At 36.0% G+C, this 72,089-nt stretch overlaps 3 protein-coding genes across 4 annotated transcripts; 1 reads left to right on the top strand and 2 right to left on the bottom strand.

Moving 5' to 3' along the window:
- Positions 1–1,780: 1,780 nt before the first annotated feature.
- Positions 1,781–21,585, bottom strand: LOC133306088 (rho GTPase-activating protein REN1-like). The gene is made up of 25 exons (XM_061506363.1): positions 21,556–21,585; positions 21,220–21,315; positions 18,594–18,630; positions 17,860–17,936; positions 17,341–17,411; positions 17,147–17,225; positions 15,199–15,343; positions 14,552–14,671; positions 12,958–13,035; positions 12,490–12,545; positions 12,324–12,393; positions 9,666–9,750; positions 8,844–9,103; positions 8,670–8,686; positions 8,103–8,327; positions 7,160–7,486; positions 6,933–6,982; positions 6,027–6,087; positions 5,870–5,947; positions 5,718–5,774; positions 5,411–5,580; positions 5,080–5,140; positions 4,677–4,781; positions 2,466–2,619; positions 1,781–2,387 (listed from the first exon to the last, which is right to left on the bottom strand). The coding sequence occupies exons 1-25, from the start codon at positions 21,583–21,585 to the stop codon at positions 2,134–2,136; spliced, it is 2,763 nt and encodes a 920-aa protein (XP_061362347.1). The 3' UTR covers positions 1,781–2,133.
- A 12,006-nt stretch (positions 21,586–33,591) lies between these two features.
- On the top strand, positions 33,592–36,816 carry LOC133306092 (uncharacterized). 2 transcript variants are annotated; one of them, XM_061506368.1, is made up of 6 exons: positions 33,592–34,076; positions 34,614–34,704; positions 34,824–34,981; positions 35,964–35,991; positions 36,193–36,301; positions 36,450–36,816. In XM_061506368.1, the coding sequence occupies exons 1-6, from the start codon at positions 33,885–33,887 to the stop codon at positions 36,529–36,531; spliced, it is 660 nt and encodes a 219-aa protein (XP_061362352.1). In that variant the 5' UTR covers positions 33,592–33,884; the 3' UTR covers positions 36,532–36,816. The 2 variants fall into 2 exon arrangements, with proteins under 2 accessions (XP_061362352.1, XP_061362351.1); XM_061506367.1 differs by having other exon boundaries at positions 33,596–34,076; positions 34,821–34,981.
- A 1,410-nt stretch (positions 36,817–38,226) lies between these two features.
- LOC133306091 (uncharacterized) lies at positions 38,227–64,328 on the bottom strand. Its single transcript, XM_061506366.1, has 23 exons — positions 64,222–64,328; positions 63,869–63,922; positions 62,915–63,520; positions 61,995–62,206; positions 61,781–61,852; positions 61,571–61,705; positions 55,072–55,190; positions 54,682–54,987; positions 48,446–48,533; positions 48,257–48,362; positions 48,050–48,163; positions 47,263–47,426; positions 47,026–47,146; positions 46,595–46,819; positions 46,323–46,513; positions 41,679–41,846; positions 41,462–41,567; positions 41,105–41,242; positions 40,118–40,279; positions 39,842–40,042; positions 39,453–39,647; positions 39,166–39,237; positions 38,227–38,527 (listed from the first exon to the last, which is right to left on the bottom strand). The coding sequence occupies exons 2-23, from the start codon at positions 63,917–63,919 to the stop codon at positions 38,375–38,377; spliced, it is 3,705 nt and encodes a 1,234-aa protein (XP_061362350.1). The 5' UTR covers positions 63,920–63,922; positions 64,222–64,328; the 3' UTR covers positions 38,227–38,374.
- Between the last annotated feature and the right edge of the window lie 7,761 nt (positions 64,329–72,089).

Genomic DNA, 72,089 nt, shown 5'->3' with positions numbered 1-72,089 from the left:
TCCACCGCGCCTTTATTCCAATAAACGAAAGACAGCTCCAACTTGCCGCGACTCTACGACTGGACATTAGAGAAGATAAGGCTACTCAGGTCCTAGTACTGACCTGCAACCCAAGCCTGGCCACTCAGAGGCTAAGCCGCCTTGCTAAGGCGATATCATAACCACTATATAAGCAAAGGGTACAACACCAAGGTATGATCAGCCTTTACATTCATAACATACAAACATACCACTCGGAGTGTCTTCGCTGGTACCCCCATTCGGATTCATCACGCTACAACAAAGGACAGAGACATAGTAAGATCCAACTCTGAGTCAAGGCCCAAGACCAAGAACAACAATCCACATCTCAACTGTGTGTGATTAGGCTCGATACATATTGGCCAACCCATATTGTATTTGGTTTGATCAGGTACCAATTTCAAATCGTGGAAGTGTAATTATTGTGAATTATTTTGCCACAATTTTGAAAAACCGAGTTTACTGGGTCGAACCGGTTTTAATATCGTTGTTGTGAACAATCATTTCCAACACATCATTTCCTTCCTAGACAGGAGTGAGTGTTGTGGAGAAAAATATAATGAGGGGAAACCATCATTTTGTAAGATTTTATCAATGATGTTAACATTATATAAATTGGACTTATGTTTCTAGGAGATGAAATTATTTCCTATATATAGGGCCTATATTACGTTATGTGAATAGAAAAAAAAGAAAAGAAAATATAGGTCTCACACACATAAAAGTGTGTATGTAAGAGATAAAATTACCTATTATAACATGATAGACATTAAATCCTATATAAATAGTCTTTTTTATTTTCAAAGAAAGAATTTACAGCTTCATGCAACAAATTCTTTTAAATGATTTTTTCCATTCTTATAACAATCGGATTGGCAAGTTCGACCGCAAAATTGGTGAACCAATAACCCTAAGCCCTAAATCAAATTATCATAAAATCGGTCAAATCAGTTGTGAAAAACGTATTCGAACAAGTTGTTTTATTTAACTGAAAATATTTATCAAAATAAAAGCCTATATATAGATTTTTATTATTTAATATTTCATTATTGTTCTTTTTCAGTCTCACAGGATATATAATATAATCCTTTTATGCTAATTTAAAGTTTTACTTGACTTTTGTTGTCCAAAAAACAATTTTACTTGACTTGATTTCTTATAATTTTATATTTATTTAAAGGGTTTAAATTGTCTCATTTTATAGAAGACAATTATCTTATGTTAGTGAAGCATAAAAAGTTGTGCCATTTTTAAAAAATAAAAATAAAAATGATGGGACCCACATAACTTGTTTTTATGCATGATGCAAGCTATCTTCTATTAAAGGAGATTAATAAATCCCTTATTTAAATATAACTTTTCAGCCACAATTCAACTACAACCGGACCAGTAAACTGTGAACAAATGTCTTCACCGGTTTCAAAACAATGGGTTTTTTTTTTTTTTTTTTTCCATAGAAGATTTCTTTCTTTCTTTTTAAGTCATAGAAGATGTCTACCACCATTACCTATTTTTGTTCAACCGATATATTACCAATTAGCCAGTGTTTCAAGAAAATGGCATGTTATCCTTTACAATTCTCTCTTGTTTTAAACACTAAAAAAAGAAAGAAAGAAGAAAGAAACATATGCGTATAAGTTTCATGGGGCTTTGAATTTCATGACATTCGCTTAGCCTAAAATTTGTCAGCTACAACTTCAGACTAGAGGAACTTGGTTGCTCTATCTGCAAAACGCTTTGCCAGCTTAGGCCAAGCAACTCAATATTAATGCAGTTACTAATACGATAATGTAATAACAAAAACCAACATGCTTGTCACAATAGCCAGCAACAATCAGCATGTTATGTTACACAGTTTTTGGCTTATGTCATGGGGATGGCTGAACTCTGCCTTGCACATCCTGCATATTGGGGTAAATGAAATGCTGCTTCTTTGAATATAGGCCTCTGTGCCAGCAGTGTCAGGGAAGGATTATTCTCTCACCACATTTCATAAACCACACAAAATATTGTTGAGGATATGGCAATGCCGCATTTGGACAAGAACAATGCTGAATGATTGCAATGGCCCCCTATCATCTGGAACTTATTCAGTGTAAAAAAAGATTGGCCTTAAAATAATCTACCTTTATCCACATTATAAGACTGATGACGATGCCCTTCTGACATTCCTCTTTTTAAGTATGCTTGTGAATATTGATTCTGTCTATTTAGATGATGACCTGGTTGACTATCTGATTTTCTGAGTCTATATGATGGACTGCCTAAGCCTCTACTGTTCTCTGGGTATGTTGGAGAATGGTTTTCAGATACTCGAGACCAATTGGGTGATAGAAGTGGTAGGTAACATTCAAATCCTCGAGACTTAATAATGGGGGATGCAAGTGGTTGGTGAAGTTCAAACCCTCGAGAATTATTGGGGAATGGCAGTGATATGCGGAGTCCTGATCCTTTTCCTTTTTCCAGGTTCTGTGAGGATTGACTTAACTCTTGGCCTTTATCCATATTTTGGGGTTCATCTGAAATCTGATTACGGCGATCCTTCGAAAATAGTCTGGATGTCAGTTTTGTTAGTGCAGAAGTAGTGGAATTTGCTCCCTGCTGTGAAAGCATTTAATAAATAAGTCTATCTACCCCAATCAAATTGCCATATAATATCAGTGTACAAATAACAATGATTCTAATGCAAAATTTGTTGTAAGACTTCTTAATCAGTGTATATTGATTCTAACCCAATTTTTAATGTAATATATCTACTAGAGATATAAAGGAGGAGCTTTGGAGCAACGATAAGGTTGCTTCCTTATGATCGGGAGGTCACAAGTTTGAGTCTGATTTGCCCTTTATCTATTGGAGATATACTAAAACCATTCATGAACCAAACAAGTTTTGGGAGAGTTGGTTCGTGCATGACTTAAAGGGCTCCTGCTCTGACGGGGCATGTGAGAGATGTAATATAAATTATTCGGACTCGTTTGGTGGACATGATAAGATAAGGGTAGGATATGATATGGGGCTGATAAGGGTAGGATATGATATGGGGCTGATAAGCCTATATCATGTCCTGTGTTTGATGAGAATCTGATTAGCAATCTGATAAGATTATGTAGAAGGAGAAAGAAGAAAGAAAAAATAAAATATAATGCAATAAATACAAATATATTGGGTAGCGTGGGGATATATGTTCAAGTGTGATGAGTCCCACATTGGTTGGTAATGAGCTAAGTGAAGAGTATATAAGTGAAAGGACCCATGAACCCAATGCCTTAAGGTTTTGGATTGAGACATGGTGTTGGATCCACTTGCTACGGTTGGTGTAGCCTTAGCTCATTGGTGGTGGCCCCCGCCATGGGCTTCCCCCTGGACTCGCCTGACAGTGGTATCAGAGCCGGGTTGTGCTCGAGCTAGCCTAATGATTGGCTAGGAGGCGGGTTGAGTACTTGGGCCAGGAGTACTCAGTTGAGGGAGAGCAAATCAATGGTGGGTTTCACACTTGAGGGGGAGATTGTTGGGATATTCAAGTGTGATGAGTCCCACATTGGTTGGTAATGAGCTAAGTGAAGAGTATATAAGTGAAAGGACCCATGAACCCAATGCCTTAAGGTTTTGGGTTGAGACATAGTGTTGGATCCACTTGCTACGGTTGGTGTAGCCTTACCTCATTGGTGGTGGCCCCCGCCACGGGCTTCCCCCTGGACCCGCCTAACAATATATTGGATAGCTTGGGGATATATTAGGTATCCAATATTGGTATCCTATCCTGTTGAATCCTAACCCAGCTCCCTCCATAGGATGAGAACTCATGTATTTGATAGGATAAAATGAGACAATAGGATAAGCTAATCATATCCTATTGACCCACCAAACAAGAGATAAAAGTAGGATATGATAAGTTATCCTATCGTATCTTCTTTATCTGGTACTCCAAACAGGCCCTTCATGTACCAAGTGATATCTAGTAAAATAAGTTGAATTTCAGAACAAGGTAAAAATGGACCTGATATAAAATCATTTATTTGTCTGTCTCAGATAAGCTTCGAAGAGAGTTGGTTCGTGATCATATATGTTTGGATTAGATTTTGCAAACTTGGTTTAGCTTGAATTATATTTGATAAATTTTATCTAGTAAGTAATTATGTTAAAAATATTATTTTTTGGATATTTTAAACAAAAATCACTTTTAACTTTATAATTATTAATAACGGTATGCAAATATTTTTAAACTAATAATATGATATTAAATTATGAGAATGTTTTTGTCAATATACATGTAATTGAATTTTTCTTCACTGCTTATTGCAGTTGGACATCAAAACCATCTTGATGATGCAAAATAAATTTTGTTCCAAAATTGCCAAAGATGTTAGCACAAATTTTGAACCACATTTGCAGCCTCAATCGTGATTCCATGGCTTGCGAATGGTTTTTCCAAAAATGCTTTAAACTCATCCACTACCTTAATTACTAAACCAATGATAATGTACCAAGGATAGCAATGATATGGATAAAAGCAATCAAGAATCATATATTATCATGAAATATCAACTAAGTATAGGCAATTCTTGACCCTACAACAAAATTAGTAGCGCTGATTACACAATTGAAAAGAAAACTCCGATTATATCTAGATTCACAGCCAAGTTTATGAAACTTACCTCACCCCTTGTACCAGATTTCTTGGAACTTGGTGGATGTTTGTTTGGTAAAGGTGACTCTGGCATTCTCTCATTATCATTTACTGCTACACCAAAATGAGTGTCCTGCTGTAGCATTGCCAATTACCAGATTAAACAGATGATAAATTCCAAATTACTATCAACATCGTTCAGAACATTTGCTTATTTTTCTTTTAACCTAGTGGACCCTTTACCAAGAAGGGGGACAATTACTTCATTTTGGGCATTAGATTACCCACAATTCATGGATTTAAGGGTATAAACATGTTACAGGTGATATCCATCCATAACTGACATGATCTTCAAGCATTGAGTTGGTTATGATATTTGTGACCGTGACAGAGAGAACAGAACAAATTCTCAATCGATATATTAGATTTACCTGACTTATTGACCTGTCAGATTCTGAAGTGGCTGCAACTTCAGCATCAGGCTTATTCTCCCTGTCAAATAGATTCCCCATGAGGAAGGTAAAATTTCATTATTTATATAATCATCATATAGAAATAAATAGTCAAGTGCAAACAAATAACAAACAACAGCCACTCTTTGTACACAATCTATTTTGAAGTGCCAAAAGGCCCCGCTACAAAATCTAGGACGTTGTGAACATAATTTTTCTCATGAAAATTGAAGCAGTTAGGAATCTGATATTGTAAAAATAGGAACAAAAAAGTATGTAGTAACAAGCACAGAAGTAATGATAAACATACAAATTTCTTTCATGATTTGACATCTGTTGGGTTTGATTGCATAAATCCAACAAAGAACCATAGTTCCGCTCGAGTTGTACATTAAGCCGCGACCCAAGCTCACCAACCTTCCGCTCTAGGTTGGCAAGGTCTACTTCTATCAGCACTAATTCCTCAAGATCTGCCTTGGTCTGTGGAAAGTTTGCAGATTAAGAATTTGTTAAACGCATTATAAACTCAACAGAACAGACTATGAGTGAGATAGACTAACCTTTTCATCAATACCAACTAAATCAGAAAAGGTTCCTGGATGAAACTTCAGTACTGCTTCAAGAGTTGCCCGAGACCTCCTCTCCTCCAGCAACTGTTCCTGTAGTCTAGCCACCTGCAAAGAAATTTTGGTTGACAGATCAAGGTGCTTACATACCCACACACACACATATGCTGCAAGAGGGGCATGTTATCTCATAACGAACATACATCTTGCTCAAGAACCAGACGACGCTCTTGCAAGGCTTTCTTTCGTGTTTCCATATCAGATTGTAGCTTTACCTTCACCTGCAAGTGGAAGTAAAAATGGAAAATAAATTCTGGCACATATATAAACAAGGTTAACATGATAAAATTAAGTATTAACCTCCTCTGCAATTTGGTTTTGCAATTCTGTCTTAACAGTCTCGAGCCTCTCAATTTCAGGTCTAAGCACGGTAAGAAACATAAATTAGTGGATAATGATAAAGTGAGAAAATTGCAAGAGCCATGCTCACTTTTAAGTGAAAGATCCACATCGAATCAAAACATACACAGCAAGGTCTGATCATCATTTAGAATACCATTACGAAACATTCTGAATTCGTAATTAAGTGACTATAAATTTCCAAAAAGAAAAATCAATAATAGTAGGGAACACCAATCTAATGAATGACATTGAATAGAGTTAAAAGAATGTCAAAGTGTGGAAATGGTATGGATGCAGCTGCTGGAGAGACAGTGGAGTCAAAGGTAGGCAATTTTTCTCCCCCGATCAATTATCCTTAGTTCTTGACACAAAAAAGAAAATGAAACAGGTGAATTTTGATATTAGAACTTTCGAAACTCTAACAGTTGCATATGATACTATTTCCCTAGTCGTATAAAAATAGATTAAACACTTCTCTAAAAGACATACAGTGGCACTGAATATTTTAATTACCATTATCCTGTTTCTAACTTATTATTTTAAATGGTTTTGATATTTATTTCATGCATACTCTCTATCGATGTATGATTATTTGTGCTCCTCATAAACTCTTCTCGGACAGGCATACATAATTTAAAAAAGCACATTACAAAGCCTTGTAGTTTATCTCTCAAATATATCATCTCTGATCAATCACACAAACACACACACATACACACAAAGAAGTCCATATTCACCTGGCATAACAGTTTCAAGAAACACAGCCCAAATGGCAACAAATGAGATATAATAGGAACTAAAGAAGATACCACTGAGAGAGTTGAACCAAGAATTTGACACTGTTGTTAGATATCAAGTACTTACTCATCATCATCAAGAAAATCAATGGACTCCATTGAAAGGTTCTTCCTTGCCTGGACATATTACAAAATGCATAAGAACTTGGAGCTTATAGAATAAAGTCAATTTAACTAGTCAGAAAGCAAAGTAAGAAAATGGAATGTAAAAGCTCTAACCAAGTTAAGGATAGTGATAGAGACAAATGGCGAGATACAAAAATCACATCATTAATAATGAAAAGTTTTACTCACAGAGGTTCGCCCCAATACAATACGGCGACGAGGTGCTGGGACATTGGATATGGTTATAGATTTGTTCAAACATGAAGAAGGGTTAGGGCAATTTGATTTATGCATTGTAGTTTGGCCAGTGGGAAAGCCTCCAACGATATCAGCAGGCTTATTGGACTCATTTTCCCAAGCAGTCTTATTTGGGCTTGTGACATTTTCACAGCTTTTGATATCTTCATGTCGAGGCAGGGAGACTTTAAGTGAAGTTGTTGACAACATCTGCTCGACTTCAGAATGATCTTCGCTCACCACCGAGAATTCTGACCTCGAATTAGAAAGATCATGGTCCTGTATATTGTACAAAATTATAATAAGTAGGGTATTTCCCATCCAGCCATAGCTACTCCTTGGAGAAACTCTAATTAAATTACCATCCATAGGCAGGCAGATCCGCATGAAACATGAATAATAACCAATACAGTGTTTTTTTTTTAATCTAAAACAAAGAAAGGGTGAAAATGCAGAGTATTGGAAAAACCGTATGATCTGTAGATTAAATAGGTGAACAACATCAAAATATATATTTAGTCAAAATTAAAAATTCGAGTTACTACAGAAGTTACAGAGCTTGGCTAGGGTAATAACTTGTCTGACAATGCAAACGTTAAAATAAAAACTAAGGTCGGTTGAAGATGGGAAGGGTATACTGAAAAGAGTGTAAGATTTGGGAAAACATCAAAATTTCTCCATCATGTTCAACTACGCATTTCTTCTTCCAGGAAGAGATATCTCTTTTACTACTGTTCAAGTTGTCATTTGCTGCATCCGTACCATATGTGTGAAAACTTGATTTATAATATTTTCATAAACTAAATTTAGTCCTACCTATGAAATGGATATGCTTAATGACAAACCTAGTTGCTATAATTTCATCAAATTGTCATGAAATAAATAAGACTCAAACCTTATCATCATACTCGTCATTGGCCGTAGAGTCTCCAGTTTCGCTGTCAGTTTGACTAACAACATCATCATCTGCATCTACATCAGATTCCTGTATTGAGTCATCTTCCTCGTCATCATAATAATCATCATAAGACAAATCATCATCCGTAGCCTCCTCACTCTCAGATCCACTATCTTCTGAGTCAAAGTACATATCAGGGCCAGGGGACACAGAACCTTCCTGCTAGAATACTAATAATTAGGAATCTGTAAAGACCATGGCAAAGAAAATTTGAAAATAATATAACTAGAAGCTGCATGCATTTTAATCAGATAGAGGCAGAGAGCCACGCCGATTATAAAATCCAGACACTCAAAAAAATCTACATTTTTTTTAACCCCTTTTCAAGGAGGAGAGATTTGGAATGAAAAACCACACTTCATATTCTAAGCTGATATGAGGAATAGCATGTTCATCAAAATATGCACCTTATCACTATTTCATATTGAGAATAACCCGTTAAAATACATGCAAAGTATTTCATAAGCAGCCCACTATATCCTCTAACATGAAAAAGAATTTGACCAGTAAAAAAGTGAAAGGTTCCAGTAGTTATTTAGAAAAAGATAATTGTAGAACAAGGACAACTATGAATCAACAAAGAAACACGATGCATCCATAGCTTGTTACTGATGTAAGAGATGCATGCAATATGATGACATATTAAAAAATGGAAGCCATGCAAAATAAAATATCAATATATAATTAAACCTACCCCAAATATGCTGTCATATTCTTCTAATAAAGTAATAACAATTGCTTGAGCATGGTTAGCTGCAGCAGCTGCTTGTAGAAGTTGAAGAGAACCATCACCACCAACATCAAAATCATTTTCAATCTCACAATCCCCAGCTAGAAGGGGGCGAAGAAGTAATGGTGCCATGCATGCTGCCACAGCTGATGAGCTCATTCTGTTTTCAGCTTTGCAGGAAGCTACACTTTGCATCATCAACAGTATTCTGTACAGGAGCGAAATGAAAATTTTACATCATGAAAAAAATGAACTTAGGCTAGGGTTAAATTGTTTAATATGCAGAAGCACGGCTGAAGACTAAAAAGAAGGCCAGAGCACAATCAAGGCGCAAAAAAAAGGAAGAGATCAGCCGCGATGAAAGGGGCGGCTATGGAGGATGCGATGAACATAGGCTAAAGTTAATTTGCAGAAGCAGTCTCCCAGGCCTGGAACTCCAATACCAACTTGGATGCAAAAACAGAACATTATCTCTAACTAATTAAAAACTGTACACAACATTAGAGTATGCAAGTAATTTCTTTCCTAAAACAAAACTCAATCTATGGTAACTAATAGTCTACCCTAATAACAAAAATAATTTACAATAATTACAAATGCAAGAAATGTGGGGCTGTCACAACAAGGAATAATAGTATTGTTAACAATAAAGTTCAGCATTTAAGATAACAAAGATAGCAATAAATGGTTTACCAAACAAAAAAGAAAAGAAAAGATAGCAATCAATCAGTTCTCCTGAAAGAAAAGAAAGGTAAAAGGACAAGGAATACCTTTGCAACAAATGGCGGTTTGGTTCAGGAAAAGTGTCACATATTGCTGCACGCATTGCAGAAACCCTACTGCCACGTTCAGTTCCTAATGGTTGTAACATTTTCAGATGATGAAAGAAAATTAAACTTCAAGAGAGATCCATATAAATTCAAAAAAATATGCAAACAATAGAGAGAGAATAGGAAACATGGAAAGAATCTTTAGTTATTGCATATTAAATACATATGTATGAGAGAGACCAAAAGAATTTCTCAATTTGCAAAATATGGTCTGTTAGTTTGGAATTGATGAGCTTCCAACTTGTTATGTATTAAGAGTCAAATTGAGCATGAAATTGATCTAAATATAACTAAAAGACATGAGAATTGTGATTAAAGTGTTATTCTACTCTCAGTAGCATTCTCATATGAAATTCTTGTGTTTTATAGGGATTTTGACCAATTGAAAAAAAATCAAGTTGAAGAGCTTAAAAGGAAGGAAGCAAGTTAGTTGGCGCCTCAAGCGCCATTACCATGATAGCTACTGTTTCGCCATGCTGTTAGCACTAGAGTGGCGCTACAAGTGCAAAGGTCACCTGCTTTATTGCGCCACAATCGCCAACTTGGCGCTTGGAGTGCCAGGTCCACAATCTTCCCACACTACTAGCGCCAGCATTAAGTTTTGAAATTTTGAATCTAATCAACGAGGATCTGATTGAAGATTTGAAAAGATACTTTCCCTTCAATATAAGAAGAAGCTTTTTGGAAACAGAGGGCAGACTTCAACAATTGGGAAAAGAACGAGACCGGAGAATTCAGAGTTTAGAGATCAAGAAGTAGGTTGAAGGAAGATCGAAGCTCCGTCGAGATCAACCAATATTCCTCTCTCAGAGATTTCATTTAGTTTTTTTCTCTTTTCTTGTTTTGTTTAAGCCATATGTGTGGCTAATTTCTTTTGTAGTTAGGAATACGAATCCAACATAAAATTTTATATTGATTTAATTTTCTTAATAAACTCTGTCTCAAATTGTTATGTGTTTATCTTGAATATCTTGTTTAAATTCTTATATGATCTGATCAACTATATAAAAAGAAAGAGGGTTAGGGTTCTAAATAAAGATATTGGGATCTTAATCTAGACAGGGGTAAGCACCAATTCTTGCATGTTCTGATCATAGATTTGTAGGGTTTGCAAGCTTGTGCAATTCATCACGCGTAAGGCTTAATCTAAAATGGGTTTCTAAGAAATTAGGATTCTAATTACGTTAAAGGGTTAAATAACTAAGACATTAGGAATTTAACCAATTATCACTTAGAAATTGTTTGGAACAATAGAGATAGAGATTTATTGAATTGAGTTAAATCACTTAAGGAGGACGTGAGGTGAAGAAACCCTAACTAAATTTTTCATGCTTGAGTTCCAACCCATCTTTTAATTGTTTGAATCCTTTTCTCACATTTCATTGCTTTCTTTAAATTGACTTTTCATTAATTAGAAATCATTCTTCCTAAATCAACCTTGATTTGTCCAACTTAAACGAAATAGTAAAAATAGTGCGTGGAGCCTCTAATTCTCGTGGGAACGATACTCTACTCACTTCTTTATTGTTTGTATGACTGATATACTTACTGAGATCGCTAGAGGAACCTCCAGCCTCAACCTCAAGTATTGAAGAAGTTTTCATTTATATTTATCTTTTATCTCTGAATCACATATACGTCTATAGTCATATTCTATTAACAAAATCTAATGCAACAAGTTAAGCTTTTATTACATGACATCTTAATTCACATGTGACCAATTTTTACATGAATGAAATTTTAAATAAACCTACCTACAAGTAGTTTTAGTTCTTTGGCCTGTGCCAATACAGCACCATATTCTTCTTTTCAAATTTGGTCCCTCGTTTTTTTTTTTTTAGATAAACCACAGGTGTCCTCCACACCACATCATGGTGGTGGTCCCTCATTTTTAAAATTTGATGAATTAGTCCTCTAAAAAAACAGAAAAAACCCTTCCCATATGGTTCTTCTGTTAGGGCATCAGACTAAATTGAAAGAACCTTACTTGAAACAAACCGAGAAAATGCAAAAAAAATGTAGTAAAGAAGATTCAAGAGGTTGAGAGAATATTATATTTTATTGATCTGAAAACTTGACATCTGATCCAAGATACAACCAACACACCATAATCAGTTAGATTCAGTTACAGGGATTTGATAAACTCCCTGTCATCCAGTGACAGTAATGACTGCATGCATCAACGCTATGCGCAGCATATCAAGAATGTGACAGTATATCTATCTCTTACATATCTGTGCAACATTTAATATCTGCTATCCTTATATCCTATTAATTTTTTAACCACTATAAATGATTCGGGACCTTCAATTCTCTAGCTTCTGAGTTTTGATTCATGCCTATTAGTGATAAAATATTCTTTTATAAGTTTCTAAAAATCTGGAGAATAACTAGAATTGGACTCCTTAAACAGAGAAACAGTAGAAAGATTGTGCTAATGTAAGACAGTGCTAATTTGATGGTTATTCTCACATCCTCTTAGATGGTGGCTATTTAAGCATAGTAACAGCAGAAAGATCATGTCAAAAAAATACTGGGTGACTTGGTAATTATTATAAATTATATCATATTAAGATGCAAAAACTAAAGTATACTTACTACGAGCTTCTAAAAGCGCCTTGCAGCAAGATGCAGGGACTGGAGAAGATGGTAGTTGTCGAAGTACATGCTAGAAATTTATAAAAGAAAATTAAAATAAAAAATTATAGCTTTTAATGTATGTGCTCGATAAAGGAATCAGCCATTCAGTTTATCATGAAGATACCTTAACACAATCAGCAATAACATGGGCATCCTCCTCCTCAGAAAACTCAACTTTTCCTGCAACCATATGCCATATCCATGAACAATGAGATTTGATGAGAAATTTTGACAAATTATATAAAACAAAAAAAAGGAGAAGAAGAAGAACAGTATCTGCTACTGGAACACTAGAAAACTTCATACTCTTTATTATTTGCATAGAAAAACTCATACGAGATAAAAAATTTCATGCCCTGGAAGGGCCTTTGCATACAAAAAACTCTTACGAGTAGGAAAAAACCATCCAATGTAACGATCTATTAACTGACATACTAGAAAAGGACTTTTGTGCAAATCCTGAAATATGGTGAAACCTCTTAATGCTTGAAATGAACTTTAGCAAACAATGTATTCAAAATGGAGGCATCCAAGGCAGAAGTTCAGACAAAAACATAAATTTCAAAGATTTGCCAGGAACAAAAGCACAAACCTGTTTCATATTCTCGCACTCGATTTTCAACATGTTCAACATCGGCTGCTTGTCGCAAGATCCCTTCTACTTTGACTCCTGTTTTATAACATTGATTAGATTCATATGAAACACAAATAATTAATGCCATGTGTAAACAATATCAGAAGGGTTAGAAGAAACTAATATATATTTGCTGCTTGCTTCCTCTCCTCCCACCAACCACCTTCACAAGGTCACAATGATAATCAATTAAAGGAATATAGGAAAACCTATCTACTTAGAAAAAAAGAAATATAGGAAAACCTATCTACTTAGAAAAAAAAAGGAATATAGGAAAACCTCAGTTAACTTCAGTAGAAACCATTAAAAAACTTGCATTGCTTTCGGTAGTTTAACTGAAATTTGGTTTATTTTTGGGTACATTGGAAGTGCAAGCAACTGGACAAGAGATGGAAATAAGTGATATAGCGGAGTATGGAACCTCTAACATCATCAACACACCTCAATCTTAAAGACTAAGGCCAGTACCGATCGAGCTACAAGTTCATTGGCACTGAAAATTTAGTTTCTGATATAGCCATGTCCAATTTCCACGCTTCTAGCTTAAAGGGCTCTTGCGTGAGGGGGCGTGTTGAGATATATAGTCCCACATTGATTGGATGGGCAACTAATATGGCCTTTATAAGGCCTTGGGCACTCCCACCCTTTGAGCTAGCTTTTGGGGTGGTGACCTCAAGGTTCTTAACATGGTATCAGAGCCTCACCGTCCCCCGCTTTAAAAAGTAAAATTAAAATAAATAAATAAAAAACACAAAAAGGTAAACCAAAAATGAGCCTGTGCAATTTCCACGCTTCTAGCCTAAAGGGCTCTTGCGTGAGGGGGCGTGTTGAGATATATAGTCCCACGTTGATTGGATGGGCAACTAATATGGCCTTTATAAGGCTTTGAGCACTCTCACCCCTTGAGCTAGCTTTTGGGATGGTGCATCCCAAGGTTCTTAACAAATTTGGTTTGAAGTTTTCTAAACACAACCGGGCATTCACAAATAGGAGCTACACACTTCCTTCAACAAAACACTCAGGAAGCATACAAAATTGAAAATCCTTGGAAGATGTGCTAAAGTACATTTGCAGTAGAATGCAACTAAGACAAACATGCTAGGCATCGATTGATCCATGCCGTGGACCCCAATTTGTTGTGGTTAATGTTCTTCTTAATTGAAGAGGTTACTCTAACTTTGCACTTTTCTATTCAAAAATATCACTAATGCATTAAATATGCCAACTAAGGTAAAAAATTTATGCAAAATAAAGAACCAGTGGATTAATCCATCAACAATGCATTCAGGATAAAATGTCTCCTATGATGCTTCAAACCGAAACATGCATTAAAATAATTTCCTTAAGCATGAAAAAAATCAGTTTGGTAGAAAAGTGTAGAGTAGTTTAATGTGGACATGCATAAAAAAGCAGTCACATTTTTTTTCCAGTTTTGGTAGATAAAAGAATGTATTCATACTTCTAAACTCAATAAACAAAAGCATTTCTTTTTTCTTTTTTTTTTCTGGCACTAAACAAAAATAATTCTTACAGAAAAGAAAAGAAAACCCACCATGCTCTTCAATGAATCTCAGGGCTTTCTCCAAAAAGGATGGTGTTCCATCAACTTCCTCCAAAGCATGTAAAATTGGCCGGCCAATAACTTTATATTTCACTGCATCTCTATCCTTCACTATAGAAGAAATGCAGAAAATCATATGAAAGTAAAGCAAGCAAGTTATACATTTTTGCTTATAAATATCATTACAGAAAAATTCATGGTATTAGGAAAAAATCTGTAAAGAACCATTTCAATCCAAAAATTTCAGCTTTAAGATTAAGGTCATATTAATGGTTTTTATATTATATTTCTCAAACATGTCCCCGCATACAAGAGTTTATGGGCTTGAAACAAGAGTTCATTGGGCTTGAATGGTGAACAATGCTCAGGCTCACCTACTTGTGCTAGAAAACTCCACACTATTTAATTATTTATTAACAGAATGAAGACCGTGAGGATCGAACTTGTGACCACTTGGTCTCAGAGGCTCTGATACACTATGTAAAGAACTATTTCAACCTAAGAGATTAGTGATGACAATAAAATTGTTTCATGAAGCACTATACACAGCCATGTGCAACATTCATAGTGTACACACAAGGAGGTGCCAATTGTCAAGGAAATAACATATGAGAAGCACAACTACAGCAAGAGCATACATTGGTCCAAAGAAGTATTATGTGAATCAGTCTGATCACCCCTGAAGATACCATTTTGGCCCACCACATTGGCAGCACTTGGTGCTTGTGCCAAAGCATTCTCAAGTGCGAGCTTCCACTCATATAAATCTTTAAGTGTTTCGGCCTACAGCATATTCAAATGAAATGATGCATTAGCAAAAATGAACAATTTTCATGTTCTCATTTCTTCATTTATCTTTGTTAAGGGGAAAGAATATGAGAGACATTTGATGAAATTTGTATTTGAATTATACAGTAGAACTCTATTATACATTAAATGTAATAATTACAAGAATCTCAAATATCATAATTAATATAATTAGAAGATATTATTAGCCTTATTACAATATTTATATATTTTCCAACACTCCATCTTAAACTGGAGCATATAGATCATATGCTCTAAGTTTGTTACGTATAACTTAATCAAGGACCTTTTAAAGCGTTAGTGAACACATCCACCAATTGATCATTCAAATTGACAAAGCTTTACTGATGTCTCAAGATAAGATTTTCTCTCTAATAAAGTGACCATCAATTTCAATATGTTTGGTCCCTTCATGAGACACTAGTGTTAGAATATCTAGAAGATATCTTATAATATTATGTCTTAAAATAATTTAGAGTATCTTAGATGATCTCTTACGATTAGTTTCCACATTTCCTTATATATTTATTTCTTTATTTTGAAGAGTTTGCGGGAATGATTTGGAAGATTCAAAGCCAAAAATAATGGTCTTTGCTAGCAAGAACATAATGGAGGCAGTCAATCAATATAGATTGATCCGCCGAAATCTGATTCAAATCCAATATAGCACTTATGGGTACATAAGAAATGTATTAAATCAATTAATTAAATAGAATCGATTCGATCGCAACTTCGAATATGGAATTCAAAGATATCAAATAGGAAATGAGACTCTGAATCATAGAACGATAATGAAATACACAATCAACCAACATTTATCAAATTTGAAAAAGAGCCAGAAGAGATGGTTTGATCATCTTATTTTTATTTCTCAAATCGAGAGATCCATGAATCAGGATCCTAATGCATATAGATACAAATGGTCCAAAAGGAGCAAGAATCTCGAGGACCATTTGGAATTCTGGATGTAGATGATACGGCTTTATTACTTTGTCTTATCCTTCAAAACAATATCAATATAGTATTATTTGTTTTCCTATCTCTATACCTAAATCCCTATAATTTTATCATAGCAAAGCAGTATTATCCTCCATGACTTGTTGTGTCACTATTTCACTATCCTTAAAATTCGAAGCTCTACTTTATTTTCATCATCGTGTTCCGACACTAGTTTCCAATCTTCCACCACCAAGGATAACACAATAGTGGAGACCATAAACCAAATTTGAAACACGGTTTTTTGGGGAAAACCTGCTATTTATTTATTTATTTTTCTTTTCCCTCAAATTTTAATTGTTTTTTATTTGAGTCCATCAACTGCTAACCAGCTAGTTTGTAATAAAGGTAAAGTAGGTGTTAATGTTGGTGATGGTGGTAGTGTTCCAATGGGTAGGCATGAAATAGGCTCTAGATACCATATTAAGGGAAAAGAAAGCAAGAAATGGTTGATGAAATCCTTGAATTACAAGAATAACAAGAATCTCCTACAACTTAGACTCTATATACACTAAATGCAATAATTACAAGAATCTCAAATATCCTAATTACCATAATTATAGATATTATTAGCCTATTTACAATCTCCCACAATCTTTATCCCAATTTGTGTCAAACCACTGAGCATATCAAACCTAATAGAACTCACAAACATAATGCTAACTGCATTAACAATTAAAGTACGTTATATCATCGAAACAGAAAATTGCATAAATAAATTTGTCTTGAAACATATTTCAAAAGAAAACAAATGCTAAACATTTTAAGGAAAAAATGAAGCACCTTAAGTGTGAATGCTCGTCCATCACGAAAATCAGGAAATTGTACTGTCAAAAGTTTCTTATCTGCTTTGACAACAACACTACAAAATTTGACAACCTGAGTTGTAGGAGGTCAAGAAAGTTCACAAATACACAGTGATATTATGAAGAAAAACAGAAAGCTAATAATGAGTAGTTGTGAAAAAACAAGCCAACCTGCCTGAATTGTTGAGGTCAATGCCACCAAGGGTCAAATTCACTTCATCTCCCTTCTCAGAAACAACACTCTAAAAAGTAGAACATAAAATGATTAAGGAATACACTTAGACAAACATAACGGAGAAAATTATTTTATATATTTATTGTGACATTTATGAAGAAAATTTTACTGAAGGCAAAAAATAAATAATTTTTTTAGGTAAAAATATTACCACCCTCTATTGGCCTTCTTTAGCCTTAGGTACTCAAAAGTTGAAAAACTACAACCAACACTCTTCCGCAGATATATTTTCAATTCTTAAAGAAAACAACTGATGGAAAATTGAATAAATTTTAGAAACTTTTTTTTCTCTGTACTGTAGTCTCAAAGTGAGTGAACTTCATGATCAGTTACCATGCACTTTTTTTTTTGAGGGAAGGGGAGAGATGGTAAAAACACAGGTTCAATGCTTACACCATACAGGGAACACAGTGGAAAAAGATGGACAAACCAGATGCTGAAACAAAATTACTTACTGGATCGCTTCTGAAGAAAACAAGTGAATTTTGTGTTAAAATAAACCACCTTTTCTTCCAGGATGTCCACCCAATTCCTACACATTATGAAATACATACTGTACAATAAATAATTACTTCAAAGAAGTCGGTCATTTTTTCAAGAGTTGGATTTTAGCTTTCCAATTGAGTATTATACATGTTACATAGTACAATACAAACTGCAATTACGTTTGGGAAGGATTAAAGGAACAAGAATTAGCAAAGCGAAAAGATTTAATATTGTAGCATATCTATTTCTTAATGTTCTACTCATCTAATAAAGGTTCAGATCAGAGCTTCTTTCTATACTTATGCTTCAAAGATCATTACAAAGTTATCCTCGGTTCCTGGTTTGCATTTATTTTCTCACTTCTTTTTGGGTAGAAACTTGTTTATGGTCGTCCAATGGTTGTCTTGGCTTTTATCCACAAGTTTGCTTCTGTTTTAAAATTCCATTCCTGGGTACATGAAACTTCAACATTCGACAATCATGCTACTGTGTGTGAGAAAGCATCAGCTTGTCTGACAACCATGAAAAGGTGAATATCAAATATTTGATTTTTCTTGCTTTTAAAGATTTATGACTGTCTGTTGTATTATAGGTATAAAAGCACACTAGATGCGTTTTTACTGATAGCCTTGCCCTAGAAGCAAATGATACAAATTTATAGTTCCTTAGAAGTAAATGAGTAAAGTAGAGGAGTAAAACACACCTTTGGAGGATAAGAAAAGTGGACCACTCTTGAAAATCTGCAAGAGATGAAATCACACGAATTTGAACTGCAGTAAGTGAGCAACACGGAGTGAAATCCATAAAAAAATAATAATACAATTCACTTTAAACCAGCTAAACTTAATAGCAATTCAATTAGCATGCCCTTCATCATGAGGGGTAAGTGCAATGTTTTGGTATGAAATATACCAAAGGATAACATAGTTAGTAACGCACACCAAAGGCATCAAACCTATAAAAAGCATGCTTGATCAAGGACACCATCTCAAGCTCTATAAAGGACATTGTGCTCCCCAGCGTACAATGCTCTCTGGGGAAGCAGTGCTCTTCCCCTTTAGGGAACTACACTCAGTGGATTGGTAGTCTGATAAGAACTTTGAGGTGCACCACCCTAAAAGCTAGCTCAAAGGGTGGGAGTGCCCAAGGCCTTATAAACCTCGCATTAATTGCCCATACAACCATTGTGGGACTCCAAGTCCCATACTTGCAAATGGGATCGTAACATTCCACCACACTCTGCAGCCCCAGTGCCCACGCGGGCTGGTTTTGCGCTAGTCTTATACTAGCCTCGGGCGAACACTGCAATGCCGACGTCACCACCCGCGCCGCTAATGCCGACGTCACCACCCGCGCCGCTCGATTGCAACCGGGAGGCATAGTAGAAGGCTCTGATACCATTTGATAAGAACCTTGAGGTGCACCACTCCAAAAGCTAACTCAAAGGGTGGGAGTGCCCAAGACCTTATAAACCCCACATTAGTTGCCCATACAACCAATGTGGGACTCCAAGTCCCATACCTTGCAAATGGGATCGTAACATAGTCTCTTAGGTGAAGGATAATCCATCAAGGCTTTACTATCTTTGTAAGGAATCTCTCTTGAGAATATGAGGTAAGTAGTTCCCTTCATTTAAAGCTATAAGTAGCGTTTTCCATTTACTTAACCATCCAACCTTGCCACAGTCTCAACCCTCAAAGAAGCATATGAGTGCACCCCAAATTTGCAAATACCTTAGCATGCAAGTGCCCTAGCACATGCAAGCTCTAATAAAGGTGGCATCACCCTCTGACCCTCCACTCAACCTGCCATCATCAATCTAGCCTGCCACCCTAACAACTAACAAACACAACCTCCAAAAGTTGACCAGCCCACATAGCACACTGCTCCCTTCTCTCCTCAAGCGCGTTCTGTAATATGTTTAGATTGATGGAAAGAGGTGGAATGGAGTAGAATGGAATAGAATGACGTCAATTTCCATTGTTTGGATTGTTTAAAACATCATGGAATGCATTCCATTCAATTCCAACTAATAGCTCTATTTTTCTTCCACCCAATTTGGGGGGTATGGGATGGAATGAGATGGAACCAACTTATTGTTCACTAACCTTTGTACCATTTTTCCCACTTTCCAAACAATGGGATGGAAACTTTACTTCATTCCATCATAAAATATCCATACCATTCCATTCCACCCATAATTAAATATCCAAACATAGTAAAAAGGGATGGATGAAATGGAATGGAAAAAAATTACCTTACCATTGTTTGGATATTTTAGGATGGAATGGAGGAAAGTTACCATTCTATTGTTTAGGAAGTCAGTGTTGTAAAAACGTAGTGTCGAAACGTAAAAACGGACCGTGTATACATTTTTATGACCAAAATCGAGTCAAAACGGTAGTTGAAACGGATTTTGAGTCGAAACGGTTCAAACGTAGTGTCGAAACGTAGAAACGGTTCAAACAACGTAATATTATTTTTTTTTGCATAGTTCAAATATATATATATATAACACGTAATAATAAAAAATATATATATATATATATTTTTAGTCATTAATTAGCTTAAATTTAATAACTTATATAATTAATACATTAAAATTATTCTATATAAATTAAACCAAAGATTAAAATTGACATTCTTATAAAATAAACATGTTTGTGGGTTTTGGTTTTATATATGTTGGATATATATTTTATTTTTAATACGTTAGTAAACTCTTACGTTTCGTTTACATTTTGCAATTTTACGTTTTTGCTCACCCCTACCGTTTTCACATAGACTCTACGTTTTAACAACATTGTTTAGGAAGTGAATGGAATTGGGGGGAAGAAAGATAAAGGTATTGGATGGAATGGATTCCATTAGGATGCTTTCTTTCCACCTTATTTTTAAACTATCTATAAACAATGGCAACTAATGCCATTCCATTCCATCCCTTTCCATCAATCCAAATATAGGCTAGAGCATGTGTCTTGCGGTAACTTAAGTTCTTAATGGTTGACCCACTTGTTCTCTTTATCAACCACTGGGGGCTAGATTCTTATTATAATATGTCTCCTTGGAGTGTAAGAACCCATCACAAAATCACTGCAAAACACTCAACTAGGGTATGATTTAAAAAATCACAAGAATAATTTCAAAAAACAATGTATAATCATGTACAAAAATCCAACTCGGGAACCAACTGAACTGAATGACCGAGTGACCAGGCTAATGAACACAAAACTTGAACATGGTGACAAAGCCATTCACAGTCATGCTTCCGAACCAATTGAAATTCAAACACAGTTCTAAATGCTGTGTTTGCAATGAAAAACACATACCGGATTGCCATGGCTACTATGAGAACGTCGATGATCTTGTGGCCCAGGCTGAGGCTGAGGATTAGGAGAGGGAAGGGAAGCATCACCATTATTCCCCTACAAAACGAACACATAACCATATGACTTTCTCCCTCAATATACACTAAAAACAATTATATTGTATTCTAATTTCCACATTTCCAGGCACCACAACCCCTCATTCCTAATTAATTCAAAACCCATGGAGAAAACAGAAAACATGTACTACATAACACAGGCTATTCTGAGCAAGGAATTTTTGCATGAAAAAAAATATGAAAAACAAAATAAAGTAATGTCATTTGCCAGAAATTTTACCTGTGCCAATTCACCACTTTTGTTACTCATATCCGTGATCCCAAATTCACAGAACTAAATATGTATAAATAGATATATCGCAGACAAAACCCTGCATCAACATTGATCAAAAAGGCAATGCAGCTCAAAGAGATTATTATAATACACATTGAAACATAATGATTCAAGCATTGTAACATACCTGAAGAAGCATAAATGAAATAAAAAGAGGAAGGATTGAAGGGAAAGAAGAGAGAAGGAGAGAGCCTGAAGAAAGTGAAAAGAAAAAACAGTTTTCTCTCTCCCCTCTCTTTCTTTCTTTCTCCTCTCTGAAATGAAATGTGATGTAAGGAATGGATGTTTTGTTTTATTTTATTGTCTTCCGAAATGGTGCAATGAGAAAAGAAAGAGAGGAGCGGATTTTCAGCTGTACACGTCAACCTTCGAAAACGAACACGCCGTGGTGGAGGGAAAATAAACGGAAGAGTGTGTCTTTCGTCATTTCACAACATTTCATGTTATTTTTCTTAAAACATAGCCTAATTAGATTATGCTCGTTTTAGACTAAATAGTTCATGGCTATGCTGAATATTTTAAGTTTCATAGTTTTGCTCTGATTATTTTTTAAAAATAAAAAGGCTTAGCTTGGCTTATCATAACTATCCATCACTACCCAATCGGTGCAGCTCAGTTGGTAACTTGGCGCTGAGTTAGTGGGGTTGGACATGTGTTCGATTCTTGCTGAATGCATTCTTGGGGAGGGGGCTGAACCTTTAGCCATCACTGCTCCCCCGCACTCCGGATTAGTCTCATAGCCGGCTCAAAGAGTCGAAGGTCGTGGGGATACCGGAGGGAGCCAACTCGCCTCAAAGAGGTAATTAGGGTTGGGTAACTCCAAAAAAAAAAAAATTATCCATCAGTATCTTAACTATCTTATGATACACGATACGATACGTAGGGGTGTCAATATGGGTTGACACGACACGAATTTGACACGACACGAATTCGACACGACACGAATACATCAACACGAACACGACACGAATTTTCATTCGTGTCAAAATCTTCAACACTGACACGACACGAATTTTTTGCGGGTTGACACGACACGACACGAATAACACGCAAAATAGGGGACAAAACGGTAATTAACAAAAAAATTTAAAAAATAGATCGAAAATAAATAAAAAATTAAAAAATAATAATAAAAAATAAAAAAATTAAAAATAAAAATAATACGGGACGACACGAACACGAATTCATAAACACGAACACGACACGAATTTTTTGCGTGTCATTTTTTCCAACACGAACACGACACGAATTTTTTTACGGGTCAACCCGAACACGAATTTTCGTGTCGTGTCGCGGATCGACCCGCGTGTCAAAAACCCATATTGACACCCCTAACGATACATATTGATAAGTGTATCGAAAAATGGGTGGATCGGATGATACAATATTGTATCGTAAGGAAAAGAAAATAAACATTTGATTTGTAATTTAAATTAAAAAAATAATCTGAAAATTTTGTATTAATAGGAAATAATTAAATAAGAGAAAAGTATTTCTCCACTGGAGATAAAATTATTTCCAATGAGCTCAAAACGATGTCGTTTTGGGATTATAGGATTAAAATATTATAATGATAAAAACTGATATAACCCTGCAATATATTAAAATTACAAAAATACTTTGATTTTCGTCTCAAAATGACGTCGTTTTGAGCTCACTTGAGATAACTTATCTTCAGTGACTGGAGAAATCCTTTACCCATTAAATAAATATATTTTTTATTATGTATATTTTTATTTTTTAGGTCCTCGAAATCTTAAAGCCAACAGGAATAATAAAAGTAAAGGCATCATCACCTATACAAGAACAAGATAATGTTAACTCGCTTGATTAACGAAATGATATTGTCAATAAAAATGACAAGGGAAAAGAACCTCAGATTGTTAAACAAGAAATGGAAAATGAGTCAAATAACTACCAGAAAAATATTTTCGCAGTTACTACAAATAAGTTATCTACATTTATTCCCAAAACGATGTCGTTTTGGAATTGAAATATTAAAATTTATAATTATAAAGACTATAATAACCTTGAAATAAAAATACCATGATTTCTGCCTCCAAAACGACGTCATATTGGACTTACTGCAAATAACTTATTTGCAGTAACTGCAGAAAAAACGAACTCAATAACTTCACTAATGAAAAGGTAATGGATTAATTATGTCGCGAAAGATGCTGATAGTAATAGTAGTGATATATAATATTAGTTTTGATAATTGATGAATAAGAGATAATTGGTTTCCACATCAATTACTTATGTATTTTGCTGACTTGATCCTCTTTTAAATTTGAATTTATATGATATTAAGTATATTATATATTTTTAAATTATTTTTATTATATTTATGTATCTCACAATTTGATACGATTCATGATATGTCACAAAAAAGGGAAACGATACAGATTCCGATTCAACAACCTTGCATATCAAATCTATCAAGACTATTGTAATTAAAATTGTAGTTAATCAAATATACTCCTTAAAAAATTAACACATAATAATAAATCAGAATATTTTTTATGCTATTAATTAAAAAAAATTGTCATTTTAAAAATATTATATTAGAGGAAATGGTTTGTCACGTTACATGGTAGGAAAATGATTTTTTGTCATGTAACATGACAAGAACAAAACCCATTATATTATATTATTTTAAATAAAATTATAATGTTTCACTAAAATACTTCATTAATTATCTTTCTATTTATAAAAAAAAATTATTTTTTAATTTGCTAAATATTATAATAATATATCATGTTTCACTTTAAAAAATATAATGTTATCTTATTTAAAAGGACAAATAACTTTTTCATTAATTAATTAATTTAAATTATTTCTTTACGATAAATTAAGGAAAGATAAATGTATTTCTGTAAACTCGAACATTCTACCTAAAATATTATAAATCACTTTAAATAACAAAAATACTTTCATATAATATTGAAAATCCATTGTAAACCATCAAAACGTGTGGATCAACTAGTAATATATAGTTGTTCTAGATTAACGAATGATCTCGAAATCACTTTGTTTGGAAATTTCGATGGATCTAAAAATTTTGAGCCAATATTCAGTGGACTCTTATTTATCAATAAATCCATGAAAAATTACGAAAAAACAATGTCTTTCAGCTTCTAATTCAATTATAAACCCGTCTTCTTTGAAGATTCTAACCATTGGAGGCTTGTTCTCAAATATAATGTGAAGATGATATTAGAAAATTCAAGTCCTTTGCGAATGTGCATTGTAAATATATGTTTCACACGAATACTTCCACTGTTAATGTCTTAATGATATATTTAGCAAGCTAGTATAACATTGCGTGTGTGACATGATTGAGTATAATCTAATATATAGTTACATATATGTAAATATAAAAAAAAAATAGTTACATATATGAAACATGTTTGTCATATATATTTTTTACACATTTATCATAATAAAAACTTAAAATGTTTAAAAAATTATTATATTGGATATAGACACTTAGTATCAATAACCCAGAAAATTATATTTGTGTGCATATTTAGTGGTGGGTTCGGGCCGATTCTTTTTTTAATAAAAATTTTAAAGGCATTAAAAAACAAAAAAATTAAAAAAAAAAAACCCTTCAACTTAACATAAATCATATGTAGACATGAGTACTATAAATCATCAAATGTCAACCACCAAAATCATCAGTTTCAACCAAAAATAAAATAAAATTAATGTCTGCAATTGCAGACATAGAAACATATGTAGGTCCGCTGTTGCTTAGCATGCTTCATGTCACCGTCATAATATTTCTTATTTAAAATATCATAAATAATTTTTATAGTTGAAGCATAACAATAATAATAAGCCACGTATATTGAGAGAGAGAAAAAAAACAAATATAAGGTTTAATATTTATATTTGTGTTATAGAAAAAAAAATCTGCCATATTCATATAAAGGTGAGCGAGTTTTGCAATTTTTTGTTCTCTCATTTTAGAATAAGACTTACTCACATTTACATAAGTATGGTAGAAAAAAAATTCTATAGCAAAAGTAAAATGGAGAATGATCTGTTCACAAATTTTTTTTACAAATTAAACTAAGTATGTAATACACTTTTGATTAGTGTATGACCGGTCAGACATAGTGTAGTTTGTAAAAAAAAATTTATAAATATAACCTTTCCCCTGAAATTTATGAAAATAAAATTATATTACATATCAAAATACGTCGCATTTGTAAGATATTATTGTAAGTGACACTAACGTAATCTATAAAAAAAATATTGGGGCATGCTATGTGGCACGTAGTTCCAATACTTTTAGATTTTATACTTTCTTTCACTCCCTCATTTCCTTATCCTTATTATTCCCTCTAAGCTTTGTTGAAATCTTTATGATTGTAATAAAGATAAAGAGCATTATTAATTATTATTGGGATGAGATCCATCAATCAACGTGGAAGAAATTTGCAGGTTGCTAGGTCGAGCTCATAGCTCAGCAATTAGAGGTCGACCAATAGACAGTAGGTCAACCTATATGTAGGAAACAAAAAGTGCAGAAATTAGAGAAATGGAGAAGAAAACATGCAAACTTTAGCATGAAAAACTTCTCCTATTGCAAAGGAGTAAAACTCATGGGACTTTGTCCAGAAAAAATCTTTCACTATAAATAGTAAGATTACAAGAGTCAAGCTTCCTTAGTGTCACTAAAAGTTTACACTCAAACTTCACCAATAATGATGGTTCCAAGGTTCTTCTCTAAAGAGGTCTTTCACTCAAACTTCTCTTTAGAGGATTCTTATAGGCTCTTAGCTTAGGAAACCCTTCAAAAGGGTTTTGCATTTATTTATAGCAGAGGTGAAACTCTTCACCTATTTTATAGAATCTTCTTTAATAATGAGGTAGGTAGCATTCATTGAGGTGGTTATTTGAATATTTAGCCATGCACCAATAAATGTGGTGCGTGCTTAGCCACTAAGCATTAATGAAGAAACATACCCTAACAAATCTCCCATTTTCGACTCTAATGTATAAGTACATCAGCCCGGCACCCAAGCAACAAACTTCAAATTTTCTTGCTCGCACCGACTTCGTCATCATATTTGACTAATTGAGGTTAGTGTACATTTGGACTAGTTCGAGTTGTTTGCCTTCTAGCATATCCCAGATCGAGTGATAACTCACGTCAATATGTTTTGTGTGGGAATGATCAAATCTAGTTCTTAGCCAGATTAATAACATTTTGATTGTCACACTTTAGCTTGAACTTGTCTTGTTCATGGCCGAGCTCAAGGAGAAACTTCTTCATCCATATCATCTCCTTGCAAGCTTCAGTTGTGGCTACGTACTGGACCTCGGTCGTCGACGGTGCAACACATGATTGCAACTTTTATTGCCAGGACACAGCTCCTCTTGTAAATGTTATCAAATAAATCGTCATCGAATTTCGGCATCTCCCCATAAGTTTGCATATGTAAAACCTTCTAGCTTAGCCTTATCTTCTCCAAATTAGAGGCATAAATTTGTTGTACCTCTAAGATACTTGAAAATCAATTTGACAGCTTCTCATTGCTCCTTGCTTTGATTCAACAAATATCAGTTCATCATTCCTACAACATACACAAGGTAGGGTCTCATACACATCATTACGTACATCAAGCTTTCGATGGCCGAGATTTTTCATCGTGAAGGAAGCGTTTAATGCCTTCTTCAGGGCTATCTTTGTCTTATCTCGCCCTATAATAAGCATGTCGTCAACATATAAAAGTAAAATAAGAAAGTCTCATGCCTCATACCTCTTTATGAATACACAGTGGTTGATTTATGAACTTGTATTGCATCATGAAGGATTCAAATTTTTTGTACCACTCTGAGGTGCTTGCTTTAAACTATAAAGGTTATTCTTTAGAAGGCAAACCAATTCTTCTTTTCCTGGAGTTTGGAACCTTTCAAGATGCTCCATATAAAATTATTCTTTGAGGTTTTCATGAAAGAATGCGGTATTCACGTCCATTTGTTCAACTTCAAGATCCGTTGAGGTTGCCATGACTAATACGGTTCGGACTGAAATCATCTTTACTATAACAGAGAAAATTTCTTTGAAGTCCACTCGTTTCTTCTGGTTGCAGCCTTTCACCATAATCCTAGCTTTGTATCTCGGCCTTTGACAGTTCTCTTCATGCTTGATTTTATAGACCTATTTATTTTTCAAAGTCAGTCTACCTTTAGGTAGCGTAGTCAATTCGTAAGTATTATTTTCTTGCATGGACTTCATCTCGTCCTGCATTGCTTTTCCCATTCTTTCTTTTCAGGGCTCGTCATGGTTTTATCATAATTTTGAGGTTCGCCATCTTCAGCGATAACAATGTATTCATTAAGAGGGTATCTTATGGAAGGTCGTCTCACTCTAGTAGAGTGTATGGGTTGCATTTCAGGTTGAGAGTCCAGTTCATCATTCTCATCTCGAACATCTGGATGACTTGCTTCAACTTGTCTTTGTTCATCACCTTCGACAAATTGCTCTTCTTGATGCTGTCATTTTCAATATTTTCTTGATTTTATCCCCCTGTTTCGCTTGATAGGAGGGATAGGTTCTTCACTCTAGACAGTAACCCAGACTTTGGGGTTTGAGATATCTTTAATTGTTCTGCCTTCATAAAAAATAACATCCCGACTTCTTATCACTTTTCGTTTGGTGGGATTCCAAAGCTTGTATCCAAATTCACTTCTCAGTGAACTGAGGTATATGCATTATTTTATCTTAGCATCAAGTTTTGCCCTTTCGTCCTTGGGAGTATGTGTGAAAGCTTGGCATCCATAAACTTTCAAGTAGTCATGGGACGTTTTTCGTCCTGTCCATACTTCTTCAAGAATTTCTCCTTCAAGAGGTCTTAATGGTGATAGGTTTATCAAATCAACAACAATTCAAACAGTCTCTACCCAAAATGATTTAGGTAGCTCAATATAGGATAACATACTTCGGACCCTTTCTTTAATGGTCTGGTTCATCCTCTCAACAACTCTATTCAATTGAGATGTCTTGGGGGCATCTTCTCCAGTCATGTTCCAACTACTCTACAATAAGCATCAAAAGGGCTACAATATTCTCCCTTGTTATCTGATCAGATAGTTTTCAGCTTATTATCGATCTCCCTTTCTACCATAGCATGAAATTCTTTAAAGGTTTAGAGTACCTGGTCTTTGGAATGCAACATATATACCCATATTTTGAGAGAATAGTCATTAACGAAAAAAACAAAATATTAAGCCCCATCAAGTGATCTCTCTGACATAGAGAAGACATCAATGTAGACGAGATCTAGAATATACCTGCGTCGTCTAGGCCGTTCTACTCTCACAAAGGAAACACAATGTTATTTTCCAGCAAGTTAATGCGTGCAACATTCTAGCATTTGACCTTTCAACTCGAGAAGCAAACATTTCCTGATCAGAATTTAAAGTCCTTTTTCACTCATGTGGTTAAGTCGTTTGTGACACAACTCTATGCTAAGTCCATACCAAACAACGTTGGCTTCTCCACTGTTTATTTTCCCTTGCATCGCATATAAGGAACCCTTCTACTTGCCTCGGGCAACCACCAAATTACCCTTGACCAACTTCCATCTTACACCACAAAATAATTCACTAACCTGGTATTATCCAGTTTTCCTACTGATATTAGGTTTAAATACATGTGTAGCACATGCATGCATGTGTGGCATATGCATTACCTCCTTTAACACAAGTCGGGATCCGACATTCATGGTTAAGGTCACATCACCAACCCCAACGATCTTGCTTATGACTTGGTTTTTCATTTTTATAACTCTAAAGTCACCACTTCTATAGGAAAAAGAAGAAGAACTTATGTGGAATAACATAAAAGGAGGCACTTGAATCAACAATCCAAGCATAATCATCATAAGCAACATTTAAAATATCATTCTCACATAGGAGGATGACCTCAACATCTGTATTGGCAACTATCGCAGTAATCCTTGTCTTTTTTCTTCTTAGACTTAATCTGTCCAGGTTTCACATTGCTCTTCTGGTCTTTCTTTAGAGTTCGGCAGTCGAGATACTTGTGACTAGGTTTCCCAGAATAAAAACATATCAGTTCATATCTTATACACCGGCCTCTTGATTTATCTCGACCCCTGCTTTTGTTATTGCCCCGGAAGTTGGATCTTCCTCTGCTCTTTGCAACATACACCGGCCTCTTGATTTAGCTCACACTTTTCTTTTGGATTATTCATTCAAAAGGATATCAGTCACAATATCCATTTGTGCAACCAATGCACTCTATGAAAAGAATATAAAGGTTCAACGATTTCGATGATAACAAACAAGCATGGAATGAAAGCTTCAAAGTGCAACCATAAAAAAGAAGTCTAAACAAGATCAAGACTCAAGCTTTAAGGGAAGTCTCTAAGTCCAAACTCAGAGTAATATACTGTAGGACTTAGGATTATTTGTAAATTTATTCTTTACAAGAACGAAGCTCAAAGTATTTTTTAAATACATGCATTAAATCATCGTTTGACATTCAAATACATTCTTAACATGAAAACATACTTTTCAATGTTCATAAAATGTTTAAACAATATTTGAAAATGATGTGAATCAAGAGAAAATCATTTTAGGGCGAAGACCAACCTTTCAACAGGTTGGTAATCGATTACCAAACAATGGTAATCGATTACCCTTCATGGTAATCGATTACCCACTCAATGGTAATCGATTACCTACTGTACAGAAACAAAAATAACGGCTATAAAACGGCTAGTTTGCGAAAATGAGTAGGAAAAAGGCCATGAAGGCCCTCTATAAATAGAGACTATTGTTTCCATTGATGGGACACACTTCTTGATCATTATTACTCATTAATTCTCATCCTATTTGCATTATTCTTGTCTTCTTGATCATAAATTCCTTTTGAGCTTTATTCTTGTAAGAGTGCCATATACCCTTGTTCTTCAACTTGTGTTATTTGTACTTTGAGAGTACTTAGCCAATATTAAACACCTTCCTTTGATTACTTGAGTAGCTAGGGGAGTGAACCCTACACACTTGAAAGGTCACCAAATTCCTAAGAAAATTTAGAGTGAAAAAGTGTAAGGCATCAAGAGCCCGAAGTCTTGAAAGGTTGTAGTGGTTTGTCAAGCACCCTCAAGCTTGATAGTTAGTGAAAAGAATTGATCGAGCGACTTCAGTCTGGACGTAGGTCACGGTGGTGGTGACCGAACTAGGATACATCTAGTTTGCAATTTCTCTATCGTTAATCTCTTTATTTAAGTATTAAAATTGTATTTTAGATTGTCTTTATATATTCAATTGCTTACTTTGTTGATCACTACACTTAGATTTTATCTTATTAAATCACTTCATTGAAGAAATAGTCTTTAAAATATAAAAGGAGGTACTTTGCGAAAAGAATTTGTAAAACTCAATTCACCCCCCCCCCTCTTGAGTATTGAAGCCACTTGTCCAACACCATCATCTGGCATCCCTTAGGAACTAAGTTGCTCAAGGTCACTACCAGAGTGTCCAAGCTTTCTAGCAGTGAGCTGAGTAGGAGTGCCTGGAGCTCGTTATCAATCTTTATCTCAGCTTTGGATAGCTGATTCACAACGTCTTTGTATGTCTTTAAATGCTCAATTATACTCATGTTATTCTTGGATTCAAGCTTCACAAGCCAGTGTACTAGATGGGCTTTATTTCAGGGAGTCTTATTCTGTATCATGGACTCTAGCTTCGTTTATAACTTGTGTGCATTAGTGAATTGACATACATGCTCAAAGAGGCTTTTGTCTATATGTCTCCTAATCATGACCACGATCTTTCTATTCAGGATCTCCCATTCTTTTTCATTTTTTCCTTCTAGCATCTTGGCATTGAGGATAGGCTCGTATAAGTCTTTGCAGAACAGATGGTTCTCCATCATTGGCCTCCAATAAGTAAAATTATCAGCTGTCAACTTAAACATGTATCCATCATGGGATATTCCGCTGGTCTCCATCTTTTTTAGTCAAAACTCTTTGAACTCGGACTCTAATATCACTGTTGGGACTAGGTCCCTCAATCAACGTGGAAGCGATTCATGGGTCGTCAAGTCGAGCTCACAACTCGGCTCTTGAAGGTCGACCAATAAACAATAAGTTGGCCCACACGAATAATATAGAAAGTGCAGAAAGTAGAGAGATTGAGAAGAAACACAACAAACTTTAACGTGAAAAATCTTCCCCCAAAGGAATAAAAACCACAGGACCGAGTACAAAAAAAACTTTCACTATGAATAGTAAGATTATAATAGTTAAGCTTCCTTAGTGTCACTATGGATTTGTACATAAACTTCACCAATAATGGGGGTTATAAGGTTCTTTTCTAAAGATGTCTCGTATTCAAACTTCTTTTCGGAGAATTCCCATAAGCTTTTAGCTTAGGTAACTCTTCAAAAGGGTTTTACATTTCTTCGTAGGAGAGGTGAAACTCTTCACCTCTACTAGAATCTTCTCTAATAATGAGGTAGATAGTATTCATTGAGGTAATTATTAGGACATTGAGCAAACCATTAATAAATATGGTGCACGCTTAGCCACCAAGAATTAATGGAAGAATACACCCTAACATAATTCTCGACAACGACAAAAAAATCAATGCATGAAAAATGTGACACAAGCTACAATTTTTCGAATAAGAAAATTCATGTGAAATTGAAACTAAAACTAAAACAAATGATTTCTTATTTTTGTGTAGATTTTTGGTATTTAAGAAAGAGGTTAGAGAACAATTACACTAATTTCCAAATTTCAATGAGGATGTAGAGTGTATAATTAGTGTTTTTAAGCTACAATGTCCAAAGACAGTACTTAATGTTGGGTTTGCTCTTTCACTAAAGCTCAATAAGGCCTAGTGTGTAAGAATAGTCCAAGAAACCTAAAGCTCATTTGCTTAGAGTTAGAGTTTCTAGGAACCCATGTATATTCTACATCCTCCGGTGGTCTTCACTTGGTGGTTACAGAGACTGAGGTAAGGTCTTCTCCTTGAAAGTGAGAGAGTGCCCACACACTTTTCATTTCCTTGAGAAATAGTCTGAAAGATCTGCCACAGTCCAGCTTCAAGTAAGTTGTTCGTACTACGGCGTTGAGGAAATAAGTTCGTGAGTTCGTATTGTGACGTAAAAGACTCTAGTTTGCGTAGCATCATCTCATATCTGCGCTACAAGAGATAATTATAAATAATGATGATCTTACACATTCAAACCGCAATGATCCAAGATGATCCAATAATTCATACACTTAGTACTTGAATTGTATGTCGACACCAACTATATTGTTAACTTGTTATCAGTGCAATCCCTAAATTTGAGTATTTAACCGGCGTCGGATCGTAATGAAGACAAATAGAATGTTTCACTTTCATCTATAATTGCATCAATGCACCGTGACATTACCATTTGGGAAGATGTTTCATAGCAAACCGTAAGGACAATAACTAAAGTATGGAGTATGGACACATGACATGGTTCGTGTGCATGACAGCGCAATTTAGCTGAATTGTAATTTTTTAATATTTTTGTATAATTACCTTTTTAAAAATCTTTATTTATTTATTTATAAACCACAAATATTCTTTGTCCGAGACAATTTTGTTTAGAGCAGATTAACGATTAAAATTTTAAACTCTTCTTAAAAATAATATCGAAGAAAATTAAATATATACTCTTAACCTATCTATTCAATCCTGTGCGTCAACTTTTATTTTTTTTAAGATAGTAAAGAAAAACAAAACTAAAATACGAAATATTTATTTGATGTCAATACACGTGATTGTATTGAGCAAATCGAGCAAAGTTCACTTAACCAGGAAACAATCCCAACACAACTAACTATACAAGAATTGAATGCAACAAAAACAAAAAAACAAAACTAATAATTCATTTGGCATTGGGAGAGCATGTGCCCAAAATACATCAGGCTGCGCCTGCCACTGCCAACTCGTCTCTTCTTTAATTCTTATTGTTCGCCAGTTCCCCCACCACTTGGCCAATGCAAGAAAGAGACAAAGCAACCCACACGACAACATTAAAACTTAAAATTAATAAAACACACCAATAATTCTCTTCTCTCTCTTCCTCAGCGTCGTCAACGACGATTCTCAAAAGACCCCAAAAAAATCAAACTCTCTTTTTCAGTTTTCTTTTTCCTTTTTTTTCCCCCTTATAGTCTAGGGTTCCCAAATCTGAAATCAAAAAATTACGAATTACATCACGTTAATCCAGTTCTCACCAAATCGGGATGGAGTTGGGTCTGTGTGATCCGAACCCGGTTCGGTTTAAGAGGAAGACACTTCAGGCCGTGCTGGAACAGTGTCAGAGAGCCCTTGAACTGATTAATGCTTCCGATGACGAAGACGATTGCGATTGTGATTCTAAGGGTCAAGCTAATTTGACCAATGAAGGACCACGCCCCGATCCAGAAACCGATCAGGTAACTCTTTTTTTTTTCTTTTCCCTAAGAAACCAAAAACTGAATTATGAATTTTCTATTGGTTTTGGAACACTCATGTTTTGGTTAGGTTAAGCTTCTCGTGTTATTTGCATCGTGAATTCGAGGAAATAAAAGAAAGTGAAGGAAGTTTGCGAGGAGTTTTATTCTGATTTCTGTACTGAAAGAGACTTAAATAAAATAAAATAAATAAATAAATGCGTTTTATACATGTTTATATGAAAACAACGAATGTATCTGCTAATTGCATGGCACAGCTCAAATGATGCTCTTGCCTTTGTGTTCTTATCTTATTCGTTTCATTCTTAATATTGGAGAAAATTAATGATGTTTTAGTTTATGATGAAGTTGTTTCCTTCTGGCACTCTTGATGACAAACACGTTATTGAAGATACAATTATTGTTAGTTAGTGCTGAGATATAAATAATCAATGTTGTTTTTCTGTTGATCCTCGTGCAACTGATGATTTGATTAAGAAATTTTTTGCTTCACTCAACATTCTGTGTGCCCCGATGCAGTTATGTGATCTGCTCAAATCTAGTCTTGAATGCCCTGACTTCCTTGAAAAGTTAGAGTATGCCCAGCAATCAGTTTCGCAGAGCATGGCTGGTATGCAATGCAGCCAAATGTATTTATGTCTTCAACTTGGTGCTTATCATCCAGATGTTATCTTTGTTGTTTGAATTTTAGAATGTAATTAAAGAAAAATGCATGGGTAATGGCAGAAGAAGGCAATTCTTGGGATTTGGTCAGTGAAAATGATCTTTGGGAAGGTGAAGGTGTTGACTCAGACCAAGAAGATTATGTCCTTGTTAGACAAGAAGATATAGTGGAGGGAATTGCTTGCTTCATGGCTACATATTTGTTATCCCTTAAGCAAACCAAGGTATTCTCTTGTTATTTTGGAGGCTATATACCATTCCTGTGAATTTAATACCTAGGTCCACGTTAGACTCATTGTGATATAGTCTGAATGACTCTCTTGTACAATGATTTGGAAAATATGAAAATCCAAATCTGTTTACTACTTGACTTAGAAAGTATATTTCTAACATGCAAACGGGCGCCACATATGCTTTCTCAAAAAATGTCTTATATGTTTTGTGAAAGGCTGTGGGGAATTGCCATGGTATTTAAAATGTTTTTTCTTTCCTTGACTCTTCTTACTTTTGTTTAAGATTATTAAAAACTATTGAAATCTTTAATTAATGTAAGGTGTATTAGATACCATATATTATTGAATCGCAGTCGATGGATTCTCAACCACTTAAATTTTTACTTTTTTAAACTTTGAAGCAGCGGTGTGTCTACCATGATTAGTGGCAAACACTACTCTTTTTTTGTTGCGGTTTGCACAAAAATGAGTTCAATCTGAATCACTTGCACATGGAGTCACCTGAGTAATTGTTATATGCCACTAATTCTATTCAGCAAGTTGAACTGGAAACTTCTACAGTTAATGTGAAATTTAAGTTTGTAATGCTTACTTCCTCCTTGAAGATGTCTGCTATGAAGCTGGTTATGTTTTAATATCTGGAAAAATGTTGCAAAATGAATATTGCATTAAGAACAAGCTCCAAATAAGATAGTGACCCGCTAAGGCAAAAAATAAAATATTATGCTGATAATGCAGTTGCCAGATTTTATTGTTGGCATATCTTATATTGTTTACCATTCCTCTGTGGCTATCATGTTACAGTTCCTGTTCTTTTTTGGAATATGGATATAAATTCTTCTTGCAACCCTGTGCTCAAAAAGTAATCTCATTGAAGTAGAGTTTTTAATGTATCTGTTTAATCTGAAGTTTCTACTCTCTCCCTCCCTCCCTCTCTCTCTCTCTCTCTAATTGATTGCCTTACTTTTTGCAGGATTTGACTCCAAATCAGCTCCAGGAAGGTGAGTCTGATTGCTTCCTTCCTAGTATGATTTCTCATTTTTGTTAGTCATCCATATATTTGAGTGTAAAACAAGAAATAAATCCTTAGCTACCTTTCTCATTCCAGATAAATTTTTTTCTCAAGTTTAGACAATTTATTGCCAGTTAGATAAAAGAATGGGAAGGGATTTCTGACTTTTTTTTTGGCTTGTTTTTATCAGCGCTCAGCAAGACGTTTTCTGTGAAAAAGAAAAAGGGAAAGCTTCGAAAGGCATGGGATGGGAGCAAAGTTATTTATAATGTGGCATCATGGGGGGCTACAGCCATTGGGTAAGTGGCTATACCAAACATGCCCCTCTGTTGTCAACTTGCTTTTACATATAGGATAAGAATAGAAAAGTTATTGGAATTTGTTTCTCCCTCTTTTTAGCTAACAGTTGCATTTTTATTGATTACTTTCATTTGTCATTCTTGACAGGATATATCAAAATCCTGTTATTGTCAGGGTTGCAACTAAAGCATTCTGGTCTTCTTGTCAAGTTATATCAAAGCTACTCTGATTTGCCAATGCAGCTTGGAGAAAAAAGTTGTGATGTAGTAATTTGACTGTTTAACTTTTGCTTGTGCTGCAATTCAGCTTGGTTTTCTATCCCCGTTTGATGTAAAATTCAATTTGTTTACACCACAGATCAATTGATCTTAATGTAGTTTGATCTTGTAAATATCTCTATTCAAATGTTCCGAGTGCAATTCAAATTGTTATTCACAACTCAGGCTTGTAACATATCATTTCCCTTCCCCCATCTCAGAACCCAACTGCCATTTATCTCAGTATCAGTCATCTATGCCAAGTTACGCTCTCTCTCTCTCTCTCTCTCTCTCTCTCTTAATATTTTTGTTCCATGTCCTGTCTCACCTTTTTCATTTCTTTGTTAAATAACATCCCCGACATTTTTTTTGTGCTTAATTGCTGTTGGTTTATTTGAAAATGACAATGATGAATATACCCCTCGTAGAACATCAGTTGACACAAGTAGAGGTAGTAATATCTGGGTGTATGCGGTAATTTTAGTTGGGGTCCAACAATACTCAGGTTTAATCAAATTGTATAAACCGATTTAAATATGGTATATTACTCAGTTTGAATATTTTTAATGTAATTAATTGCATTTGTTTCTAGCCTGGTTTTCACGGCCACTAAAGTTGATTTTAGTGTGGGGGATGATGAAGCCTATTGCAATAAAGTTTTGTTCTTACATCCGTAAGTGCCCGTTCTATTCAACTACATGTTTGAATTTGAAGCCATTATGACCTCATAAGAATGGATTGTGATTGGTTGTCACCAAGTGACTTTTGCTTTATAAGCGCTTATGCTTAAATAAACAGAAAGTAAATCCATTTAAACGGGGTCTAAGTACTGTGATAGTGTGTTTTTGTCAAAGGTAGAGCAGAACTTAAATTCGGTAAACTGGAATCTTTTAATGGATACAATGTGCTCTGTTGAAGTGTCCAATTTTTGTTATTGAAGGTAAAAAGTATATAGAATCATTTGATTAGGATCAGACCGACGTTAATCTGTCATGGCATCCAGTGATGATTGGGTTTTAGTTCATGCCATACGTCCCAAATCTTTTGGAAATGTACGTATTTCAGCCACTATATCTACTGCCAAGACTATTATTAACACCACCAAGTAAATACATATTTTATTGTATCAATATTCAAATTCTGGTAGAAAGAAAATTTAAATCGCAAAAATTATACAAACCAAATTCAATTGGTAAAATCGTTTATTGAGTGCAAGCATAGGATCAAATCTTATCTTTATCCATCCTATTCATTAATGTGATTGAAAAGAAAAAAATACCTTACAGGAAAAAGAAAAAAAAGCACAATTAAATCACTAAATCAAATCAAACTACCCGATTGATAATAATTCTTTTTTATAATAAAATATTACTAGTTAAAATGCTGGCGAATTTCAAGATGCTTGTAACGGTAACATGATCCTGAACAAGAATATTACAACCAATGTGGAAAACTGACGTTGATTATTTGACCGGACGCCAAATCACCTTCAGCTTAAAAATTGAATAAACCAAAACAGTGTAAAAGTTAAACAAAAATACTAACGCTATTAGACACTGCACTTCTTAACCAAAAGGCCAATGATAGATTGATAGTATGCAAAAAAGCTATAAAGTTATATTTTAATACCAAGTATTCAATGACTAATTTGATGTATATATACCATGTGTTGAAAAAGTACTATTCTCATTGAAGAGCACATTGATCATTCTAAGAGCAGTTGAGTTGCTTGCTCCTGCTACAAAATTGGTGATCCATTTGATTCTTCTCTTTTTACCCGGTATTCCCTCTCTCATCATATTTACATGTATTGGCCTAATAGTAAAAAGTGTTGTCCTTGTGATTGGGAGCATCCTTGCATAGCATGGAACGAACTTCCATGATGCATCTAGGTGGCTCAAGCTCTTTCTCTTGTAATGCATTTCCTAGAAGCTGCTGCATCTGAGAGGCAAAGATATCATCCAGAATCTGCACACATGACTTCACATCAGTAATCACAAGCCTAGACACAGCACATAAAACAAGGCAAAGGAAGGGGAAAAAACCATCTGTAACTTCAACAACTAAAAAAATAAAATAAAATAAAAAAGTACATGGCCTATACACAACAAAAAATTGACATTATATTACCCAAGAATGTAACAGCTCACTCCTGTATGACAAAAACTGTGTTGGACAGTTAGTATACAATGCCAAAACAGGGATCTCTCAATCCAAATGCTGGAAATGTCATTCCAGAAGAGCATTAGCTAAATAGCTCACAGCAACGTGAAGTTCGCGAACTTGTGCACTAACTAAAACTATGCACTGTTAGTATTTAGAAAACTTAATTAAATTTAAAATCAGTTTCAAAAGACAAGCCTTCCCATTTAAGTTACAGAAATCTCAGCGAACTTTTCTCAATAAACTCCAATCTAATAAAAGACTATATTAAACCAAAATTATATTTAGATGTTATTGGCAGATCAGTTCTTATTAGCATTTAGGTAATCAACATTAACTATACTGTAATCAATCTGCAGCATTGTTCTTTGGCACCTCAAAAAGTCATGCATTTCTGTTTTCATAACTAAACAAGCAACATATAATGAACATCTGTTACTTACAGAAACAGCCACCCTTGAACCTTTGTACCACGATCTATTCTCTTTTCTGTTCTCCAAGAAACTTAAAATTTCCTGTTAAATAAGGAATACCATAAATAATATGAAATTAATATCCCAGAGTCTGAAATCTAAATTGTGTTTGGATTAGCTAATTTTATGTTCAAATCTTGCCAAGAAAACTTTTGGAAAAAAAAAAAAATAGAAAAGAAAAAACTGCAAATTTTCTATATAAATTAAGCATATCCAAACATGCTATATATAAGACAAACCAATGAAAGCAAACTGACCTGTCCCATACGGTCCCAATAACCTCGACAAATAGCAATGAAAACATGAGTCTCAAAGACACTGTGAAGGTGACTTATGGTATTAGTCAACTGGTCTTTCAGTGGCTGCATTTTACTTCTTAAATCAGACTCAACCACAGTTTCCTTGGAATCTTGAAGAATCTTTTTTAATTTTGTGGCATTCTGTAACTTTGTCTGGAACAACATAAAAGATGCATATCAGGGACACATAATATACTTGATTAGTTTATTAACATTATTGTAGAAAGATGACTAAAACAAATTTGAGATATCTAGATGAAGAAAACAGCAATATAATGTTAACAACAATAATATTATGTAGTTCAAATTATGAGTTCGCCAAAGGATATGTTAGATCAAATACTAACATTCTCCACGAGTTTCTCCACAATAGCTTGCAGGTAGTTCCTGAACTTTGCTCTCAGCATCACTGTTACTTCACTAAGTCGCTCACCAGGTGCTGTATTTCCAGCATTTGGAACGCAAGAACCCCATGACTTGAACTGTGATTCAACCCTGGGACGCAAGATGTCAAGCATTCTCTTCAAGGAATTCAAAAGAACTCCAAGCTGGAAAAGTGAATAAGTTTAGAAGAAGTGTACATGCCCAGAAGAACAATTGAATTCTTCCGAAATTCAACTCACCTCGTCAGGAACCACATAGGCGCATGTAGACCGTTTGGCAAGTTTCTGGACATATTTAAGCCCAAATTTCTTAGGAGTCATGCTTTCTTTGAGAGGAGACAATACATCTGCATATTGTTTGTCTAAAGCTTCCACGATGGCCTTTTCAATATCAGCAATGGCCTGTTATCATTTTTTTTGAAGAAAAAAGCAAATCAAATGCATATTCTACAATATTCTGTAGATCTAATACAATAACACATTCAGGATCAAGAAAAAAGAATTGCTATGCTAGAGAAATTTTTCTAATGAAAGCAATCAATTAGAAAAAAACTCCTTCAGATGGGTATTTTCTCACAGAAGATATGATAGAATTTTTTCGGCAGAATCTTGAAATGTATGTACTTTAAATTAAGTTAATGAGTCCAGTGTATCAGGGTCATAGTATTAAGTATAGTAACTACTAACATGAGACTCCTTACTTTGACACCTTTTCAAACAGAAGGGAAGAACTCTTTTGGCAAATAAGAAGTGTTTTTACTGTAAAGAATCAATTCAACCCAAAAGCTTAAGCTAGTGGGTGAGGGCTCTTTAATGGTTTTATATATCTCAACACGCCCCCCACACGAGAGTCCATTGGGCTTGAAGGGTGGACAATGCACAAGCCCACCTACCTGTGCGAACAAAGAAATTCCACTTGAAAGAAAGTGGAGGGCGGCGAGGATCGAACCCGGGACACGAAGCTCTGATACCATGTAAAAAACCAATTCAACCCAAAAGCTTAAGCTAGTGGGTGAGGACTTTTTAATAGTTTTATATATCTCAACATTTACCTTAGACCACATTGTAGCTCGAATTTCAATTCAAAATAGATTCACATTATTTAGGTTAAAGGTTTACTGAAATAGGAAGATTAAAGCATGAAAATGGAAAATGGTAGCATCTGAAATTCATCTGAAAAAAGGGGGAAGAGATGCAGGATGAGGAAAGTAATAAGATCTGGCATACGTTCTCTAAAACCAAGGTATACTCTGGCCAGCGGCAAATGATGACCTCATAGTCTGTCAATGTCTCCTTCAGCCGCTCATACATGTCATCAACAAAAGGAGTAGTAGAATGTTGTGTTCTAACTCCTGACCATTTCACCTGCAAAAACAAAGCAATCAGACAAGCCTGTTGGCACAAGACAATGTACCACTGAAGAGATGTGATATAACTGGTTCGAGAAATCAAAGAATTATTGAAGAAAGAATGAATCTTGTGAAGAATTTGAGCAGTCAAACACAATCAGTTTTGACATATCCTTCAAAACACTGATCAACAAAACCGAATATGACAGAATTGCAAAATGTAGAAAACAAGTACCTTATCTAATTTGCATGACTCGAGCAAAGACAGACGTTTATCTTGGATCCAGACAAGAATATACAAATGGAACAACTCTTTTGCGTCCACTCCACCTTTGATAGGACTAAATAGGAAATAATACAAGTTAGATTTATGTAGTAGCAGGAAATCATTCTTTGACCACAAAACTAGGGCTATACTCCTAGTCTCCAACCAACAGCAGTACAGCACTTACCTAATATTCCAGCTTACAAGATCCCTTTGAAAATCTGATGTTGCAATGACAAGTTCTGCTACTGGTGATGATGGGCCTGTCGGTGGACAAGATATAAGGAAGGCTCGCAATCTACTGAAAAGCTCCGTGCTGTATATGGAAGCAGAAAGATTTGGCAAATCCACAAAGCTGTGGAAAACATTGAACCAGATATATTAAAACCTTTAACCTACAATAGTAGTTTGACAAACTACAACACAAGAACACTTGCACATAAGGAAAATTAGTCTGAAATGCATTTAATAAAGTGATTCAAAGGATGATTCCTATGCCCATGAGTCAAGCTTAAAAAAGAAGTAACCATTATACTAAGAAAAATATGCTGTCAAATGCGAATACAAATTCAAGATAATAGGTATTGTTAAAGTGACAAACATACCATAAACAGGAAAAAAGATTAAAATAATAAAGCTAAATGCTATCAGAGTTAACATAATAAAACCTTCCTTATGTTCTATTGCTGTCCAAGTTTTTATTTATGAACTATAACTGATACAAGCTAGTTTGTTACTGTGGTTTTATGCTTATGTTGTTATTATCAGCTGTAACGCTAGCCTAATAGCTTTACTTTCATTAGAACTGAAATAAATTGGGGTATCATTCAGTCTGATAAGAATCAATAATGAATATCATAGTTGAAAAATAGGCAACAAAAGCCTATTTTCCCAATTCCATTGTTTCGCTGAGAGGGACTTCAGTAAAGTCACTATATTTGGTAAGAAATAATAACATGTTGTCACCCAACACCCATATTAATATAATATTAATCATTCAAATACTGCTAAGCTTAGATATTGACTTTTCAATTAAAGCTGATAGTAATTAATAACAATTACATTAAATATTTCCATCAGGTAGCCAGGTGATAATAGATGTATGCCCCATTGTGTAACCATCAATTAAATAGAACAGAATAATAAAAAAGGCAGAATCATTTTATACCAGCATAAGTTACACTCTCAATCTTAGTCGGTGTGATCTCACTTATATCTAAGAGCTCAAGTGACTAATAAATTACAGCCATTTGATATAAATAGAGTGTAATGAGGATACATTAATGATTTTATATATCTCAACACGGTTTTATATATCTCAACACGCTCCCTTTCTGTTACCTACATCTTCTACTCCAGTAGTTACACGACATGACAATGAGAAGGAAGACTTAATTGCTGAGGTTGAAAATTCATCTGATTCATCATATTCTCCCTAGTAAGTAAGAGTTGGGTACAAATGTTACCACCCTCCAAGTCGTAAATTCTTTGTCCTTATGGATGTTAGCTTCCATGAATCTGAGTCTTACTTTCTACACCCTCAGCTTCAGGGGGAGAATAGTGTAGAAGCTTCATCCATTTTCTTCGAGTCTGAGTCTCCCTTTCTGTTACCTACATCTTCTACTCCAGTAGTTACACGACATGACAATGAGAAGGAAGACTTAATTGTCGAAAATTCATCTGATTCCTCATGTGACATGCCTCCTATTGATAGACAGAAAGTACGCAAAGCTGGGACACCTGAACTATTCTACCAAAGGAAGAAACAACCCACACTGCCCCATCAGCAACTGCAATCGCCTGAACCGCTGGTAAGTACTGAACACACTACTTATATTCCTGAGCCTGATATTAATTCTGATGACTTACCCATTGCTGTAAGAAAAGGGAAAAAGGTCTTGTACCCAACACCCTATTTCTCATTTTGTCTCCTCTAAGAATCTTTCTCTGCAGCATAGAAGTTTTATTACAGCACTTGACTCCATTTCAATCCCGAAATTGATACATGAAGCATTAAAGGATGATAATTGGGTTCAAGCCATGCATGAGGAGATGAATGCATTGGAGAAGAATAATACATGGGAAGTTGTTGGCAGGCCAAATGGAAAAAGGACAGTAGGGTGCAGATGGGTGTATACTCCGAAGTATAATTCTGATGGGACTCTTGAGAGGTATAAAGCTCGATTGGTAGACAAGGGATACACAGAGACCTATGGCATTGATTACGAAGAAACATTTGCTCCAGTGGGCAAAATGAACAGTGTAAGAGTACTATTGTCCCTCGTTGCTCATTTTAGCTGGGATTTGAACCAATTTGATGTGAAAAATGCTTTCCTCAATGGTGAATTAGAAGAAGAGGTTTACATGGAGATTCCACCAGGATTTAACTCTACAAATAGAGATAATAAAGTTTGTAGGTTAAAGAAGGCGTTGTATGGTTTGAAGCAATCCCCGCGTGCTTGGTTTGGAAGATTTACCAAAGTCATGCTTTCATTGGGATACAAGCAAAGCCAAGGAGATCATACACTTTTCTTTAAACATTCTCAGGAAGGTAAGACCACTATCCTTCTAGTTTATGTTGATGACATTATTATAACAGGGGATGATATAGGTGAGAAATGTGCTCTGAAAAAAAGATTGACTACTGAATTTGAAGTTAAAGATCTTGGAAAACTGAGATATTTTCTTGGGATAGAAGTTGCTCATTCAAAGCAAGGGATATTTATTTGTCAAAGGAAGTATGTTCTAGACCTCTTTAAAGAAGGAGGAAAACTTGGGTGTAAACCTTCCAGTACTCCGATTGAGCAGAATCACAGACTAGGAAGTGAAAATGAGAGCTCTCCAGTTGACAAAGGACAATATCAACGAATAGTGGGCAGATTGATCTAACTAGCTTATGCAGTTAGTGTTGTTAGTCAATTTATGTATGATCCGAGGGAGAAACACTTGCGAGCTGTGGACAGGATTCTCCAATATTTGAAAGGCACACCAGGTAGAGGACTATTGTTCCAGAGAGGAGGAAACTTATCCTTAGAAGTTTATACAGACGCCGATTATGCTGGATCTGTGACTGACCGACGGTCTACTTCGGGCTATTGTATGTTTCTTTGTGGAAATCTTATAACATGGAGAAGTAAAAAGCAAAATGTGGTTGCTAGATCAAGTGCAGAAGCAGAATTTTGAGCTATGGCTCAAGGTATCTGTTAGTTATTATGGCTGAAAATCATTCTAGATGATTCAAGGTGAGATATGAAGGATCTATGAAGTTACTTTGTGATAACAACTCAGCTATTAGTATAGCTCACAATCCAGTTCAACACGATTGAACCAAACATATTGAGATTGATCGCCACTTCATTAAAGAGAAATTAGGCAGTGGACTGATCACTACTCCATATATTCCTTCTGGTCGTCAATTGGCTGATGTCTTAACCAAGGGTCTTCCTAATGATAGATTTCAAGAACTTACTACCAAGTTGGGAATGATAAATGTCCATTCCTTAGCTTGAGGGGGAATATTGTAAATAATAGAATTATTTTATTATTATTTTGTACTAGTTAGAATACTCTATAAGTGTATTTGGGCTTAGCCCATTAGGTTTTTAGTGGTAGTGATTTGCGGAAGCAGAGCCCTCAGAATCGAGAGCTCTGATACCAACTAGAAAAGAAGATATGTATATAATTGAATTGTATAATATTTGTACAAAAGTTCTCTATTTAAAGAGACTAAAAACCTAAATTCTTTGTCTTTGGATGTTAACTTCCATGAATCCGAGTCTTACTTTCTACACCCTCAGCTTCAGGAGGAGAATAGTGTAGAAGCTTCATCCATTTTCTTCGAGTCTGAGTATTGAGATTGATCGCCACTTCATTAAAGAGAAATTAGGCAGTGGACTGATCACTACTCCATATATTCCTTCTGGTCGTCAATTGGCTGATGTCTTAACCAAGGGTCTTCCTAATGATAGATTTCAAGAACTTACTACCAAGCTGGGAATGATAAATATTCATTCCTTAGCTTGAGGGGGAATACTGTAAATAATAGAATTATTTTATTATTATTTTGTACTAGTTAGAATACTCTATAAGTGTATTTGGGCTTAGCCCATTAGGTTTTTAGTGGTAGTGATTTGCGGAAGCAGAGCCCTCAGAATCGAGAGCTCTGATACCAACTAGAAAAGAAGATATGTATATAATTGAATTGTATAATATTTGTACAAGAGTTCTCTATTTAAAGAGACTAAAAACCTAAATTCTTTGTCTTTGGATGTTAACTTCCATGAATCCGAGTCTTACTTTCTACACCCTCAGCTTCAAGAGGAGAATAGTGTAGAAGCTTCATCCATTTTCTTCGAGTCTGAGTCTCCCTTTCTGTTACCTACATCTTCTACTCCAGTAGTTACACGACATGACAATAAGAAGGAAGACTTAATTGCTGAGGTTGAAAATTCATCTGATTCCTCATGTGACATGCAGAGTCTCTATAATTATGCGGAGTCTGAGTCCTAAATTCTTTGTCTCTATGTTACCACCCTCCAATACCATGTAAAGAACTCGGTACACCGAGGCTCTGATACCATGTAAAGAACCAATTCAACCCAAAAGCTTAAGCTGTTGGGTAAGGCTACATTAATGGTTTTTATAAATCTCAACACGGTTTTATATATCTCAACATAGAGTAACGGTTAAGATTGGATGTAAGAATTGTAATTCTCATAACACAGTATACATTTACAGACAGGAACAGTTCAAGATGAGAAGCAATACATAACCTGTATTAAAATTCTAGCACACTAAATACATAAAAAATGGTTTGAGAAATGATCAATACCTAGGAAGTATATTTCGATTATGAATCTGGATATCAGTATAGATTTCATTTCTAAGATTTATGCATAGGGTTTTCATCTTCTGGTAAGCAGTAGACATAGTCATGCTATCCATCAGACTGCCTTCATTATTATTTGTAATATATTCATCTGTTTCACTCAGATGCCTTCTGGACCTCTTTTTTGCAGCAACCTGGGAAAATACAATTTGTCAATTATACTGATGTGTATTCAATTAGCAATTGTCATCATGAAAAACTCCATTTTCTCGAACCTGGAAATAATGACAGAAAGCAGTTTGGGCCTCGGGAGATAAGATATCATGAAGAAGCTTGTAGAGTTTAACAGCAGGTTCCAAGGCAGGCGCCGAATGACCAGATGCTGGTCTGAAAACCTCTGTGATACCCGAGAAAGATGATTCGTCAAGTGATTTGTAATTCTCAAAAACAAGAGTGAGAATCTGTTCAATTTCATCCTTGGTCTCTCCTAGTATTCGGTTCTGATAAGATGACCAAAATCATACTGAGTTAGACAAGACGAAAAAATCAATCAATTTGAAAGTGACCAAATGCTAACAAAACAATAAGTTCAAGTATATTGACTAAAATAATGTTGAATTCACAGAAGAACTTAGAAAAACTACAAAAGTGGATTGCACTGTTCAGTTAATGTAACATCACTTGAATAAAAAAAAGTCAATGATACCTCCTGGTGGCTCAAGGAAGTCTTGCTATTGCCCTTTATGAAAACAGGTGCTAGCAGATTATACACCAAGTTAAGGCAGTCGGCTGTTGGTGTAGCCACATCCATTACATAAGATAGATATCTATTTAACGAGAAGGTTATGAACATCACTAGTATAATAAATTAAATAAAGTGTGAAACTACACATTGAATAAATTAAATATTTAAGCAGAAAATAGAAAATTAACTTCACATTACCTCAACTTAGTATATATCTCTGATACCCCATAATATGATGCAAACTCTGTCAAAAGCCATTTCCATGGGCCATGTAACAATAGGTTCCTTTGCTGAAAGCCCTGAACTTTCATTGCAACTTCTAAAACTACGTCATATGCAACTGTCTCTGCTACAGAGCCATACTGGGACCACAAGAAAAAGACAATAAAATGTAACATGGGGAGGCACAAGATATTAAGAAACTCAAGAATTTAGATAATATCATATCATGTAGCAAATGAAAACTCTAACCTAAAACACATACTAATGATACGATGTCAAGGAATAAGGATATCTATATTTTTTTCTGGTTTTCTGTTGGAGACACATTCAACCAGGAGGAGAGGTTAGAAGAGAGGGACACCTAGTATCTATAAAATGAAAATATTTCATTTGTGTTAGACACTTAGATTCCAGTCATGCAATGGATATGTCTGATGAAGGTAAATACACTTTAATAAAAAATTGTAGTAGTGTGTTTCAGGCAGTCCCAAAAAGTTAATGCCTTGTAATGTTAATCAACTAAATCCAGCTCTAGAGATCTTAACACAGATTCTCAAAATAACTTTAAATATCTATAAAAGAAGCCACACGAAATTAACATGAGGTAACATTACCTTTTAAATTTTAAGTAGAATCTCAAGTTTTTTATGTTCCCATATAATAGTATGATAGTGGTTTAAGAAAGAAAAGCTTACAAGATTTGAGGCTCTCACTACTATAGTTTATATATTAAAAAAATTACATAATGTTCATAGTAGCTTACCTTGAGATGACTATTGTCATCTGTACTTGTTGAATAATTTATATAAAGTTGTATCTTGCCCACAAGCTCATGGTCTGGCTCATGATAAATAGGCCACCAGCGTAATTTGTCAGCCTGCTTTCAGATTGAACATAAATTCTATTATAATGATCATCACTCATGACAAACACCAATAACTCCCTGAAAAAATGCAATAGAAAATATTACCGGATCATCAGCTATAGAAGCCACTTGAACAAGAACACGGCCAAAATGCTTTCCCTTAGAATCTTGTACTTCAACAAGTAAATCATCCCCAAGGCTATCTGGAAAACTGTAAAGTAGTCACAAATTTATTCAAGCAGTACAACCAAAAAATCTTAGCTCAAAAAAAAAAAAAAAAAAAAAACTACTTACAACATATGGGCTTCACCAGAACCAGGCTGCAACCTAATGGCATCTTCTTCAACTATGCTTTTCAGTCTTAAAAAACATGAGTACGTCTCTGATCACATGCATAGCCAGAAAATAATTTAGAATGAAACAAGATCAAGTAAAAACCTTAATAAGTGAAATGAGAATAATGCAGGTATACTTAGAACTGAAATATCTTGAATTACATAGACACAAATAATAAACATGTAAGAAAGTGTAAAAGGCAACTAAAGATCTCCAAATTCGCCAATCGTTAATTATATTAAACTATGAAAATGAAAAGAAAAAAAAATTAACAGCGGCTGCAACGGGAATACCTTCCAAAAGACTATCTCATAACCATTGTTAAGGTTAATTGTAGCCAGGAAGTATACATTACAGATTGAGCACAGTTGCCCTTATTTTATTATTATTGTTTTTTTGTTTGTTTGTTTTTTTTTTGGGGTGGTGGGGGGGTAGTTAAAATTAAAAAGGGGGCTGGGGTTGCCCCCATTCTAAGGTCAGGGCACCACAAGCCTCAATAAGAGCTTACAGACCACAAAATAAGAATTGAAGCCAAGACTTTTATGTCAACGCTATGCAATCCTACCTTTATGTTGACCTCTATAGCAACAATACAATTTTAATTGTGATAAAATTATTAGCTACTAACTTTAGAATATTCTAGAGTTTTTTACTTGTTTCTAGCTACTATTATCTTTGAATGGTGTGATGCCTCTTCGGTTAGTGTGTATTTTATTTATTACTTCATCTCCTTAACTACCTTGTAATATGTATAAAAAGAACCCTTTGGGGTGTCAATCTATATATGAAAAAAATACATTTCAGTCTTATATTACAATATGGTATCAAGAGCAGATTATCCTGTGGTTTTCTTGTAAACCTCTGTCGTCTTTTTTCCATTTTTTTCACTGTTTCGCTTTTACAATTCAGAAACCATATCTGGACCCCTCCAATCACGAAACCAAGACCACCACTGAACTCAGAAGCCATTTCCGAGTCGACCCACGTCAGCCCCATCGCCGGACCGTCAGCCACGCGCCGCCACCACAGATCTGCCTCTCCGGCGCGTGTGAGCCACGCGCCACCCTGCCGGCTTCCGTTTGTCACGCGGCTTCCACAGAACAGCTCGCCTGGCTTCCCTCTTCCTGTTCTGAGGGTTTAAATCACGATTGGAGCACTTTTCTTGCTAAGTCCAGTTGTTTCCTCTTCGTTATCAAAGACAATAGGCGTGACCTGTTGCTCTCCTTCTTTTTAGAAGGATGGAAGTTGGAAATAATGAGGATGAGAATAAACATTCTGAAAAATTATCCGGTAATATTTCCGATGTCTCTCCTCTTTCCTGTTCTTCGTCTTCTGGAGACAACCCAGCTATACAGATTACTAACCACCGTTTAAACGGTAAGAATTATGTGCAATGGCATCAATCTGTCAAGCTGTTTATCCAAGCAAAAGGGAAAATGGGGTATCTTGATGGAAAAAAGGAAAAACCCGAAGCTGATGATCCTAATTATGATAAATGGATGACTGAAAATGCCTTGGTCATGACCTGGTTGACTAACTCCATGGATCCTGATATCAGTCAAACTTATTTGTTTCTTGATACGGCTCAGGAAATTTGGGATGTCGTTAAAGAATATTATTCTGACCTAGGCAATGCTTCTCAAGCTTTTGAACTCAACACCAAGGTAAGAGAGTTACATCAAGAGGGGATGTCTGTTACTGAATACTTTCTTGCTTTAAAAACTCTGTGGCAGGAGTTGGATCTTTATAATGCAGCAGATCTTCAAGGTTTAGAAGCTAATGCAAGGTTTAAGAGTTATTTAGAGAAAAGACGTCTATATGATTTTCTTGCTGGCCTTAATCGTGATCTTGATGATGTTCGTGGAAGGATATTGGGGCAGAACCTGTTACCTTCCATTGCAGCTGCTTTTTCTATGGTACGACGGGAGGAACTTCGCCGAAAGGTAATGTTGGGAGACAAGAACTCTAAATCCTCCGATGTATCTGCCCTAGTAGCAAAACATACTCCTCGTCCCCCTAGTGATGCAAAACGTTCTGACCGATGGTGTTCTCATTGCAATAAGAGTGGTCACACTCGCAAAAAATGTTGGGAAATTCATGGAAAACCACCAAACTGGAAAACAAAGGGGCTGAACAAGAGTCGTGCTTATCAAATCTCTTCTGATGATAAGGGTGAGGAGTCTCGTGCCTCTCCAAACTCCGATGGTGTATTCATCCCAAAAGCTCAGTATGAGCAATTCCAGAAGGTGATGTCTCAATCTGCTGAGGCAACTAGTCATGTTGCTCAACAAGGTATGACATTCCATGTTGATCGTAGTAGTCGTTGGATTCTTGATTCAGGAGCCTCTGATCATATGAGGGGTAATGCATCCTTGTTTTGTTCTTATACCCCTTATTATCACCCGTCACGAATAAGGACTGCTGATGGTAGTTTCTCTAATATTGCGGGAAAGGGATCCATTAAGCTCTATGATCATATTACTCTGAACTCTGTCCTTCATGTCCCTTCTCTTACTTGTAACCTTATCTCTATTAGTAAACTTTCGTCTGAATTGCATTGTGTTGCTAAATTCTCTGCCAAAACCTGTGTTTTTCAGGAACAGGATTCGGGGCTGATGATTGGCAGTGCTAGAGAGGAAGAAGGACTTTACTATTTTGAAGAAGATTCTCATGAAAAGAGAATTTTTGCAAATCACTCTTTATGTTTATCAGACGATTGTAATGATGTTTTGTTGTGGCATCGTCGTTTAGGACACCCAAATTTCTTTTATCTTCAAAAGCTGTTTCCAAACTTATTTATCAATAAAAAACCAAGTTCCTTTTTTTGTGATGATTGTCAGTTTGCAAAACACTCTCGTGTTTCTTATTCCCTCAGAGATTATAATGTTTCGTCTCCATTTACATTGATCCATAGTGATATTTGGGGGCCAGCTCGTGAAAAAAATATATCTGGAACTCGTTGGTTTATTACTTTCATTGATGATCATTCTAGAGTATGTTGGGTATATCTTCTAAAGGATAAGTCTGAAGCTGCAGCCACTTTTAAAAACTTTCATGCTATGGTACGAACTCAATTCCAGACCTCTATCCAAATCCTGCGAACTGACAACGGTACTGAATATTTTAATTCTGTTCTTGGGGATTACCTAACCAAGCAAGGTATTATCCATCAAAGTTCTTGTCCTAACACCCCTCAACAAAATGGGGTGGCCGAAAGAAAAAATAGACATCTCATTGAAGTTGCTAGAGCCCTCTTGTTTACGATGCATGTCCCTAAATACCTGTGGGGGGAGGCTGTATTGACTGCCTCATATCTCATCAATCGGATGCCCTCTCGTGTCCTGAATTTTCATTCTCCCATATCTTGCCTTACCCGTTTTTTCCCCTCCTTTCGGGCTTTCTCTTCCCTTCCTCCAAAGTTGTTTGGTTGTGTGGCTTTTGTTCACATTCCTCCACATCAAAGGTCAAAACTTGATCCTAAGTCTGTTAGATGTGTCTTCATAGGATATCCTCCTAATCAAAAAGGGTACAAATGCTACTCACCTTCTCTTCGAAAGGTCTTCAGGGGGAGTCTATTGGTGTAAATGAAGACAAGTCTTGGATTCCAAATAATTCTACTGTCTTACCTTTACCCTTGGAAACAAGTGTTGTTTCTTTACCTATGGAGACAGGGGGAGTTAATGTACAGGAAAAAAGGACAACAACTGTACCAGAGACTGGAGATCCTCCCGGTAAATGGGGAAAATTCTACAGCAGGCGTAAATCTCCTCAAGATCCTCTAGACTGCCAGAATTCTGACCCGAGTCCTAGTTCCAGCAATCCACTTGAGAACACCGGTACATCTGACCTAGATATGCCCATTGCCCTTCGAAAAAGTACTAGATCTTGCACTGCTCATCCTATTTCTCATCACATTTCATATGAAAAGTTATCTCCAGGTTTTCGTGCTTTCAACACTATATTAGACAGTACAAAAATACCAAAAAATATCCAAGAGACACTTAATGACCCTAAATGGAGGGATGCAGTTTTTGAAGAAATGGATGCACTTAAGAAAAATGGAACTTGGGAATCCGTGACACTTCCCAGAGGAAAGAAAACTGTAGGTTGCAAATGGGTGTTCACAATAAAATTTAATGCAGATAACAGCATCAACAAATATAAGGCCAGATTGGTTGCCAAAGGATTTACTCAGACTTATGGGATAGACTATCAGGAGACGTTTGCTCCCGTTGCCAAACTTAACTCTATCCGAGTCCTACACTATCACTTGTTGCCAACCTTGATTGGCCCTTGCATCAATTGGACGTAAAGAATGCCTTCTTAAATGGGGACTTACATGAGGAGATGGTTCAGTATGCAAGTTGAATAAGTCTCTTTATGGACTTAAACAATCCCCTAGAGAGTGGTTTGAAAAGTTTACTCGTGCTGTTAAAGAAAGAGGATTTGTCCAAGCTCAGATTGATCACACTTTATTTTTTAAACACTCTGATAGTGGCAAAATTGCTATCCTCATTGTTTATGTTGATGACATAATTGTCACTGGTGATGACTGGGAGGAAATAAAATCTTTAAAGGGGGGTTTAGCTAATCAGTTTGAACTGAAGGATCTTGGATCACTCAAATATTTCCTTAGAATGGAAGTTGCTCGTAACAAGGCGGGAATTTCCTTATCTCAGAAGAAATATATTCTAGACCTGCTACAAGAAACAGGTATGCTCGGGTGCAAGCCAGCAGAAACTCCTGTTGAACCCAATATTAAATTGGGAATTGAAGATGGAAAAGATGTTGACAGGAAGCAGTACCAAAGGTTGGTAGGGAAGCTGATCTACTTATCTCACACTCGGCCTGATATTGCATTTGCAGTTAGCATGGTTAGACAATTCATGCATTCTCCTAAGGAAAAACACCTTAGTGCGGTTTATAGAATCCTCAAGTACCTCAAAAACACCCCTGGTCGAGGAATGCTCTTTAAAAGGGGACACAAGAGGATGATAGAAATCTATACAGATGCTGATTGGGCTGGCTCTGCAATGGACCGAAGATCCACTTCAGGATATTGTACCTATGTCTGGGGAAATCTTGTGACCTGGAGAAGTAAGAAACAAACTGTTGTTGCCAGAAGCAGTGCAGAAGCAGAATTTCGGGCGCTAGCCCATGGCATTTGTGAAGGAATCTGGTTAAGAAGACTCCTTGAAGAGTTAAAAATATCTTATTCTCTACCTATCAGACTCTATTGTGATAATAAGGCTGCAGTCAGTATTGCTCAAAATCCTGTACATCATGATAGAACCAAACATGTGGAGGTTGATCGTCATTTTATTAAAGAAAAATTGGAGGAGGGTAGTGTATGTTTGTCATATATACCTACCAAGGAGCAAACAGCCGACATTCTCACCAAAGGATTACATAAACCCATCTTTGAGGATTTAATTAGCAAGTTGGGGATGATCAATATATATCTCCCAACTTGAGGGGGAGTGTAGAATATTCTAGAGTTTTTTACTTGTTTCTAGCTACTAGTATCTTTGAATGGTGTGATGCCTCTTCGGTTACTGTGTATTTTATTTATTACTTCATCTCCTTAACTACCTTGTAATATGTATAAAAAGAACCCTTTGGGGTGTCAATCTATATATGAAAAAAATACATTTCAGTCTTATATTACAATACTAACTATTAAGGAGTGTATATGCCATGAATTTGTCTAACAACACCAAAGGAGTACATAACAGCTATGAAGGGATGATAATGAAATATTAGTTAAGGGATTTACATGAGTGATGTCTCAAATGTTTTGAGTGCTTCTACATTTAGAAAGTAACTTTTTCAGACAAGCATAAACATCTAAACAAGTTACTTAAAACATAACCCCAATCCCTGGGCACAAGGACAGCTTGTATATTAAGCACCCATTGTTACTGTAAATTTCTCAATTCTTTAACTCAATTCTAAGGAGTAAGGAGTGACACAACCAACAAAGAATAAAACACCAGGAACCAAATGCATTATTTACACAGAAGGCCAAAGTTCATTTCAGCCAAATTGCTTCCTTAAGTTAAACACATGTCTAGATATTTCATGAATAATCATAATTGAAATATAGAGAGAGGAATTTTTTTCCCTACAATTCCCCCCTTAATGCATGGATAGTGATAATGAATGATTATAATGCAGGCTGGATTTTCACATACCTTGCACAACTTCATAGGATGATGAACTGCTCCGGAGAGTTGTAACACCAACTTTTAAGAGTCCAGACACTTGCTTTAAGTAGCGAGTGCTGGCATGCACATATGCCAAGCTTTGTCGTGCCAGGGAACCATTTGCAGGCAAGCGTGGGACAAATCGGATTTTTCTGAGAGCTTGCCATCCAGAAGAGAGTGTTGACTGCATATTGAAGAAATGGTGTCGCACAGATTCCATTTTAATTTTATGTGTCATTAGTGATGACATGCTACAGCCAGTAGGAGGGTCCAGGCCCATTTTGACTTTACGTACTGCAAAGGGAACAATGTCTCAATAACGACTCACTATGGAGAAGTTAAATAATTTGAATAGTAAGAGATAACATGAAAATGTACCTTGCACCTTCATCTTGCCAATAAGTTTTTTGGGTTTTGGAGCAATACCCTCACTGGAATGCTCTGCATTGCACTTCACCATAAGTTCATCCTCTGATTGTAATAGCACCTGTCGCAATCTACAGATTCAAAAATAAAAAACAAAAAAAAATCCAATAAGAATGGATGTAATTGTCAAGGACCAACTATATAGAAGGTGAAGAAAAGAAGAAGTGGAAGAAGTGTTTTGTCTGAATAATACTTTCTTGATTCATTGAGAGACCCAATGGGTCCTTTTTATATTGAGTACATTCAACTACCTCAACTACTTTAATAAATATACAACCACCAACTACATCAATAAATATACAACTACCAACTAAATATACAACTACTAACTACATCAATAAATACTATCTAGAATATTCTACATATTCTACACTCCCCCTCAAGTTGGGAGATATATATTGATCATTCCCAACTTGCTGATCAAATTCTCAAAGGTCGGCTTAAGTAATCCTTTGGTGAGGATATCTGTCGTATGTTCCTTGGTAGGTATATATGTCAAGCATACACTACCGTCTTCTAATTTCTCTTTGATAAAGTGACGATCAACTTCCACATGTTTTGTTATGTCATGATGAACAGGATTTTGAGCAATGCTGACAGCAGCCTTATTATCACAATATATTCTAATAGGTAGGGAATAAGAGATCTTCAACTCCTCCAGAAGCCTTCGTAACCAAATTCCTTCACAAATACCATGGGCTAGAGTCTGAAACTCCGCTTCTGCACTACTTCTTGCAACAACAGTTTGTTTCTTACTTCTCCAGGTCACAAGGTTTCCCCAGACATAAGTACAACATCCTGAAGTAGATCTTCGATCCATTGCAGAGCCAGCCCAGTCTGCATATGTATAGATTTCAATCATCCTTTTGTGCCCCTTTTTAAAGAAAATTCCTCGACCAGGGGTATTTTTGAGGTATTTTTGAATTCTATAAACAACACTAAGGTGTTTTTCCTTAGGAGAATGCATGAATTGGCTAACCATGCTCACAGCAAAAGCAATATCAGGACGAGTGTGAGACAAATAGATTAATTTCCCCACTAGTCTCTGGTACTGTTCCCTATCAACATCTTCCCCGTCTTCAACTCCCATCTTGATATTAGCTTCAATTGGAGTCTCTGCCGGCTTGCACCCAAGCATACCTGTTTCTTGCAACAGGTCTAGAATGTATTTTTTCTGAGTTAAAGAAATTCCTTCCTTACTCCAAGCAATTTCCATGCCAAGAAAATATTTGAGAGATCCAAAATCTTTTAGTTCAAACTGGTCAGCTAAACATTTTTTTAAGAGGTTATCTCCTCGCTATCATTACCAGCGACAATTATGTCATCAACATAAACGATCAGAATAGCAATTCTTCCTTTGTCGGAGTATTTAAAAACTAAAGTCTGATCAGTCTGAGCTTGGGTGAACCCACTTCCCTTAACAGCTTGAGTAAATTTCCCAAACCATTCTCTGGAAGATTGTTTAAGTCCATAGAGAGACTTCTGCAACTTGCACACAGAACCATCCCCTTTTTCAAAACCAGGAGGTGGATCCATGTAAACTTCCTCATGTAGATCACCATTCAAGAAGGCATTCTTAACATCTAACTGTTGCAATGGCCAATCTAGGTTAGAGGCAAGAGATAGCAGAACGCGGATAGTGTTAAGTTTGGCAACAGGAGCAAATGTCTCCTGATAATCTATCCCATGAGTCTGAGTAAATCCCTTAGCAACTAATCTGGCCTTATACCTATTGATGCTATTGTCAGCATTGAATTTTATTGTGAACACACACTTGCAACCAACAGTTTTCTTTCCTTTAGGTAATGTCACAAACTCCCATGTTGCATTTTTTGTAAGTGCATCCATTTCTTCTAATACTGCATTCCTCCATTTTGGGTCATCAAGTGCTTCTTGGATATTTTTGGGTATCTTGGTACTATCTAACATAGTGTTGAAAGCACGAAAACCTGGAGACAACTTTTCATATGAGATATAATGAGAAATAGGATGAGCAGTGCAAGATCTAGTACCTTTTCGAAGAGCAATAGGCATATCAATGTTGGTAGTTGTAGAATATGTAGAATATTCTAGATAGTATTTATTGATGTAGTTAGTAGTTGTATATTTAGTTGGTAGTTGTATATTTATTGATGTAGTTGGTGGTTGTATATTTATTAAAGTAGTTGAGGTAGTTGGATGTACTCAATATAAAAAGGACCCATTGGGTCTCTCAATGAATCAAGAAAGTATTATTCAGACAAAACACTTCTTCCACTTCTTCTTTTCTCCATGGTATCAAGAGCTGGTTATATTCCAGTCTCTTCCCCGTTCTGATTTATTTTTAAGTCATTTTCCTATTCCTTTTTTTCGTTTTAGCCACTTCCCAATCCAGAATCCTTACCAAAACCAAGGCCACCATTAGGTTCAGAACAAAATTCCGAGCCAGCCCACAGAAGACCCGTAGCAGTACTGTTCATTACTGTAGCAATTATTGTTTCACTGTGGCCAAGATTACTCTCATTCATTGACTTTGGCGAGCAACCCTCTTCCTGTTTGAGGGTCAAAATCGTATTTGGAGGAACTTTTTTCTGGGTACCTATCAGAAAGCCATGGATGCTGAAATTTCTGAAATTTCGTCTGGAACCTCTCCCCTTCCCAACTCTTCGTCTTCTGGAGACAACCCAGCAATGCAGATCACCAATCACCGTTTAAACGGTAGGAACTATGTGCAATGGTGTCAATCTGTTAAGTTGTTTATCCAGGCTAAAGGGAAGATAGGGTATCTTGACGGAAAAAAGGTAAAACCAGCAGAACGTGAACCTGGTTATGATGCTTGGGTGACTGAAAATGCTTTAGTCGTGACATGGCTGACTAATTCTATGCAACCAGATATCAGTCAAACTTATTTATTTCTTGATACAGCTCAAGAAATTTGGGAATATTACTCTGACCTGGGCAATGCATCTCAGGCTTTTGATCTCAACACCAAGGTGAAAGAATTACGCCAAGGAAGGATGACTGTTACTGAATACTTCCTTGCTCTAAAAACACTGTGGCAAGAGTTGGATCTTTATGATAAAGCAGACCTTCAAGGTTTAGAAGCTAATGCAAGGTTCAAAAATTATATAGAGAAAAGGTGTCTCTATGATTTTCTTGCTGACCTTAATTCTGATCTGGATGATGTTCGTGGAAGAATATTGGGGCAAAACCCATTATCTTCCCTTGCTACTGCTTTTTCTGAAGTACGAAGGGAGGAGCTTCGTCGAAAAGTAATGTTGGGTGATAAGGACTCTTAGTCCTCTGATGGGTCTGCCCTTATAGCAAAGAATGTTTTTCGCCTTCTGGGGACTCAAAACGATCTGACCGTTGGTGTTCTCATTGCAATAAGGGTGGTCACACCCGTGAAAAATGTTGAGAAATTCATGGAAAACCACCAAACTGGAAACCAAAAGGACAGAACAAGAATCATGCTAATCAAGCATCTTCCGAAGATAAAGGGGAGGTGTCTCATGTCCCTTCAAACCTTGATGGTGTTTTCTTCTCTAAGGCCCAGTATGAGCAATTTCAGAAACTGATATCTCAACCTGCCGAGGCAACTAGTCATGTTGCTCAAAAAGGTATGGCATTCCATGTCGAACGTAGTAATCGTTGGATTCTTGATTCAGGGGCCTCTGATCACATGACAGGTAATGCAACCTTATTTTTCTCCTATACCCCTTACTATCACCCGTCACGAATAAGAACAGCTAATGGGAATTTCTCCACTAATTCGGGGAAGGGATCCATTAAACTTTCTGAGCATATTATTTTGAATTCAGTCCTTCATGTTCCCTCTCTTACCTGTAACCTCATCTCAATTAGCAAACTTACTGTTGAGTTGCATTGTGTTGCTAAGTTCTCTGCAAATGCTTGTACCTTTCAGGAACAGGACTCGGGGACGATGATTGGCAGTGCTAGAGAGGAAGAAAGGCTCTACTATTTTAAAGAGGATCCTTGTGAAAGGAGGATTTTTTCAAACCACTCTCTATGTTTATCAGATGACTGTAATGATGTTTTGTTATGGCATCGTAAGTTAGGACACCCAAATTTTGTCTATCTTCAGAAGTTATCCCGAACTTGTTCATCAATAAAAAGCCAAGTTCCCTTCTTTGTGATATATGTCAGCTTGCAAAGCATTCTCGTGCCACTTATTCTCTTAAAAAATATCATGAATCTTCTCCTTTTACATTGATTCATAGTGATATTTTGGGACCTGCTCGTGAAAAAAATGTCTCGGGTGCTCGTTGGTTTATTACTTTCATTGATGATCATTCTAGGGTATGTTGGGTATACCTCTTGAAAGATAAGTCTGATGCGGCATCCACCTTTAAAAACTTTCATGCTATGATTCAAACTCAATTCCAAACCTCTATCAAAATTCTGCGAACAGACAATGGTACTGAATATTTTAATTCTGTTTTTGGAGATTACCTAAACCAGCATGGAATTATTCATCAAAGTTCTTGTCCTAACACCCCTCAACAAAATGGAGTGGCTGAAAGGAAAAATAGACATCTAATTGAAGTTGCTCGAGCTCTCTTATTCACAATGCATGTCCCTAAATATCTGTGGGGGGAAGCCATCTTGACAGCCTCTTATCTTATTAATCGGATGCCTTCTCGGGTACTACATTTTCATTATCCTTTATCCTGCCTTACTAAATCTTTTCCTTCTTTCAATGCTCTTTCTTCTCTTCCTCCCAAAATATTTGGTTGTCTGGTTTTTGTGCATATTCCTCCACATCAAAGGTCCAAACTTGACCCTAAATCCATCAGATGTGTCTTCATAGGATATTCCCCTAATCAAAAAGGTTATAAGTGTTACTCACCTTCTCTCCGTAAGGTTTTTGTTTCCATGGACGTTACCTTTTATGAGACACAATCCTTTTTTTCCCCGACTTCTCTTCAGGGGGAGTCTATTGGTCTTGGTATGGATGAAGATAAGCCTGGGAAACCAAATGATGTTGCTGTCTTACCTTGGCCTTTGGAAACAGAGGGAGTTATTGGGAAGGAAACAGGGGGAGCAACTATACCTGAAACTAATGATCCTCCTTGTGATCCTCCTGGTAAATGGGGAAAATTTTACAACAGGTGCAAAACACATGAAGATACTCTAGACTGCCAGGATCCTAACTCGAGTCCTTGTTCCAGCAACCCACTTGAATGTATTGAGTACATCCAACTACCTCAACTACTTTAATAAATATACAACCACCAACTACATCAATAAATATACAACTACTAACTACATCAATAAATACTATCTAGAATATTCTACATATTCTACAGAAGGTTTATGTTGAGATATACAAAATCATTAATAAACCCAACAGCTTAAGCTTTTGGGTTGAATTGGTTCTTTACATGGTATCAGAGCCTCGGTGTACCGGGTTCGATCCTCACCGCCCCCCACTTTCTTTCAAGTGGAATTTCTTTCTTCGTACAGGTAGGTGGGCCTGTGCATTGTCCACACTTCAAGCCCAGTGGGCTCTCGTGTGAGGGGGCGTGTTGAGATATACAAAATCATTAATAAACCCAAAAGCTTAAGCTTTTGGGTTAAATTGATTCTTTACAGTTTATATCCAACATGCCCCTCTCACACAAGAACCTTGAGCCTTTTGGGCTTCAAGGCATATACAATGCACAAGCCCATTTTACCTCATGCTTAACTTCAACTTTTATTAGAAGAATGAGAGCTACAAGAATTGAACTCTTGATCACTTAGTTATAGATTAGAGTCTATGATAACATGTTAAGGACCAAACTGTTTTAAAAGCTTAAACTTTTAGACGAAGGCACATGAATAGTTTTATATCCAACAATAATAACACAATAAGAATAAGAATTAAGGACAACATTGATAACCAGGAAATATAAGATTCAAATGCTACAATAACCAATCCTTACCCCACTAGGTGGGGTATATATAACACGTATCAAGAAAAAGTTATCAGTCATTTGAACCGGAATATAGCTCCTACATATCAGGATATTAAGAGTCAAGACATACTACAGCGCCCAAGCAAGATTGGCATTAGATATTCACACAGTAAGTTAGGACCTTGGCTCAGTTTTGTTATTTAATGACAAGAGCAAGACTGTCCGCTGTTGTTCCCCTAGTTATTTCTGAACCAGAAATTTTCAGAATGGAATCCCGCGACCTCCATCTTTACTTTTTCCATGGTCTCAGCATAACATAGTTTTTTTTTTCTTCATTAATTTTTTGGCCAGATTCAGCATGACATAATCCACTCATGAAACCAGACCATGTACAGTTATTAGCACTTGTTTCTATTCATGAACTACATAATAGGGTAAAGCAAGAGTGTCTTTACCAGAATTAATTACATCAAGACTTGAGGAAGGAGAGGGAAGAAATAGTAGTGAAGGAAGAAATAGTAGTGAAGGAAGAGTCTTAAGTCTTAACTCACCCAAATGCATCCCTGAGTAAAGAACATTCATTTTCCAAAAACATTGGAGCTTCCATGCACTGCATTGCCCAAGCATGAAGGCAAAGACGCACACAAGCATCATATGCAATCACTCCATGCCATGGCCCAAGAGCACTGAAATGGATTCACATAGCAATATGAGCACATACTTAAGGAGAAAAGTATTAGCACAATCAAGAAGGATGATACCTTGCATGAAATGTTGGAAGGCGAGGTGGGTGTGAATTTGAAGATGCAGCAGCTTCTGAACCAGTAGCAGTTCTGTGAATGTATATACATCAAGATTAAAATGATATTCAATTGCTCTACGTTCGTACATGCGGTGTGACAAGGAAGTCATGTACTTTTAAAGACGCTAAGAACCCAAGTGCTGTGATATACTTATTTTATCAAATATACTAACCTAACAAATTGGTCAGGGCTCCCATCTCCAACATGGTTCTCTATCTTATCACCAGACATAGATTTCAAAGTACTAGATTTTGCTTGGTTTGGAGTAGTATGTGCTCCAGATGAGGGATTTTCTTCATGTGTTTGTCTGATCTCTTGCGTAGAACCACAAAATGGGGGCGCACTGGGAATGTCATCATCGTCATCATCAGATAATCTTCCATTCTGCAGATTTTCACAGTACAAATCAGTAAGTTAGACTGATTTCAGCCAGATAAGATATTACATATGGAGAGAGTAAGCAGTTAAACAATTAAAATCCAAATATGAGAAAATTTTATTAGGAAATAATGAGTGAAGAAGAAAAAGGCACAGTGCCAATACAACAATAGTTAGTGAGAAATGCAACATCTACCTTATCAAATATAAATTTTAAATTACAGTAAGCAGCAGTTTGCAAAATCAAATTTGTATTAATTAGTACAAGGAAAACAGCTATTTTTTTTGGATACTGGTAGCACTGAGGTTTGAACCTATAATCTCATGCAAACTATCCAAATCTCTCACCACTAGACCAATCCCAATGGCTTAGAAAACAACTATTTTAAAGGCAATACTTTTTGTATCACCATCCAAAGTTTTGTAACAAAAAATAAATATTAACAATTAACCTGGCGAAAATACCAGGTGCAGGAGTTTCATATAAATTCCACTTACAGTCACAATTTTACAAGCCCCATATCTTTTACATACAGACAATGTTTAATTAGCCATTAGGCAATAATATAGAAGTATAACCGGGTGCAAGGCTAACAAACTCAGCCATATCCCTACCTAATCTGTCTAGGACAGGGAAAATATCATTCTTGGTAGTATATAGGCACATCACAACCATGCACTTCAATAGGTTATATCATATCTACCATTTCATACCTTTTCTGCAGCCCTTTGCACATTCATCCTTGAAGGCACACTAGAAGCATACCCTTCTGACACATAAGCCCTATTTCTTGGCAGAGTGCCATTGATACTTCCTACCTGCGTGGTAGAGAACTCTGAGCTAGCAGCAGAATCAGACGACTCTTCCTCAGTGAAACCACTCTGCCTCACATTTGCGGCCCTCCTCATCAATGGGTCCCTCGCAACACCGGCTCTCCCTACCAGTGTTTCCCTGGAAGAACTGACCTCAGAGTATGTATAATCACTCCCATACCGGGGGGGTCCCCTTTGACTAAGGTTCTCATATCTCCTAGCAGCACCATTGGGGACTCTATGGTCTTGGGGTGAAGAATCCAATGAATACCTGCCACCATAAACTTCCTCCTCGGAATCAATGCTAGCATCATTATCAGAATCCGAAGCACTATCACCGGTCTCAGCCGGAATAACTGTTGACACAGGGATAGCATTTGCAGGAAGATGCCCACTTCTGAATTTTGCTGGAGGTGGTAATCCAAACCCTCTGCCACTTCCACTCTTCATCCCACTGATGGGATCATTGCGAGATCTCAAAGTGGTGTTTGAGAATGGAACATCCTTCTAATCACAAAAATAATAATAGTAACAATCAGAACTTCACAAATATTAATGTGATCTCAAGGTGGTGTTGGAGAATGGAACTTCCTTCTAATCACAAACCAAAATTGAAAATAAATAAATAAAAAATCAGAACTTTAAAAATATTAATGTGATCTCAAGGTAGGGGAGTTCCAGAATGGAACTTCCTTCTAATCATCACTCATCAGCATAAAAAAAAGAACCTTTATAAATATGAAGGTAAAGTAAGAGAAGCCCATTTTGATATACCGTGAAGAAATCAAGGTTGGAAAAAGAAAAAAATAAAAAATGAAAATAAAAAAGGAAACAAATTTAACAAGTGAAAATTACCTCTCTAACCCATCGAAGTGCATTTTTGTCAAGGCCTTCGGTGAACATCATAACCTGCAACAAGAAGTAACGGTCAAATCTCAGATGAGCAACCCTCGATACAAATGCACTACAAAATTGGAGGCCTTACATAAAAGATGAATCTTTACTTGGACAAAGGGAAGGGTACTACAAGGAATGACAGAAAATGTAGTAATCTGACATGTGAATCGGTTTTTCACAGTAGAAGGTACCAAAGAGGAGCAAATGGTACAGAAAAGGTTTCTTATTGAGAGAGTGAATCAGTCTAGAGAATGTAGAAACCTAATGGGGTGCGAGATTTGAGGGAGAGAAAAGAGGATTGATTAGCTTACTCAAAAAGCTTTATTTGTTTAGCACTCATTCGCTCGCTCGCTCACATAAGAGACTACTGAAGCATGAGAGACCCACAAAAGTCCCTCTTCTCTCTCTTACTTGTCTCCTTCTTTGGGAGTGGGAGAAAGCACCAAAAGGACTTAAAAGGGAATTAAAGAGAAAAATAATGGTTTAAATGATATAGAAACTTCTCCATTTACGAGAGAGAGATGAGCACCGAATTTTGGTGCTTACTACGTTTGTTTTTTTTTTAAGTTATTTTAGATAATTTTGTTAATATTCACTGAAATGAGATTATTTTAATTTTTTAATCTCAAAATGATGTTGTTTTGGTAAATATTAGATAAAGTTATCTAAAGGAACATTAGATACTTTTTCTCAAAAATATGAGATTAATGTTTCTCGTATTGTAGAAGATAATTTTATCTGCTACAGATATAAAAAAGTATGTGAGATTTATATTTTCTCTTTCTCTTTCTTCTCTTGATATGACCCCATATGGGTCCAACACACTTTTATGTGTGTATACGGGATAATTTTATTTTCTAGAAAAACATCAAACCCTAAATATATTTAGCTTAAAGTATTTTTAAATTTTTCAACTTTTTACTTTCATATTACCTTCCTTTTTATATAATATATATTTTTATCTTCTACTAATTTAATGAAATCACTTGTATAAAATTACGTGGCTTTTATTAAGTACACTTTATACATATTAAATAATAATTTATATACTTAAAATAAACCATATGTACCAGCTTGCTTGAATTTGATTATTTTTTAGGATATAATTGTTTTATTTTTAAGCTCTCTCAATAAAACATGTTCCAAATAATATATTATTAATATAACAGGAGGTCGCTAAGATGATTCATGAAAAAATTTAACTGTATCCTAAAAAAAAAAAGCTAACTAGATAATGATACGACGCCGTTCGTCCTGCGCAAAAGGACGATTCCGTTTACCTTTTACTGATTCATATACATGACCGACGAAAAAGGAAAAAATCCGTGACGGGTCCGAAAATAAAGCGCACGCAGTTTATAATATACTTGACCAGTTAAAAGGAGCAAAGTAACGGGGGGGGAATTTATTTTATTTCAATGTGTATTTATTAATTAATTCAAACAAACATTAAAGATTGGATCAAAACTCGACCGTTGTAGTGGGGACACTTTATGGTCTTTGTTTTTTACTATAATTCCCAGCTTGCATGTATGGAAAAATAAGCAAAAAGAGTCCCCACAAGTGGCACAAGCACATGGTGGTGGGTCACACTTGACGCCTACTCTCTTTTTTTATTATTTATTTTTTGTTGTTGTTATGTTATGTTTATGTTGTTGGCTAGTGGCTACTCACATAACAACCAGTGACTGGGTTTGGTTATAGGACGGTGAACGAGTGATAAAGCTATTGAAGGGAAATATCTATATGGCTTTTGTGAGCAGCTTTGAAGAAGTTTGTTGTCACAACCACGAGGAAGGAATATTACTTCACGTTGACGGCTAAAATCATATGAAGTGGCTTTAATTTGAAAACTTTAAAAATGCCAATGTAACGATAAACTTTTGATTATATTTGACATTTCTTATTTCAATATTTAATCATGACACTATCATTTAGAAATAGGAATATTCCCACCAGGACTGTGTTGGGGTACCTTATGTATTAAGATAGTTAATGAATGATTCACGCGCCCACATTATCTTAATTAACACATAATATAATGTTAAGAGTAGAATAAATCCATGACGTTTTTAGTTACCATTACGATGGAGGAATGAAGTAGCAGAAATTAGGTAAGAGATTATGGGCATGGTAAGCATCCATTCAGCATAAAATAAGGTGAAAGAGAGATGATGTTTTATGTTGTTTTTGGATAAATATGAATGCGTTTCTATTTACGTTTGAACTTTGAACTTGGAAGTTCCGGGACAGCTGGACAACAGGGTTCAAATTCGATGGACAGCTGCGTGTGAAAGCTCCATCTATGAACGGACAAATAATCGGAAAAAAAAAAAAAAAAAAAACAAAGTACAAAACATACTCTAATCGACCCAATTGTTATACTTATTGCCTGAGAGAAACACATAACGCTTTTTATTGGGTTACCTTACATCAATCTAAACTCATAAATGCATGGCTCGTGGTGTGTGCGTTTTTAGAGAAAAATTTAATTGTGTATTAAAAAATTTATCCTTTTCAGCAAGCCTAAGGGACCAAGTCAGCAAAGCGTGATTGCATGAGGGTGCACACACGTAAGGGAGAAGATTATCTTATGTACGAATAAATCTTTCGTGCTACTGTTGCACCAAGATTTAGTATATCTCACTAATATAATCATTACATATTATAAGAGAGAAAAAAATTTGGCAAAGAAAAGTGAATTTTAACTGACATATAATATTTCTATTGATGAAATGTATTGAATATTTGGTGTAACAGTATCACCAAAGATTTATTCTTTCTGTACGTCTGTAATATGTACATCTGCCATTCAACAAGTGACACCTAGGTAAAAAAATATTTTTCTCTTCTTTTCATGCAAGCATAACAGTCATTTCCTATTTTTTATTGGATAAATGCACTGAGTGAATGGTACAGCAGTAGTACCATAGATATTTAGATAAAGGAGAGAAACTTCAATACAGCCGTTGTATGTTATTAGGTACTCATTTTTCTCAATTTTGAAAAAATTCTTTCCATTCTACTCTACTTCTTTATTTTTATTCACATGTAAATTCTCAGAATCTTTTTTTTCTTGGACATTGGACAGATGTACCATACATCGAATGTATGGAATATTTTTCCCACGTAAAGGAACGAAATTGTGTTTGTTGCATCACACATTACAGTGTATTTCATGAACTGGGTCACATGGAGCTTTTGTGATGCACTGCTTGTGCCTAATCCTATCAATCGCCGAAATTATATATCAACAATGCGACCAGAAAAGGCATGTCATGTTTCCAAAAAAACGAAAAAGAAAAGGCTTATCATGATTCTTTAATTTATTACCAAATTCTGGTAAAAGGTCACTATAGTTCCATGAAGACCAGCTTATTTAATTATATATTATTACCTACCTGCATTTGGTTATATGGTATTCAATTGTAGTTTATATAATTATATGACTCCTTTCAAATCACCAAAACTCAACCGCACTTTCAAGAGTTTGTCTAGACAAAACAGAATTATTTTTCATTGAAGATGGAGAGATCCAACAGCCAAAACAATTTATTGCAAGCTGCTTCCCTTTCTTTTGATGGGTATTCAAACACATCTGTAACATTTGGAACATGAATTTCATTAATCTAACTCAAGCATATAGTTCATTGCTCAGCTACTTCTTCAAGCGTTAATGATTCAACAGGCTCCTTGCAGCTGAAAATAAAAAAAAAAATTAATAATAATAATTAGTGCTGGCCCTAGCTGGACAATATAATTGTAAAGAATAAGGATGTTAAGTCCAAAAGGTGGGTAAGAATTCCAGACAGACATTGACCCTCTTTTTATTATCTTAATTGAGAAAAGCAAACTTTTTTAGTAATATACATCATGCATATATCATTGCAATCTGAGCCCAACAAAAAACCCAAATACCATCCCAAGAGGTCCAACACTATAAAGCCCAGATGCATTCTAACTACTATGCTGTCTAGGATACATCCTGGCTTCGTAGCAACATTCAATACGAAAACTTCCACCCACAAAACACTTTGCGAACTCATGCTTTCGTGAGGATCCTGATATTTTCAAATATATTTAGGTGGTGTTTGGTTGGAGAGATCTGAAAATTTTCCCATGCAAATAAACTTGGCATTCCAGAAAGTCTATGTTTGGTAAAGAGATTTGTTGAAGTTCCCTATCTATGCTATTTGCATAGCAATTTCACATTTGGTGTAGAAAACCAGCCATTTGCACTGTTTAGAATCTGAAGTTGATGGTGGTTTTCTATAGATAGCCGGGTAAGTAGGAAAAAGAGAAAATACAGCAGACCAAAATACCCTCTCGAAGACAGATGCTAGAGATATAGGTGTTGCTCTTTGGGTTCAGAAGCTTTTCTTCCTTGCGTGGGTTGAAGAGCAAATCTCCACACGGCGAAGTCCGATCGCATAGTTTAACCTTGACTGCTTCTTCCGGTGTACCACCCTTGTGGTACCATCTCAGTTTCTTCCCAAGGTATTGTTTCTACTTTTCTGGTTGTTTTTTATTGTGTTTCGTGCTCCCATTTGATCATAGATTGTTTGATCCTAAATTCATTGTGTTTGGTTTTTTCGACAGAACGAAATTAGAAACCTTAACCATTTGTGGCATTCTTGGGAGAGAGAAGCAGTTAAATATTCCACTTTGGGTGATCTCTGGAATTGCTTCCATGAATGGGAGCTCCTATGGAGCTGGAGTTCCTATATCCTTGGCTAATGGGGAAACATGTTTACGGGTAAAGGATAGGTTTGTACGTTTACCGAAAAAAAAAGGATAGGTTTGTACTAAAAAAAATAAAAGCTACGACATAGAGCACTTTGAAGTTTAATGGAGATCTCGGCGGTTGGTGAACCATCCGCTGAGGAGGTTGATCTCTTGAAGCGTAGTACTGACAAAGCTAAAGAAGTGTTAGGGAAGAAACCGATATCTTACAAGGATACACTCTTACAGTTGAATGGGCTGAAAGTTACGGATGACGTCGAGGAAAGGGATTGGTTTGAGGAGTTGGATGTTCATGGTATGGAGGAGGATGTTCAATCAAATGACCAAGATGATCCTTTCTGTCCTACATACAGATTTTCAAAAGAGCTATATAAGGAGAGTTGCAGGCCTTGGAAGCAAGCTGTGATTATCAAGCTCTTGGGAAAAAAGGTTGGTGTAAAGTTTCTGCTGAACAGACTCTTGAAGATGTGGAATCTGTCGGGGACACATGAATTCATTGATATGGAGAACGATTACTTTTTGTTTCGTTTTGCGGATTTGAATGACTACAACTTTGTTTTGGAGGAAGGGCCTTGGATTGTGGCAGACCATTATGTTTCTGTTCAACGGTGGCTGCCATTATTTGATCCTTACGAGGACAACCTTAAAAAATTAGCTGTTTGGATCCGTATTCCGGGGTTACCTATGGAGTTCTATACCTCCCAACATTTGCGGAACATAGGTGATCTATTTGGGAAAACACTGAAGATTGATAGGAATTCTATACGTAAAAGTGATGCTGGTGATGGGGTTGTTACGGAAAGGGCCAAGTTTGCGCGTATTTGCGTAGAAGTAGATCTCAGTAAAGGATTCTTGTCTAAATTCAATCTCATTAATAAGGTTTATACGGTAGGGTATGAAGGCCTTCACATGATCTGCTTTGCATGTGGTAAGTATGGGCATAGGCGTGACACTTGTTCTTCGGTTTCGGTGTCAACCGATAGTCATTCTCACCGAAAGGATGTTCGTGCAGAGGTTGTTAACAATGGTGTCAGGCGTGAGATGGCAGAAGGTGAAGCTTTTGGTTCTTGGATGATTGTCCAAAGGAGTCAACGGGGAAGGAAGGCAAAAGCTACCATGGAGACTGCCGCAATCAATGCTGCCGCAATCAATGCAGCCGGGAATCAGGGGTCATCCGTTACAACTGGCCAAAGGAGAATTAATGCTCAAGGAATAAATCATTCTGTTTCACGTCCAGCTAAAATCAAGCAGCAGAAACCCGATAATCATGTGGGAATGAAATCGGCTACAATGATTAATGCAAAAAATAACGGTTCTGGAGCTTCAAAGGTGGCGTCTTCAACGGCTGGATCAAGATTTTCAGTTATTTCTGACGAAGTGAATGATAATCATGATGTTAATTATGAGAATATTCAAATCATTAATGATGAGCATGGCCCCTCTAAGGTAACCGCTAGTGCTGATTTGAAAAAGGGTTTAAATAATAAGATTTCGAATTTTCCTCGTGATAAACGTCATCTTTCAGCAGCTATTCTCCCTAGCTCAAATACAGTTACAAATTTGGTGGGACCCTCTATGCCAAATCAAAATCTAAGTGGCCCTGAGCTTATGCCAGTTGTTCAAAAAGGTACTGTTATTCCTCAGGTAGAAGAAAGGATTTTGTCTCGACCACAAGAGGCTACCGTTTCCAAGTCTTCTACTTTGTCGCAAAATGGAAAAAAAAAAAAAAGAGTTACGTGATGAAATTAACAGGAATAAAAAGGCAGTTGCCTTATCTATTGTCCCAAAGAGTTTTAAGCAAAGGGCTAAGCCGTTCATTGCTTCGAGCTCGGCAAAAAAAATTTCAGCAATGGACATTAATGGCAGAAAGCCTCTTGTTCTCTCTTCTACATCATCTCCTCCACATGTGGTAACTCCCTCAGATTCCGGTAAAAGGGAGGATGGGGTTGATATTTTCATAATAACGCATGACAACAAGAGTCCGGTTACTCTTTCCAGCTCGAAGGATGTTGAGGCTTCGAATGCTAGTTTGAGACCTGCTGATGTACCCTCGGTGATGCGGGATAGTTTTGATCTCCCCAAAGTCTAATGACAGGGTATTTTTCATCCTTTCTCATTACTTTTTGTGGTTTTTTGATGAGTGTGTGTGTTTGGAATTGCAGGGGGGCCGGAAAAAAGGGTTTTTCTCCCCTTATTAGGGACTTGTCTCGTCGTTTTAATATTCAAGTTATGGCTTTGCTTGAAACTCGTATCGGAGCTGACCGTGCTCAGAAGGTGGTGAAAGGCTTTGGCTTTCAAAAGCATGTTATGGCTCATCCTCAAGGTTTTTCTGGTGGTCTGTGGGTGTTATGGAATGATGATGAAGCTCAGATTCAGATTTTAGAGTCTCATCGTTAGTTTATCCATTTAAAAATTTTTTGGCGTAATAGGAGGAAGGAGGAAGCTGTTACTTTTGTTTATGCCAGTCCGCGGCGTCTTGAGAGGGTGTCTCTGTGGGATGCTCTAGGAAGGTTACAACAGCAATCCTCGGAGGCTTGGTGCATTTTGGGAGATTTCAATTCTTATTTGCATGCAGCAGAAAAGGAGGGAGGTGGCCCGCCTGATTGGAGGAGTATTTATGATTTCCAAAATTGTATTATGAACTGCAATCTGGAAGACTTGGGTCATCAGGGGCCTACTTTCACTTGGCATAGAGGCAGATTGAAGGACCGTCTTGATAGAGTTTGTGCGAATGAGCAGTGGCAATTGTCCTTTCCTGACAGGGTTGTGACTCATCTTCCCTGCTACTGCTCGGATCATAGACCTCTTCTTCTCTGGGAGGGTCCTTCTCCTCACCATCCTGGAGGGAGCCGTCCATTTAGATTTCTGGCAGCCTGGCTCACTCATGAGGATTTCCCTGGCCTAGTGCAGGAGTGTTGGAATGGGAGTACAGGTTGGGGCACAGCTAGTGAAACTTTTCGATCGAATGCTTCTCACTGGCATAGGGAGTGCTTTAGGGAAGATGCCAAGCTTAAGAATAATCTTCAGGCGAGACTAAGGGGTATTGACCGTAGTCTTAGTCACCATCCTTGCCATGCTCTAGAAATTCTGCAGAAAGATCTTTGGCGTCAGTTGAATCTCATTTATATTCGGGAGGATCTTACTTGGTTTCAGCGGTCTAGGGCTAGCTGGTTGAAATATGGTGACCGGAATACGAAATTCTTCCATTCTACTACAGCTGCTAGGAGGAGGAGAAATCGTATTGATGCTCTGAAAAATGATGCGGGTGATTGGATTGGTGATCCCTCTATTCTGATGAATATGGCGGTGGAGTATTATCGTAATTTGTTTAAAGAGGATAATACTGCTAGACCTGGGCTTCCAATTAGAGGCTATTTTCCTCACCTTGTGCAAGAGCACAACATTCATATTGGTAGCATTCCTTCGAATGAGGAGA

This window comes from Gastrolobium bilobum, unplaced genomic scaffold, assembly GCF_033153095.1.
Source record: "Gastrolobium bilobum isolate Gb01-03AN ecotype WA unplaced genomic scaffold, APGP_CSIRO_Gbil_v1 utg50351, whole genome shotgun sequence".
In the NCBI taxonomy this organism is placed as follows: domain Eukaryota; kingdom Viridiplantae; phylum Streptophyta; class Magnoliopsida; order Fabales; family Fabaceae; genus Gastrolobium; species Gastrolobium bilobum.
The sequence above is the reverse complement of the archived record's forward strand: the minus strand, read 5'-3'. Positions and strand labels throughout refer to the sequence as shown.

Excerpts from the sequence above, each read along its gene's own strand:
- LOC133306088 (XM_061506363.1), bottom strand. The coding sequence starts at position 21,585 with ATGAGTAACAAAAGTGGTGAATTGGCACAG. Across the intron at positions 13,036-14,551 it reads GAGATTCATTGAAGAGCATG|GAGTCAAAGTAGAAGGGATC; the intron begins GTGGGTTTTCTT and ends GTTATAAAACAG. Across the intron at positions 6,983-7,159 it reads TTGTATTGGGGCGAACCTCT|GCAAGGAAGAACCTTTCAAT; the intron begins GTGAGTAAAACT and ends TAATATGTCCAG.
- LOC133306092 (XM_061506367.1), top strand. The coding sequence starts at position 33,885 with ATGGAGTTGGGTCTGTGTGATCCGAACCCGGTTCGGTTTAAGAGGAAG. Across the intron at positions 34,705-34,820 it reads AGTTTCGCAGAGCATGGCTG|AAGAAGGCAATTCTTGGGAT; the intron begins GTATGCAATGCA and ends GGGTAATGGCAG. Across the intron at positions 34,982-35,963 it reads TATCCCTTAAGCAAACCAAG|GATTTGACTCCAAATCAGCT; the intron begins GTATTCTCTTGT and ends TACTTTTTGCAG.
- LOC133306091 (XM_061506366.1), bottom strand. The coding sequence starts at position 63,919 with ATGATGTTCACCGAAGGCCTTGACAAAAATGCACTTCGATGGGTTAGA. Across the intron at positions 54,988-55,071 it reads TGGCAAGATGAAGGTGCAAG|TACGTAAAGTCAAAATGGGC; the intron begins GTACATTTTCAT and ends TTCCCTTTGCAG. Across the intron at positions 48,534-54,681 it reads ATCCTATGAAGTTGTGCAAG|AGACGTACTCATGTTTTTTA; the intron begins GTATGTGAAAAT and ends GCATGTGATCAG.